General features: G+C 35.0%; 3 protein-coding genes and 1 long non-coding RNA gene across 5 annotated transcripts; 2 read left to right on the forward strand and 2 right to left on the reverse strand.

Moving 5' to 3' along the window:
* Positions 1 to 7,481: 7,481 nt before the first annotated feature.
* LOC108998039 (xyloglucan endotransglucosylase/hydrolase 2-like) lies at positions 7,482 to 9,520 on the reverse strand. Its single transcript, XM_018974465.2, has 3 exons — positions 9,246 to 9,520; positions 8,896 to 9,089; positions 7,482 to 7,886 (listed from the first exon to the last, which is right to left on the reverse strand). Exons 1-3 carry the CDS (start codon positions 9,495 to 9,497, stop codon positions 7,487 to 7,489), a joined length of 846 nt encoding a protein of 281 aa, XP_018830010.1. The 5' UTR covers positions 9,498 to 9,520; the 3' UTR covers positions 7,482 to 7,486.
* A 9,678-nt stretch (positions 9,521 to 19,198) lies between these two features.
* Positions 19,199 to 23,629, reverse strand: LOC108998047 (protein SRG1-like). Its single transcript, XM_018974473.2, has 4 exons — positions 23,343 to 23,629; positions 22,868 to 23,112; positions 22,395 to 22,719; positions 19,199 to 19,718 (listed from the first exon to the last, which is right to left on the reverse strand). The coding sequence occupies exons 1-4, from the start codon at positions 23,598 to 23,600 to the stop codon at positions 19,443 to 19,445; spliced, it is 1,104 nt and encodes a 367-aa protein (XP_018830018.1). The 5' UTR covers positions 23,601 to 23,629; the 3' UTR covers positions 19,199 to 19,442.
* A 16,930-nt stretch (positions 23,630 to 40,559) lies between these two features.
* On the forward strand, positions 40,560 to 49,523 carry LOC108998024. Its single transcript, XM_018974447.2, has 9 exons — positions 40,560 to 40,783; positions 43,168 to 43,235; positions 44,401 to 44,470; positions 44,637 to 47,194; positions 47,333 to 47,420; positions 47,519 to 48,327; positions 48,602 to 48,737; positions 48,861 to 49,138; positions 49,260 to 49,523. Exons 3-4 carry the CDS (start codon positions 44,459 to 44,461, stop codon positions 47,082 to 47,084), a joined length of 2,460 nt encoding a protein of 819 aa, XP_018829992.2. The 5' UTR covers positions 40,560 to 40,783; positions 43,168 to 43,235; positions 44,401 to 44,458; the 3' UTR covers positions 47,085 to 47,194; positions 47,333 to 47,420; positions 47,519 to 48,327; positions 48,602 to 48,737; positions 48,861 to 49,138; positions 49,260 to 49,523.
* A 912-nt stretch (positions 49,524 to 50,435) lies between these two features.
* On the forward strand, positions 50,436 to 55,584 carry LOC108998025. 2 transcript variants are annotated; one of them, XR_001997266.2, is made up of 6 exons: positions 50,436 to 50,953; positions 51,100 to 51,208; positions 51,849 to 51,924; positions 52,720 to 52,779; positions 54,982 to 55,048; positions 55,203 to 55,584. It is a non-coding gene; the product is annotated as an uncharacterized LOC108998025 (long non-coding RNA). The 2 variants fall into 2 exon arrangements; XR_004801079.1 differs by having other exon boundaries at positions 51,854 to 51,924.
* Positions 55,585 to 67,052: the final 11,468 nt, after the last annotated feature.

Here is a 67,052-nt window from a genome sequence, read left to right on the forward strand (position 1 = left end):
TTCTAGTATCTAATCTAGTTTATCAAGTTTCGGATAAAATCTAGATATTTTGATGTCACATCAAGCATACAATGTTATAATTGAGATCTTAAATAATTTTTTCTTGCCCAATGAAATCTAGAGGAAAAAACCTCTAAATTATTTTTCATATATATAGCCAAACTTAAATGATTTTTCTTATATTTTCACTTTGATATTAAGAAACCTAATATTATAAAACAAAAAACATTGGGATAATATATAGAAATTATACTAAATTTTGGGACTATGCGAAAAAAAAATTGGAGAGAGGCATATCTAGGTATATTGACTGCATCAATGATCTCTGATATCTATGCGCACATCTTTGCACACACGATATCTACAATCTCCTCACGAGTAGTACTACGTGATGCACCCTGTGTAGATGCCTCATCTGATATGCCCTGTGCATCTCCATGAATGTCGACTGGCTTTGTAGTGGGCGCACAAATATGAAATCTAGAGTTTCCCATGCTATGAGACAAGATCATGGAGTTGATCGGTCGAATTGACTCCCGAACATGCTCAAACGCATCTGGCTTAATTCCATTCGCTAAAATAAATCGTGTGAGTAGGACTCCAAATGTCAATTTATCTATTGTAATATAGGTGGTCTCTGATTGAATCCTAACGAATGTATATCTTGATAGGTCGATAGGCACCCCACGAGCAACCTATAACATAAATTGTGTCCAGTCTATGCAAACCCTAGTCTTGTGCAGTCATAGATCGATGTTGTTGGCTATTATAATGTTCATGATCTTGAAAAAACTGGATAAGTCCACCTATTTGATGCTCTTGCTCCCATCATAGGAATGAACATCTAGACCCACAACCAACTAACGAACCTTATGATCAGCAAAACCATCGATCTCATCTACTACAATAATATCCTCTTCCTCAGTAGTCTCCCCATCACCTGTAGGTGTAGACTCCCTAGGCACTACGTTAGGATATGCAATGGGCAGCCAAGGGGTACCAAGAAAATCGGCAACTGCATCAACTGAAAATCATAGTAAGACGCCCCAAATAGAGAAGGTGTATGCGTCATCATCCTGGATGGCACCACCAAGTTCTCTATAGAACTCAGATACAATATTGATGCAGGCAACGATCTTTTCCGTCCCTTCATGCTTTTGGTCGATGATCGGTGTCCAACCACAATCGTGAAAGACAAATGCCAGCAAATGTCTCTCCCACAAAAGATTCTTAAAATCATTGATTTTCACCTACCGCTCCAACAAAATAGTCCTCTCTCAGACTTCTTCGCTAGAGGAGTGTTCTTGCATGGCCACCTTCCTTCCCTGAAAAGCCATTGGAATGATGCTAAATTCAATTTATAAAATTAAGGACAATGATTACAAAATATCAAATTTATAATTAGATCAAGGTAATTATATCTAATAATATAATATATGTTACATTCTTTATTCAACTCTATATTAAAAAAAAAAAAATGTATCGTTCGAATGCTTAACAACACATTCAAACTGATATATAGTGGCTTCAACGATAATATGTTACCGTTTGAACAATATAATATTGGTTCGAACGTTAACCATTCATATGACATTCGAATGTCTAAGACACGTTCGGACAGTGATTTCTAGTTCGAGCTCAGCAATGGTTGAGTCGCCTTAGCCATTGCCAAAAGCGAAAGGAATCGATGTATTCCTTTCGGTTTTAATCACACAACAACAATGAGAGGCCGAGATGACTATAGAGTCATCCCGTCCTCCATTTCCAGCCAAACCCTATAATATAGGAGAAACCCTATTTTCAAACCATTTAAAATAAGTTATAGGAGAAAAACTCGGTAAAAACATTGGGGAGATCACATACCTATTGCGGGTTGGAGAGTGGTGGTGGACGGTGGACTCGACGGCGGCGTGTGGTAGTACTTGGCACCCGTGCGGCAGAGAGATTGATTTTAACATTCTAATGGTGCGAGGTCTGGACACGATGCCTAAATTTTATTTTTTACCGTTAGAATGGATAATTATTACATTCAAATGTTTTCAATAAATATTTTATCCGTTCAAACGTCTTATGAATACCGTTTCAACAGTAAAAAAAATATTGTGTTAGTTATTATTAAATTTATTATATAATATAGTATTTATACTATACATACTTATACTACTTATATAATACTTAATTATACTTACATTTATACTAATACATATATATAATTAAAATTAGATATATAATATGCTTATACATATATATATATATATTATGTACGTTCGAACATAATTTTATTATAGTTTGAGCTGTTCAATTATGTGTTCGAATGAACATTTACAATGACCGAACGTATAAAATATATTTGCACCATTGATAAGTAGTAGCGGCATCCATTTGCACCAAATTACAACACCAAAAACCAATTCGAAAGTAAAGATACAATGTTCAAACGTGTGTGAGCTGAATTGTTCCAGGCGGGAAATGTTTTTTGCTTAACTGCTTTCGCATTCGATTTGTTAGTGGATTCCGTTCGAGCGCGAAAATAAGAAATAAGACGTCCAGAACCCCAAACGTGCTAGACATTTGGGAGAGTTTCACAAATATACAGAGAGCATGAGAAAGAGAGAGAGACCGTGAGAATGAAGCTGTTGGTGAAAGGAGCGTGCTTCAACTCTTTATTTCTCTTCAATTTGGTAAGTTCTTTTACTTTGATGTTCTATTCCAATGAGATTTTTTGTTCAAAAACTCAAATTTATAATCTCTTCAATTTTTTGTTCTATTCCCTTCTGTAAAAGAACAAGAGATTAAGGTTATAAGGATATATTTGTGTTTGGATGTGGGAACATGAAAATATATTTGTGTTTGTGCAATATTTGTGAAATGTTTGTGAAATATGCATATTATGAAATTCTGTTTTTCTAAGATTGTGTTTTGTCTCTATTTCGTGTCTGGAATCTTGGTTTCAACCGATACTCTTTCATTTGAACGTATTATCCTGTTCGAACAGACTGATAAGTGTTTGAAAGGTTGTACTCCTGAGTTGTAGTACTTAAATTTAAATTAATACTTAAAAGATAATTAATTAAAAACTATAATGTATAATTAAAAAATAAGTAAAAATAAATTATAATTAATACTTAAAAATAAGATACATATGAACGATTTCCCACTTAGATTAAAAATAATACTTAAAACATAATTAATTAAAAAACTATAATGTATAATACAAATTTAGAACTATTAAATTATAATTAATACTTAAAAAATAAGAAACATAAGAATTATTAATACTTAAATTAAAAATAATACTTAAAAGATAATTTATTAAAAGACTATAATGTATAATAAAATTTAGTAATATTAAATTATAATTAATACTTTATAAAATAAGAAACATAAGATTATTAATACTTAAATTAAAAATAATACTTAAACGATAATTAATTAAAAAACTATAATGTATAATAAAAATTTAGTGAAATTAAATTATAATTAATACTTACAAAATTATAATTTACTAGTGGCTTTGTAGGATTTGGAATGGGATACTAGTGGCTTGGTTTACTAGCTCGGAGCTTCCTTTCAGAGTTATTTTTATACTAGTGGCTTGGTTTAAGGAAAAGTGAACCTTAAATTCATTTGAGTGTTGTGGCAAAAAATTCTCTTAAACAATGTTTGGGTACAATTCTTGAATTGTCCAAAGTGGACAGTTTGAGATTCTATCATCTATATGACAGATATATTCAATTTAATCTCTTGTGTTAGTCAATTAAAATTTTAGTTCAGTGTTTCCTTACATGAATTGGTTCGTGAGTGGTCCGTAAGTTTCTCAGCTCATGAATAGGGTCGACGACTTATCGTGACTAGCAGACTTGGAGAATTGTAGGGAAATGTTGCCGAAATGTTTACTAACATTAGAGTTTTGGACTGAGTATATATGCGATATAGATGATAGTCTATCGAATGGGATAGGACCAACTATCTTATAAAATAGATGGTAAATAAGTATGAATAGACTCATGATAGTGTTTATCCCATGAATTAGGTTTTTTTAATAGATAGTCGATGAGTAATGAAAATATAATGGATAAGAGTTGGATGTTGTTGGGAGATAGACTTGGACGAGACTATAAGGAATATACACAAGGAGTGAAATGTTTTATAGAATTTGCTCGCAAGAGTATTGACAATCGAGGATTTATAAGATATGCGTGCAAGAAGTGCCAAAATATTAGTTCTTATAATTTGGTGGAGGAGCATTTGTTTGTAAATGGAATTGATCATAAATATTCACCTTGGGTCTTACATGACGAACCATTTTCTAAAAGAGTTAGATTTAGTAGCCAGTCCATCAAATGGAGGAATGGAACGACATTGATATGAGTTTGATAACATTGACTACTACGAAATTATGGAAGATATCATAGTATTAAAATACGTGGGGGGATATATGGTCTGATTATTTAAATGTAATTGGTGGGATGTCTCAAATCCTTAGTCGGGAGTACGTAACGATGAATATTTTATGAGTGTCAATACATCTCGTACATGGTATGAGGACAATCTTTTCATTCTCATTTGCCAAGCGAATCAAGTTTTTTATTTAAATTATCCAAAGTACGGGAACCCATGAAGGGTAGTGGAGAAGTTTGCACCAAGAAATGTATATGATTACATTCAAGAGGCAGACAAACCACATGAAGAAGTTGATAGTCTAACAAATGAATAAGCATATCAAGAAAACGAGTCAGATATCAATCTATTTATTGATCTAAGCCAATATGATATTGTCTCATTGCGTAGAGAAGATGTTCAAACCAAAGTAATTGAGGGTAAGATTTCAGAAGAACCTGAATCAACTGAAGTATCTAGTGAGGATGAGGACGACTGGTCCAGCAGCACTGATAGTAAATGAATTTCAAACATATATTTGTGTAAGTATCATTCTTATAAATATATGTAACGTTTGTTCGAATAATAATTTATTACAAATTCAAATAGATATGTCTCACAAGCGCAAAATAACACATGCGTCATCCTCATCTATTACTGACTCCCCGTGTGGTTCACCTACTATCAATAGTGGAACAACATCACTATACCCAGAATAAGGTATTTTATTAAATTAAATACCATATTTAATGCTCGATTTAAGTAATATATATCTATAAAACAAAAATAATTTAATTAAAATATATTGTTTAATGACTGTATATATAGCTGTTGTAAGCCAGCACTGAGGTCGAGGCACTGCGAGAGGTGTCTGCGTAGAGAAAGTAAGGAAAGTTGATAAAATTAAAGTAGATATTCTTGATGGTCACACCGGTGACTCTGGGGATTCGGCATATTGGTATGCTTACTCGCATGTATGTACCGATAACTACATCCTCCTGGGCTAAATTTTTCAAAGACCACATAAAAAATCGTTGCTTGGTAATAAGCTATATCCCAAGAAACTATGTATAACATGTTAATTTAAAATTATTTTGTATTTATACTAATTATAAGTATAACTTTTTAAAGGAAGAGTTTGAACTTAATTTTGCCTGACGAGAGGATCGACTAATGGTTGAGGAACTGGTGTCGAATGCATTCCAGAAGTACAAAGGTCGATGCTATGCACATTATCAGAAGTTCAGTACTACAATAGATGTGCGCCAAAATCTATTCCAAGCAATGTCACCAAACAAATGGGAGAATATTTATGATATGTTTGAAGATCTTACTTATCAGGTAATTTCACTGCGTTCTATCTCAAGTGTTGCTTCCTCTAATTTTTTAGTCTTATCGTCATTCAATCTGGCTTTAGAAGATGATGATGATGTTGAGGATTGCTTCACGCAATGTCCTAAACCCATCAAATATCCAGAACGTAATCCAAGAACTTGAGAAAGGATCTGAGCATCGTTGACAGATGATTCATCAGATGTATCTACAATAGTTTCTTGAAGAGATATCATCTTGTCCTATAAAAATAATTAAAATTAATATAAGTAACAAAAATATTATTAGACAGTAGAATTAAATAAAGTTAAACTTACATAATTTGTCTCTGCTTCGAGACTGGTCCAAACACCATTACGATTTTTATGTGTTTTAGCATACAATTGGGTCAGATCATAGTCAGAAGGACTTTCTTCTTTTTACAAAAAGAAAATCTATATTAAAACTTAAAAAATACACAAATGTACTAGAGGTAACGTTCTTAAACATTTAACAAAAAAATCAAATGCACTAACGGTTCACTTGAGCAACACACTTGTGGGGGTTAGATATCATTTTCCATACAAAAAATTCTAAATTGGAGTTGCCGCAAAAGAATTGGTTGTAGTCCTTTCTCTTATAGTGTATTTTAATTTTTCTTTTTATAAAGGGTAATTCTATGCATCAGCCTACACATTTCACACACCATGCATTTAAATTTTTTTTTTTTAAACCTCAACACACTAAGTGTGTTGAGTGTGTGATAAATAGTAGGCTGATGCAAATATTTTTCCTTTTATAAATAACGAGTCTTAATACAAATGGAACGTTTATACACTAATTTATGAGTAGCAAAATTTGACGGTTTTATAGTATTATCTTTTTGTCCTCGGATACATCAATTGATCGGTCTAATATTCTCGAATTGGATTGATAGGTTTATTGTTTGATCGGATCTTGACCTGACCATATTGGGTCTGGTTGCACTCCCGCGGACAGTAGTCTTAAATAGATAGAGTTTGAGAAATGCTGAGTATAAAAAGATTATATAAAATATATTTAAAAATTGACGTATCTTGATGTGATAAGTTATATTATAAAATTAATTTTATTATAAAATAGATCTAACTTACCACATAAAGTCACGTAAATTTATGATTTTATTTTTCTATAATTATTTTATAGATGTAGCACTTTTCTTCCAATATTGATCTAATTCCTTGTAACAATAAAATTTTCGAAAGCTTTTCTTATGAGAATATAATATTTAAAAAGAAAATTAGGATACAAATCCAATTCTTATTTATAACTCTTTTTATAAGAAAACTGATAGTATGACCCATGGATTTGCTTCTTCATTTTGACCGTTCATATATTTAATTTTTTTAATTTTAATTTTTACTTAATAGTTAAGAAAATAATTATTAGTATATTTCTTAAGAGTATTTAGAGATGTTTAAAAAATGTAGAAAAAGAAAAAAATATATATAATTCACACTAGAGGGCATGTCCAGCGGTCAAATCTGAGCGGCACAGTAGCAACATCCTTTTTATAATTATATTATGACGACGAAGTTTGGAGTGAAAATAGAATATATAAAGTGTAATGGAAAAAAGAATATTTATTATAAAAATAGGAGATATATATATTTATATATGCATATAATGAAATTCAAGTGAGGTATAATTTGCTTTTATTATTATTATTTTTTATTTTACATCACTAATCCTCAAATAAAGATTACAATAATTCACAAATTGAAAAGATATATTAAAGTCTCATCCAAGGAACGTCCTAATAAACGTGCCGACGACACTCGCGTGGGCGACCCTGAGGAAATCGCTCGAAGTCGGTACAATAGTTGTAAATCATGTAGTACTTCTGCACCCATCTGAGTCTTCTTCGGCCACTCGCATCGAGCCGTAGCGTGTGCCAACCACTGTTTGAAACGGAGTCGGAAACACAAGAGGAGGAATTACCTCGTGACCAGAAGCAGGCCTCGGCATTGAAGTGGCGATAGCTGGCAGTGAAAGGAGCCTTGGACCAATCAGTTTTCACGAGCCCACCTCTGGTTGCCCATTGGTCTGCATTCCAGAGGCTCGAGTATAGCTTCATGGGCTGCCTCTTTGGGAAGGGAACACCGATGGATTCTTCGTTGTTGAATACTCTTATGGGGATGTCATCTATTAAGAAACTGCATGCACAAAGATACATTTAATTATAACCAACTTATATATATATATATATATATATATATATATTATAATAATATTGGATCTTCAAAATATTGGGTAAAGTTAGTAAATGATGCCTGTTTCATGGGTTAAAACAGGAGTTTAAAGTTAAGATTAAGGCCATGTTTTGAGGTTGAGTTGAGTAAAGTTGTGAATAATAGTATTTTGTGGGTCTCATTGAGATGGGTTTAGGTTTCGTTTGGTTACTAAACATCTCTCAACTCATCTCAACTCATCATTACAACTTTTTCAAATCTCAATACAAAATATAATAAACAATTCAACTTTTTTAAATTCTAAAATAATAATAATATTAAAAAATAATATTCTAACAATATTTTATCATCTCAACTCAACTCAACTCAACTTACTTCAACATCCAAACGCAACCTAAAGTCTTTTTAAGTTGAGATGAGTTTAACTTTTTAAATTGAAATATACGAAATAGGTTGAGATGCATTTATTTATTTAATTTTTTTTTGAAGTTAAGAAAGTAGTAGGTCCCATTAATAATTGATTTGAGATGAGTTGATTTTAATTTAACTAAGCACGACCTTACACCCGCATTTAATTTTATTTTAAAAAACAATTATTAAAAATAAATATTAAAAGAAAACTTTGGAGGGGTGGCGGGGCAGCCAACCATTAGATTCTCAATTTTTTATTCTTTTTATTTTGAATCATTCACTATTCTGAAATCAATTTACAGGGTTGACGACTTTGGTTTATCTGAGCCTTTTATGAAAAATAATTAAGGTTGATGGGTGGTGCAAGCTTTACACCACGTCCTGACCGAGTGACCGTACGTATATACTTTTTAAAGTCAAATATGCAGGAGATCGACTGAAAGCTAGAGCTGTAATATTCAAGATAGTCATTGAGATGTACTGAAAATATCTATAAAAAATATATGATCATATTTTCTGATTCTTTCACAATTAAACATTGGTCTGATGATGGAAATCTTACATGATGCGTTGTGGATTCCATACAATGGAATAGGTGTGAAAATCTTTTGTTGGGTCGAACCAGAGGTGGAATTGTTGCTCTCTGTTTCCTTTCCCTTGGGTGTACACATTAGTGTGAACGATATACGGCTCTCCACTCAGGTTCCCCAAGAATTCAAAATCAATCTCGTCATGGTTTGGCCCTTCTGAAGATAACTGCATGCAGCAAAGAAACAAAAGTATATATCCGATATTGAAGAAACTTTCTTATAAGCTAGTTACAGAAGTTCATGATATTGAAGCATAGCATGTAGTATCACTTGAAAACAGACGGAGTTTGGATATCTGAAAATAGAGATAGAGATCATATACATAGTAAGCCGTGACGGTGCCAGCAGAGTTGCCGGAGACGAGCTTGATCTGCATGTCCATCCTTCCAAATAGGTATTCTCTTTTGGATTGAAAGCCGGAGCCGGATACCTGGTCCAGAGTAAGTGTGAGAAGGTTTCCTTTGTCGAGTATCTTAGCACGATGATCACCCCAAGTTATGTCGAAATGTTCATAAAAAGTACCAGCAAAAGACCCCATGAAGGAACTCATCACAAAGACAGAAAGCAACAACATCCGGCCTGAAGTTCCAAGGTGAGTGTGGGGTTCCATCTCCAGAGAGAACTGGAATTTGATGGTTGGATATATTAATGTTAGGGCTTTATATAGGAAATGGTGTAAGGAGAGAGAAGAACTAGAGATGGGTGAATGGCGTAGGATGCTATTAAAATGCACATACACCAACGTAATATTTATACAGAGGGATTAATAGAGTTGGCAATGGAGTAGCTTTAACTTATATATAAAATAGAAATCTGAAAAAGAGACTAATGTGCGTGTATGTGTTGCAACCTTCCCCAATTTGGGATAATTATGTTTAGATACAATATTATAAAATAGTGACCTTCATCCATACTTTAATGAAATATTGTGCATGACCAGGTATAGTACTGCTGGCAATTTTATACATGATCTGGGTGTGACTCTTACTCAAGTTGAGTTGACCAATATCTGATCTCATGAAATGTGGTATAAGAAATGTTGTTTTTTTATTTTAAATGTTATCATCTTTAATCACATCAACTCATGTATAAGCGATTAATGTGTCCATATCGAATACTAGTACGATTGGAGATGTTAAAATCCAGTAGTATGAGAGTAGGATTACTCGGGTGGTAATCGTTCTCTCCTAAATATATAATATCATGTCACAAAAGCAAGAAATGAAGATGGAAAAACAATTTTGACGAGACCTAGCTCATATATATATACTTTTATTCAAACACCCTTACTACAATTTATGATAGAGGAATTAATACGTACTTAGTAACAATTAAAAGCAACACCTTAGTTGGAAAATAAGCTAGGTGCGCACATCAAGTTGATATTCTGGCCTTGAACGCGTTATATCACGAGAAGCTAGCTAGCTGTATTTCGATTATTTTCTATTCCATTATGTGTAGAATTATATTATTATATGCACAACACATGAAGTACTGCGCCATATTTAGGCTGTGTTTTCTTAGAGGATAATTAAACTTTGATTTATGCCATAGAAAGAACGAATTAATTAAGAAGACTTGAGAGTTCGGCAAAGAAGGTAGAAGTACGAGATTGCACGTGCATGCAAGGTCGATGCATGAATACTACTTTTCTTTGCAAGTTTCTAACCTTGCTTGTAATTCTCTCCCAGTTTTAGACTTTGACACCAGAGGGGACGAAGCTGTATTGAGGACTCGCAATAAGTCACTACAAGGGGAATCACATTTTCCAACGATTCATTTTCGCTGGAAAAAATTATAAAATCGCTGCCTATTACCTTTCTCAGCGATTTATAAATCGCTGGATGTTCGTTGGTATTAAACCCCCACTTTTGATCTACTCCAACGGAAGCCAAAAATCGCCGGGACACAATTTTCTTTACCGGCGATTTTTATTCGCTGCCAAAAGGACATTTTATCGCCGCAATTGCAAGATACGATTCAATTGTTAATCGTTGGGAAAAACTAATTCCAACGATTTAATATTGTCGCTAAAAGAGGGAAAATCGCCGGAAATAAGCTTCAGCAGCGATTTTTTGAAATCGTTGCTATTGACTAAAATGTTTTGAAATAACAATTGCGGCGATAAAAATGTGCCAGAATAGATCAATCTCAGCGATTTAAAAATCGCTGGAATTGAGTTATTGGTTTTGTGAACTCAATTGCAGTGATCATAACATCGCTGGTATTGATCTATATCGGCACATTTTTATCGCCGCAACTGTTATTTCAAAACATTTTAGTCAACAACAACGATTTCTAAAATAGCTGGTAAAGCTTATATTTCGGTGAATATTATTCACCGCAAATACCCTAAAATGACGGAAAAAAAACATTTTCGGCGAATTTTAATCGCCGGAAAAGATATTTCACAAAATAATAAAAAAAATCCCACAGAATTAATTTTGATGAATTAATTCGAAGCCACAGTCGGCTTCAAAGTCTGCAAAACGAAGTATTCAACAACTTTAGAATGGGATATTAAAGCAGCAGCGCGTTCACCATTAATAAAAGCAGGGAGTGTAATACATGAATATACACATCTCCAACACATATACACATATACACATCTAAACTTATAGGGACCTTAAGGTAGTTGATCATATGTAACTTAAATTCAAGGGCAACACAACCAGCTTGTACTAAACTAATACATGGAGTAGTATATATCTTCGTTGTAGTTAGCTTCTCAAATCTTCAAGTTGTTGCATAGGCAAAAGCATAGATGGGGGTGATTGAGTTGTACGTACAGGCAATCTGATCCAACACATTCATGCCAATGTCATCAATTCTGAGTAACAATAAATGGCAAAGTCATCATAGTCTAGTAACCAAGGTTTCCTATCTAATATTGTTACTATAACAGTTAAATAAAAGCCATAACTCTTAGATAAAAGAAAAGACCATAGCTGTTTATACTTTATTGACGCTATTAGATTTCAACTATAGATGAATAATTGAAAACAAGTATTCTCTTCACACACCTTAATTTACCCTCATAATATTTATGCACATGCTTCTGCTAAAAACAAAATAAAGGATATGCATTATACTTTCTATTGACCATCTACAACTAAGATAGATAAAAAAAAAAATCAACAGGATATATAACTCAAACAATTTAGTCCATTGACAGATAACATCATACTTCATCATACTCCCTAATTACATTAGAACCTAACCTCTCCCAACATGTTATTCTTATCAACATGTATCAATTTGCCTTTATGAAAATAAAAAAGCCCTTGTTTGGTAGCCATGCACACTGTGAACATTTCTAAATTGCACAAAATCAGAAAACTGGATATATGAATACTGGCCTGCAATTAACTTTTGTCCACATTGAACCTCATATTACAAATTTTTTATGGAAAACACCAACTCTAACTACAAGTCTTGCTAAGTATAAACCACAACCATCATATATTTATATAAGAGAGACACACAAACATTTAAACCATGATTTGATCTAAATTTTTGGAAATACTAAGTCATATATATGTGTGTGTGTAGTTAAAATATAATTTCAGAAACTTCTTTCATTGAGAACATCTTATCATACCCAACAAATGAAAGCTATTATTAATAGAGAAAAGCAACTTCTCATATGGTCAAAATAACTACAATCATCTAATCAATGATATTATGAAATGAAAAGTTTTCCTCTTTTTAGGCAGATAAGGCTACTTTGGAAAATAATGAGCATTCAAGATAATCAAGTTTTTTGGATATTAAAGTTATATTGAATACGTTACCTCAATAGGCAAGGTACTTGGTGTGTTGCCTAAAACCCCGCTCTTGATTTAAATGAACCAGCCTTCTTGACTTCTAATGGGTAAATGACAAAATGGCAGAGGAAAAAAAAAAAAAAACTAATTCTGAGTCTACTTTTACCTATGCTTGTACATTCTCAGAAGTAATTTTACCTATGCTTGTGCTTTATTAATGATTAAAGATGATAATACTCTAGTACGTAGGATGTACACATGAATAAATTTAAACCCCTTCAAGATGTGAAAGTGAAAATATATCAATTCAGCTCTGCCCCATATACTTATTTATATGATCTAAGATTCTACTTCAGAGAATGTAATATTCAACAGCTGCACAGGGCAGCAATTCCAATGCTATTATCAACAGTGCTAAAGCCTTCCAGAACCTTCTACACCAGAAACCCCTTAATAGGCCCTAATGGTGCAAAATTGAAAGCTAGCTTCAAATAATTATATAAGTGAGGACAAATAACACGAAGTAATAACTGACAAGAGCAGATAACAACAATCAAAACCAATTCAACCACCAATGCTCTAGTTATTTAGAAGATTTCTTTTTTTTGTATCGAAGTTATTTAGAAGAAGATAAAAAAAAAACAAAAAACAAAAGAATATTAGATAATATTTCCAACATCAAATCCAGTACTGGAATGTGCTGTTATCCACGTACTAGTAGCACATTCCATGATATTAATCCACGTACTAGTACGTGGATTAATATCATGGAATGTGCTACTCACAATAAGCCTGATTAAGTGAATCGAGATCATAGAAAAGCTGACTAGCACCCAATAAAGAATGCAGCAATAAAAATAGATTATAGAGGACAGAATCTTACTGCTTGTGGATGACTGTGGACAGCAAGCATGCTATTAGTTATTTTCATGAATTCCTTTAGAATGCTTGAAATGAGGAGTTTTAAAGTTTGATAACTATAAAAAAATCATATAGTCTACTTAACCTATATATTTGCACAGCGATTTATAAGAAGCAAAATCAAGAACCCAAGTTCACAATATTTTAACTCAAGTCAGGTACTTCATGACTTTGTTCAACTAATGATCTTTGTTCAACCTACTCAAGTCACAATATTTTAACCTAATGGTCTTTGTTCAACTACACTCTAAACAAGTTGATGTCACAAACTAATATAAGATTAAGACAAAAAAAAATAAAAGATTGCATTTCTTTAACATCAAGAGCAACCTGAAAGACTCAAGTGAGAACAAAACAGGTGCATAAATCTAAAAAATGCAAAACAATAGAGAAAATCTCATTAAATATAATCAAGAGTTAGACTTCTTGTCTTACTTCTATTGTTGCTCCTTCTGTCGATTTTCTTTCGTTTTATGCACATTGGAGAGCTATATTAGGGTCAGTAAAAGTCTTCGCACTTAAAGACGAAAAAAAAAAAAATTACAATTGTTTGTTCACTTACCTTGATTATATTCTCAGTTTTCTCCTTCTTCTACACTTTTCAGAAGCTGAAAGGCCTCATGCTTATGATGTTTCATCTGCTCTTCCTCTTACTTTATAAGGTTGACAATTTCTTCATCTTTCTTCTACTTGGAAGCTTCCATTTCTTGCAAATACATTTCCTTATTCTTCTTTGCCATCTATAAGTTTCAAATAGAGAGAATAATGAGATTCGAGCTAAACAGTTTCAAATAGAAGGTGAAACTCACTACTTAAAAAAGGTTGACAGTAGCAGAAATTCAAGAAAAAGCAAAACATGATTGTTGTTTGTGTGCATAGCTTGAACCTGAGAATGAATGTGTACTGCTGATCATGAATTATAGAAAGAAACCATGCATATATAATTAGTATCATCCAAAATAAATGTGTAAGGTTTTGCACAAGTGGGAGACACAAAACCAATAACAAGTGTCACCAAAGTGGTGCTTCCAATCATCACACCAACTTCAGCTATGCTTGCAAGAACAAACTGAATTTCATTAGCAGAATTTCATGACACCAACTTCAACTTTAGCCATACCAACACATGACAACATAACATTTGGTGCTCCCAATCATCACACCAAGTTCAACACAGACTCACAAATTTACTCTGTTTCTCACATCAAACTTGAAACATGAAACAACAAAAAAATAAATATAAATGACAAACTTACAAAAATAAAAATAAAAAAGCACAAACTCATCAACCCAAAAAAGCAAACAAATAAATACAAATGAAAAACTTAAACATTTCAAACTAAAAATTGAAAATAAGCATAATTTATGGGTAGACATAGCATAAAAACAACAAGCAAAACAAATAACAAAAAGAATTATAAAGTTCAAATCAATTTCAACCAAAAGTTCTCAAAACCCAAATTCTCAGCTTGTATATACTGACAATATTCATTTTAAGGGCTTGTTAGAATCCACAAAATAATTGTGCATTTGGCACCGTAAATAAACTGTATAAAGAATGACAAAGTACCTGTCTTGTGCAGAGTAGGTTAGCACATTTCCATTAACATCATCAAACTCGAGCCATTTCAGAGACTCGGACTCAAGCAGAACAAAACCAAATTCTGGTTTTCCCCTCCGTATGTACCTAGCCATTTAACATGGGAAATATCAAGATAAAGGATACTCAGTACAAAATGTAGGAAAAATCCCTAAAACCCACGGACACGCACGGTTTAAAATTCATTTGACAGAAATTTCATGGGAGTGGAAATTAACTTGAAGTGAATGTGGGTGTATTCGTGAGAAGCAGTGAAGGAGAAGGGCCTTACCACCGATCGACAACTCAGAACTCCAACAATGAACACAAATGCGCGCAGCAAACCCACGAAAAATCTACAGAGAAGAGAGAGAGAGAGGGTCTACTATGAAGAGAGAGAGAGAGATGGAGAGAAATACCTATAGATTTTTTGGGCACCGTGCGAGAGACGAAGACGGATTGGGGAGAGAGGGAGGAGAGGGTGGAGGGAAATGAACAATGGCAAAAGGCGGGCGAATTAAATTTTAGAAGAGTATTGCGGCGAGTTATTATCGCCGCACAAAATAAACTTTCGCCGCGAAGATGCGAAGCTCATGCGGCGATTAAGAAAAACGGATGCAGAATTCTAATTTGCGGCGACTAAACTTCGCCGCAAATATCCTCATAAATTTGGTACAAGACTTACGAATTTTACGGCGATTTTTAATTCGCATTTTGCAACGAAAAAAGTCGCCACAATAGTTCAAAAAATCACCACAATAAATGAACCGTGAATTCCACTTCAAAATGTCTTATGAGTTAAGTTGGAATTCAACGGCGAATTAATAATCGCAACAAAAAATGACTATTTGCGACGATTTTTTTTTGCAGCGATCTAAAAATCGCTGGAAAATGTCTGATTTCTTGTAGTGAGTTATGATTTCCTCTTAATAAACTGAATTAGTTTTGAAGTTTGGCCCAAAGAAATTACAAGTACCGAGTACACGTACGTTCCATGCATGCAGCAGCGTGCAGGTGATCAAGACCTTATTACGGAGGTTTTCAAGTCATTGATAAATAAACAAACCTTAAAGTGGATTATATAATATTTATTAAACATCAATGTCTAACAAACCAAATACTTATTGATGTGAAAAACGACAACAAAAAAGTTAGAGCAGAAACAACCAAGCATATGATGCAAAATTTACAAAGTTCAGTAACATGTCTACATCGATAGTGTTGCTGAGAATTTTTATTATCTTGAGGAGTGTCAAGTTAGTACAATGTAGGACAAAATTACAATGCTGAGAACTAGTACACTGTCCATTATAATAAACATATATATTGGGTTGTACGATGGAAGCCTTAATTTTATGATTTCTGATTATTTGCTCAAGTGAGATGTTGAGCAAGCCTCAAGCAAATTCTCTATCTGAAGTTTTGCTAGAGCTACCTGTTGAGCGAACTCTTTGTCTGGAAATTCAAGTCTATCAACCCAAGATTGCGCTTTATGGCCCAAGCCTCATTGAAAATCCACCGAAAAATTGTAGCGAATCATGGTTGGGTCGGATCATCAAATCGGGTTACCACAATAATAAACCAACCTAGCTCCTCAAACCCAACATTATCCTTATCTTCAAGGTGCGGACATGGTGACAGACATAGGAGACAGAAGATGAATTTGGAGAGGCCATTGGAATAGAGATGGTGGTCTTGATAAGGATCTCTGATAGCATGTGAAATCATCATTTCTGCCAAAAGGTTAAGTTGATGTGAAGATGTAGTTTTAACTATTTGTATTATAATTTTAACACTATCTAATATATAATAACACTATTCCAAAAATACACATGATTATGCTGTAACACCCCACTAGAAATTCAATGATGAAATTTTTATAGGCTTTAGGAATATCATGAAAACACCGTAAATTTTCACGATTTGACCAATCGCTTAGGTTTTAATCTGTCAGCATAGACAGAGTTATCACTCACTATGGTGCCAAAAATGTAATTTTTATTTATTTGAGATAGTTAGAAGTGTTATTTTGAGTTATCATTTGCACCATTAGACTCAGCTAATTATTTAAGATTTTATGGCGCAATCATCTTATTTTCAGTTTTCGGATGAAACGCTTGTTCGAAAATGTGTTTTGCTTATTTTGAGGCACTTCGAGATTGAATTTCAATAAACGAATTGCACAGTTAGATTTGTATGAATATTTAAGATTTTACAGTGTAAAGTTTTTATTTCACTTTTCTTGAATGAATAGTAACCTTTATGTAACATCTAGTGCTGTGTTTTCAAAATCACAGTGTTTAGAGAAGTTTTATTTGGATACTTGGCAGGATCTTAGCCATACTTGGTGAATAGAATTTAGACATTTGGCACAAAGAGGATCAATGAGATGATTTGTGAAGGAATCGAGGTGTGAGATCATGCTACCTAAGCAAAATCCTTTTTTTTTCATGTGATCAACCAATTTGTGTCAGATAAAATAGGGTTTCAACTCTAGTGAAACCCTAAATAGTTGGGATCCAATTGAAACCCCAAAAGTTTGGTTGAAAACTGAAACCCTAAATGGTTTCCCCAAACCCTAATGTTGGCTTCCAAACCCTTTTTTATCCAATTTCTAGCATTGTGTTTAATCACTTGATTAAATCACTTTCACATGCTATTAATTCATCAAATTGTTGTTATGACATCATTATTCAACCTTTTATCCATTCCTTTCATTTCATCACTTCTCATCCTCGTTCTTAGAGAGACACTTAGGAGCTCTCTAGGGAAGTTTTTTGAGTTATTTTACGTGGCCATTTGTGACCCTTTTAAGTATTTTCTCGTAATGACTCCTTCTTGAATATTGTTCTTCTTTGAGTTTAGTTTCCGTGGATATCTTATTTGTTTTATTTTGTGGTGATTTGGTTGGTCAAAAGTTGTTTAACCATGGGAAGTTCATTCTGAGCTTTAAACTAGAGAGTGTGTTATGTTTTGGAGTCTTTGACCAAGCTAATGGACATATCTTGGTTTGAAAATTTTATGGAGTATTTTTAACATGTATTTATGAATGTTCATTGAGGATTTATTGAATGAATAAAGCTTTTGATGATAGATTTCGTTAGATCTAGAAATTTGAAAACTGGAAGTGGAAAAAATAGTTTTTATTTGAGAAAATTTGAATATTTTGTAGTTTAATTTTACTCCAAAGGTTTTGATATTTAGTCTCTTATATGCATGTTAGGATGTTGGTTCGAAAATATTTAGTATTATTTTCAAAGATATGATTTTTCTATGCAAGATAATTTTGGTTAGACTTATGATTTGATTTTTTTGGGTTAGATTCATGTTTTATTGTTTTTTAGTCATGTGATTTTAGGTTTGAAGGTTGGATCTTCTTTAGAACACATGTTTAAACCATGTGATGTTTTAATTTAAAGATTTCATCTTTTTAAGTGTTGTTTTGTGACTTTTGATAACATTTATTTGATGATTTAAAGAATGGTTGATCTCAGGATGTAATACTATGTTGGGTTGATAGAGCCTGGTTTGTTGGTGTGTCAGCCCGATTTGATGATCCGACCCAACAAGGATGCGTTATGATTTTTTGACAGATTTTCACAAATGTTTGTGCCATGGAGGGTAAGCTTGAGCCGATAGACCCAAGCCGAAGCAAATTAAGGTCAAGCAGAGAGTTCGCTCAAGTCTTGGGGCTTGACAGGTATCTCGAGCGAGAATCAAATAGATTTCTCTCACTCAAAGCACGCTCTACACTTTGCTCGAGTGAATGACGCAGAAAAGTAAAAAATAAGATTTTCGCCGTCATGTGACACTATGAATATATATCATGTATTTAATGAACAGATTAGTATGCCTTAAGTGTTTTGAAGAGTGATATTTCATCTCAAAGTGTAATTTCATGTGATTCTTCAGCATAATAAAATTTTCTGTAGCTAGGTCTATCAATTTCATAGAGTTTAGGAAGCAAGTAGACTATATATAACAAATTGTGTGATAAATTGAGGGGGACATGATTTATAGGCTAAAACAATTACATTAAAGTTAATCACTCTCCGACTGATCTTGTACAGCACTCCTAAGTACCTTGACTCACGCTAGACTAGTTATCCAGCAATATTCGGAATTAAAGAACAATTTCACAGATAAAGAGAGATTAATTTATTGCCTGAGAGTCTAAGACATGCAGTACATGTATACATGATGATATTGATGATTAATTGGCCGGCGGTGAGCGATTGATCAAGATCTAAGATCAACTAGTACCAGTACTGTTGCCTTGCCCGGTTTTGATCCTCATATGCTCTACGTAAGTCCTGCCATTGAGACTCCTGGAGAAGAAATCCTTCACATATTTCTCCATTGCCACCCTTCTGAATAATGGTGGGTTATTTGGGTTTAACAATGTATTTGAGGGTCCAACCTCTGCCTTGAATTTTGGGTTGAAGAACAAAGCAACTGACATCCTCTCTTTTGTTGAATTCACTGTTGCTCTGTGCTCCACGCTGTTATATACCCCATTGCTCAAAATCTGCATGCATGCAAAAGCATATTATAACCCGCGCTCGGTTAATTAAAATTAAAAATGATTTTTAGAAATAATTTAGAGATGATCAGTTCAAATATTATTTTGTATATAATAAAAAAACACCTTAGAAAATTAAGTTGGTGTAAATTATTATAACCATATATAGTAAGTCATTATATTTGCAACCAAATTAATTAAAGGTATTATCTTTTCTTCCATACATGCAGAGTGATCATCCTATCAATATAAACAAACTGTTTTAAACTACCTAAAATAGTTTTTCCTCTCCCCAACGAAATCATGTTCATATATACCATCGTTAATTTACTAGAACCTCAACCTATCACTTAATTATTTCACAAAAATATACAAAATAAAAAAGAATAATCACAAACTAAAAAATATACTCACGAATTATTAGCTTTTAAACTTCACCGCTTGCTGTTTTTGCAGACCTCTTGTATAATTTTAACCGATCTCGTCACTTTTATCTTGGGGTGTAAATCGGTCCGGTCCGGTAATGGATCGAAATTTTTAATCTATCATTTTCTCCATATCGAACAAGACCGAACATTTATATAGATCAGACCGGTAGCTATTGGTCTAGTCCGGTCGGTCCGTTCAGTCCGACCTAATTATTTTATTTTTTTTTCAAATAAATTAATAAAAAAATTATTTAAATTACTAAATTAAGATTAAGTGAATTATTAATGTGAATTATGTAAAAAATTACCTAATTATTTTAATTAAGTATAAATAGTAGAGTATGCATGATGTATTAGCTATTTACATATAATGACATAAATTAAATGAAAATTACATCACTAACTTATATAACTATATAAAAATAATATCTTAAATTATTAAAACTATTTAAAAAAATATATATAGGAATTCAGTCTAGTCCAAAATTTGTAGATCTTAGGATCGGACCGAATTTTTTCAGTCCAAAATTTGTAGGATCGAGATCGACTAGTCTCAATTAAACTTCGGTCCGATCCGATATGTTTTTTCGGTTTGAACCGAACTCCTTACACCCCTACTTACACAAAGCACATAACCTAAAAACTTGTCTCAAAACTTGTAATTTTTTTTTTGATATAACCTATACTTTAGGAATATTGTACATGAGAATTAAGAATCCCAAATGGTCACACAAAACGTCATATGTTGAATTAATATTGCTTATGTCATGGTCTGCATGTACATAATATGATGACACTTCTCATGTAGTACTACATCGGTTTGGATACAGAAACACTTTTAATTACTCATCTCATCTCATCATTAACTTTTTTCTAAATCCTAATACAAAATATAATAAATAATTCAACTTTTTCAAATCCCAAAACAATAATAATATTAAAAAATAATATTCTAACAATATTTTTTCAACTTATCTAAAACCATCTCATCTCACTATCCAAATAAGCACTTAGACCTCGACAGTTCATGATAGCTAGGCCGCTTAGGATATCTTTTTAATGTCATACATCATGATGAGATCATATTTATGTTAGAACTAGATTGAACCACCCTCTCACCCAAGACAATCTATGATAACTGATCTTCTTCTTCTTTTTTAATATAAAAAATTAAAAAAAAAAACAAATGCATTAAAGTTTTTGCTAAAACTTAAAATTAATGTAGCCAGCTTAAATATATATATAAAAATATATATATTGAGGAGTTTTCTTAAAACCAAAATTGTAAAAGTTTTAGAAGACGTAAAATATCGTTAATTCTAAAACCCATAATGTTTTTTTTCCATAATTTATTGAGCTTATTCAATGAGCTTCCCTTACTAGCTAGCTTTATCTCATTTTATTGTTTTCTCTAGGTTGATGCATATGGTGATCATGATTCCTTTTATCTTTGAATTACATCTAGTACTATAACTTTATTCTGCATTATATTACTTTATATAGCAAAATATATATTATGTGAAAAATAAAATTCTTAAAAATATTTATCAATTAGTTATTCAAACGGCTGGCCTTCTTAAAAATAAATTCTTGGCTAAGGGATAATATTTATCAATGAGTAATTGGTCTCTACCCGCCTGCTTCGGCTAATTTCTATTGGAATATATATCACTTTTTTTTTTTTTTTATTTTACTTTTTTCGAGGTTAAATATTCTTACTAATATTAAAAAAAGAATATGAGAGAAGATCGAAGACATTAGCATGTATATTTGGTCTGCTTTCATAATTATATATATATATATATATATATATATGATGACGTGAATGCAGATACATATATCTCGGCTATAAATATAAATATAAATATATATATATATATATATATATTGTGGAATATATATCGTACATTAATAGTAAATGCGTGTTTTCAATCATGTTGAATATTAGCATATCAAGTAAGTACGAGCAACTAGCTAGAAACAGTGAAACCGTGTTACGTAAATTTAAGGCACCCATAAAAGATACTTTAATTCCTATAATTAAGACCACGTAGTACGTTAGAAATTAGTTGTTAGATCGGCCTCCTAAATTACGAAGTTTGAACACGAGACCAAAGAGTTTCCAGAAAAGCGGACGACTGGTTGATTCACGTTTTTCATATATGCACGTTTTTCATTTCTTAATTGATCTTTCTTTCATACCAAACTTTGAAATATATAGATGGATCAGATCAAGAGAGGAACGATCACAAACCTCTAGAATGTCTCCAATATTCACAACAAAGCCATCTGGGCGGAAGCTTACGGGAATCCAAACCCCGTCTTTCTTTATTTGAAGGCCTTCGACTCCATTAACCTGGTGAAGGATGGTGATTCCGGTTGCGTCCGAATGAGGCGTGAGACCCACAACCAGCTCCGGTTGTGGGCACGGAGGATAGTAAGTCATCCTCACAGATTGCATCCCATCTTCAAACAACTCCTCCATCTCTTCCTTCTCCAGCAATAGGGCCTTTCCCAGGTAATCGAACAGTGTCATAGCTAGTCTTTGCAACTCCAATATGTAAGTCTCCAGAGTTTCTCTGGCGAAACCAGATCAATAATAGATCAGTACAAATTGTTCATGTTCCAAAAACAGAATAAAAGATCAAGATATATAAATGCAGTTTGTGTTGTTTGTGTGTGTGTGTGTGTGTGTCAGAGAGAGAGAGAGAGAGAGAGAGAGAGAACCTCAAAGAAGAAGGAAGTTCGGGGAAGAGATATGGCTTTCTTCTATGAATTGGGTTTATTATCATATATACCCTATCACCCCAATCAAGTCTCTGTTCATCGGACCGGACCACGGTTCCAAAGCCTTCAACATCACCTGGTCTTACCTTCAACTTCATTTTTTCCTCCACAGGAAGCTTGAAGAATCCTTCAATCTCATCATTCAGCTTCTCCACGAGTGAAGAACTAACTCCATGATTGACCAACTGGACAATAACAACATAAAAACTGTACGTAATTAGCTTCAGCTTTCTCAATATTAGAGTTGAAAATGATAAAGCCAACCCATGCAAGCTAGATATATGTATATTAATCCTAGCAATTGCATATATAGGCACGTTCATTTGATAATATGCGAGCCCAAAACGATAATTTTCCAGTGCTAACGTATATGAAAGATCAAAACTAAAAAATAATTAAGAATTAGCTAGCAGACCTGAAACATGCCCCATTCGATGCAAATAGAGTGCAACTTCTCGAGTTCAAAGTCTTTGGTATCTTCAGAAACCAATTTTTTCATGTCAACTGTGGGGATCGCAGGGAAAGAGGTCTTTAGAACTGGGGCGGGATCTTGACCAACGCGAATAAAGCGTTCTGGGACTTTGATCTTGGGGTCTAATTTTCGGAGCTCCTCGTCTATGCTCAGCACTAGATGATCAGAACAAGTGATCAAACCCACTTGCTGTGATGCCATTTTTGCTTTGCCAAAGTGATCAGTGCAGGTACTGCGCACAGCTCTCCACCCAAGTCATGTACGTGATGGGGGCATATATAGCCATAACCATTGGACCAGAAGTAGCGTTCCATAAAAAAAACGTGCGTCAATTAAACTAGCTGGCTGTAACATTAATGTTTTTGATGATGATATATACATGTGTACGTACGTATTGGATCATTGATAAAGATTATAAGGGACTAATTTGGGAATTAGAAGTCAATATTCCCGGTGGCTCAATATATATATATATATATATAAAAATATTAAAAACTGAGGTTTTCAAACAAATAAAGGTGAAAATTATGAGTTTTTGTTTTTCAATGCTGGTATAGTGACATAACAAAATCTCATATTAAATATAATATATAATTTGAAAACTATTTTTGAGCCATGCAAAATTATTATTAGTTATAGTTTTTATTCGAGATTTCTGAATATACATTTTTGGGCTCCCCTGATAATTTATAAGATGATTACAATTCTTTTTTAAATTAATTAGATAAGAAAAAGGCAAAAATACTTATAATAGCTAGTAATGCCTTTATGAAGAAGATCCCTTAAAGTTTTTATCTAAATTTTAGAGCCTACAGTATGAGATAGATAGACATATAAAATGAACTTTATGTACATTATTTATAGCTGCCTAAATGAAATTTTTGAATAATATTAATACTTGATAAATATTATAGCATGTATCTGTTTACTAGGCTCTAAATTTAGTTTGGACCAAAAATTCAAAGGAGTACATAATTAATTTGAATCTAAGTACTCCTTATGGTTATTAATTATATAAGGTTGTAACAGGCATAGTGAACTAATATTAAACTATCTCACATCATCTCATCTCATTTCATCTCATCTAATTTCAAATAATAATCTTACTAACTACTATTCACAAACCATTTCAACTCATCTCATATTATCTTACTATCCAAACAAACACTTAATATTAGTCCATAAGTAGTTCGAATGTCATACGTAACCTTTAATTGAAAAGAGAAATATCTTTATTTCATAAGACCTAATTTCAGCGTTAGAAAGGAATGTGTGAACTATGAATGAATTAAAAAAAAGTGGGTGGGTGGCTTTCAAAAGTTGGAATTAAAGTTCATAGGTTATAATCCGATGCTCCCAAGGGAAAGCAATTTTGCATTTGCTAAATAATATAATACCAAAACATATCAGCTTCTAGATGATCGTAAACTAGTATTCCTAGTAATAGCCAAAAAGGGATCGATTGATACTTCATACCTATGCATGCATGTATTTCAATTGGAAAATAATATATATATATATATATATATATATATAGATTAAAGATTGATACAGGTTAATCATTTTAGTTTGTCGGTTTATTTTTATAAAAAAAAATTATTATTAAAAAATTTATATCTTCCTATAACTTAAAAGAGCCTATCTTCATATGAACAGTAATGAACAGTATTACTGTTCATCAACAGTAATGAATAGCTCTGTTTTTTTTTCCACATATTTGTTTAGTTTTTTTGTTTCTTTTTGAGTTCGTCCGTATGAATGCCAGTGTGCGACGTAATACCACAATCTCCGTCCCTCTCTACATCATCACAATAAAACCATGACAAAATCACAACAAAATACCACAAAATAAAAAAATCATCACACAACTCACCAAATCAACAAATCGCAAATCACAAATCATAGTCATCAACTGCTGGAGCTTGGGAAGAAGGGAGAGTCCGTGAGAGAGTGAGAGAGAGTGGGCATGCATGAGGGGTAGATCGAGGCCATGGGTGGTTGGGGTAGGTCGATGGTGGCCAGAGGAGGCTCATGACGGTGGCTGGACACCGTGGGTCATGGCGCACGGCGGTGGAAGTGGGAGAACCCGTGCATGAGGGAGGTGGACTTCGTGGGAGCAAACGGCAGGGAGATGGAGGCCGAGCTCGCTGGAGGGAGATGGCCGATGGAAGAGGAGGCTACCGTGGAGGTGGTGGCGCCGGAGGATGGCGCACGGCGGCGCAGCAACATCAAACCCATTCGAGCTTTGCACAGCCGAGAGAGAGGAAGAGAGAGCGTGAGAGAGGGAGACCGATGTGAGGGGACTTGCCGGAGTGAGGTTATGCCGATGGAAGGGGCGGTGAGGCTCACCGGTGCACGGCTGCGCCGGGCTGGGCAGAGGAAGATTCGGCTGGGAGAGGGGCAACGTACCACGTACGCGTGAGCTAAGGGAGGAGAGAGAGAGTGGAGGAAAAAGTGAGGGAAAAAGAATAGGGTCTGGGTATTTACCCAGTCTCTTCGTCTTAGAGTCTTCAAAATGATTTAATTGTAAAAGATTAAAATACTTATTTGAATATACATAAACATTAACTTAATTAAAAACATTGAAATAAATTAAATAGATGATGAAATTTTATTAAATATTTTTAAGAAATTAATCTCAACCCTTCATTTTAAGTCCTTAGATTTGATCTAACAATATAAATTTAAATACTGATTTAAACTAATTTAAAATTTAAATAATTAATACATAAATAGCATATCATACATAAACTATCAAATTTAATTTATAAAATACTAATCTTTCATCATTAAATAAATGATAAAATTTTATTAAATACTTTTAAGAAATTAAAACCATATAAATAATTAGAGTTTTAGCATAATTTAAGTATGATAATATTCTTAATTAACTAAATAAATAGCATATCATACATAAACTATCAAATTTAATTTATAAAATACTAATCTTCCATCATTAAATAAATGATAAAATTTTATTAAATATTTTTAAGAAATTAAAACCATATAAATAATTAAAGTTTTAACATAATTTAAATATGATAATATTCTTATTTAACTAAATTAGGCAAACGTACGTGGGGAATGAGAGAGAGTGAGAAAGGAAAAGTAGAGGAAAATGTTAGTTTTTGGGTTTTAAATTCCAACCATTCATCTTTAATCTTCAGATTTAATCTAACGGTAGAAGTTTAAATATTGATTTAAACTAATATAAAATAGATAATTAAAATATAAATATTCTATCATACACTTAAAATTAATTTTAATTTATAAAATACTAATTTTTCATCATTAAATAAAAGATGGAGTTTTACTGAACATTTTTAAGAGAATAATATTATATCATACACTTAAAATCAACTTTAATTTATAAAATACTAATTTTTTATCATTAAATAAATGATGAAATTTTAATGTATATTTTTAAGAGAAAAAAACTATCTAATTAATTTAAATTTTTAATATAATTTAAATTTCATAATAAATTATGAGTATAAATAAATAATAATTTTATTCTTATATATTAGATTATTTTAATATTCAAAATTATATATTTTTTTTTAATTTGATAGATGTGGTAAAGGTGCTTTGCACGTTTACCATGGCCAGTGTATATATAAATATATATATATATATATCTGCCTATACTTAAAAGTGCGTATAATGTTACTATTCATTATTGTTCATCGTGAACAGTAACTCTAAATCTGCCGGTTTTTTTTTTTTTTTTTAAATCTTATCTTATCTTATCTTATTACTATTCATCAACTGTATGATGAACGATGAACAGTAAAGATTTTTTTTTTATTCGTGTGAATGTCAATGTGCGACGTAATACCGCAATCGTGCATAGGAAATGAGAGAGAGGAAGAAAGAAAAAGTGGAAAAAATATTGATTTTTATCTGCCTATACTTAAAAGTGCGTATAATGTTACTATTCATTACTGTTCATCGTGAACAGTAACTCTAAATCTGCCGGTTTTTTTTTTTTTTTTTAAATCTTATCTTATCTTATCTTATTACTATTCATCAACTGTATGATGAACGATGAACAGTAAAGATTTTTTTTTTATTCGTGTGAATGCCAATGTGCGACGTAATACCGCAATCGTGCATAGGGAATGAGAGAGAGGAAGAAAGAAAAAGTGGAAAAAATATTGATTTTTAAGTTTTAAATGATCAATAAAGAAGTTGTTTTTTTTTTCTTCGCATGTTTTTTTCGCATATCCTATTACTGTTTATTATATCATACACTAAAAATCAACTTTAATTTATACAATACTAATTTTTTATCATTAAATAAATGATGAAATTTTACTGTACATTTTTAAGAGAAAAAAACTATCTAATTAATTTGAATTTTTAATATAATTTAAATTTCATAATAAATGATGAACATAAATAAATAATAATTTTATTCTTATACATTAGACTATTTTAATATTTGAAATTACACTTTATTTTTTTCTTCAATTTGACAGATGTGGCAAACGTGCTTTTCTTTTATCAATTAGAAAATCTTACGCCATACAGGATTTTACACAAGTACCACTAATTTCAAAATAACCAAGCCATTTATAAAATACTAATATTTCATCATTAAATAAATAATGAAATTTTGTTAAATATTTTTAAAAAAGTATAACTATATAAATAATTAGAGTTTTAACATAATTTAAATATGATAATATTCTTAATTAACTAAAGAGAACTGCTACAACTAATAAAAAAGTAACCTGAAAATATGTCATGAATATGTATTTCATTTTTTTATTTTTCTTTTCTTTTTTTCATGTATTTTTTTAATCATCATAAACATTTTTAAAAAAATAAAAAATTTACAACATCATTGGATCAGGAGGGAATTGACAATCTATCTCTTCTCAAACAAAATTATTGAGTTCGAGGAAGAGATTAATAGATTCTTAGGTTTTCAGAAACTTTTATATATTTTTTAAAATATTATTTAAATATAAAATATTTTTTTATTTGTTAATCTAATCATTACAATTTTCTTAAATATAAATTTTTTAAATTTAAAACAAAAACTACATTAAAAAATTATATTCCAATAATATTTTAACTTTTATAATATTTTTATTTTAACTTTTTTTCTCTCATTTTCTACAATCAAATAAAACATCTTAATCCAAATAATTTTATATATTACTATTCACAAACCATGTCACTACTATTAATACATCGATCCAAATCATATCTAAGGATATGATGTCTACGTGTGTTGTTTTTTGAAAGACGAGGCTGCTGCTGGTACATTAAAATTTTTAAGATTTAAATCCAACCCTTCATTTTACCACTTCTCATTTTTTTTTCTTCGGTTGGATTGCTTCGATTTATGCAGTGAAGTACTATCACTATCACAAAAATTCTCCACATCTCTTTTCACTTGTTAGGTACAGAAATTGAGTTCATAAAAAAATTCTCTATATACTACTTATTTTACTTATGATTACGTTTTCTTTTTTTTAATCCAAAACATATTTATATTTTACAAAATAAATTATTTTTTAACTGGGCAAATGTGCCTCGCACATTACCCAACCGCTAGTATATATATATATATATATATATATGTATGTATAGACGGTGAAGTGTGAAATCAAAATATTGCATGTAGTTGAGAATTTCTACTCTAATACCATCTATGTCAATTAAATTGTGTTATTATATATAAAGAAGGCTGCATTGAAAGGGCCTTCGACAAGTCGAGGTTGCGTAATGGATGTTGATTTCACCTATGACGTGATGCACGCATGGATTTTGAGCTACCTAGCTAGGTAGCCACACATACGTACACATGAGCTTAATTCCATAGACGTTTAAAAACGTGCGTAATAATTATCAAACGTACTCCTAGATAGCTAGCCTTTCATAAAGTGAATAATACAATATATAGAGAGAGAGAGAGAGAGAGTTGAAAAGTCTCATGTAGTACTCCTACTGATTGATGAGTTTATTATTTTACAGACAATCCACGTTTCCGATCGAAAAGTTAGGGATTAGTCAAAAACGAAATCATGATCCATGATGACATCTAATTCCAATACTTGTAGGAAGTCTACCCAACTGGTGGAAATCAATAGGAGATGGGCCACGTGGATCAGGTCTCACGGATACATGGTACATCAACGTCTAATTGGCCTATCCATTTCATTTTTGTTGCGAGGGACAGGGATGATCAATCCTGTTTAATTTGGACCCACAACAGTAAAGTTCTAATAAAGAGCTTTGCTACACAACCTCCATCACACTTCACACTTCACATTTTTTTAAATTTTTTAAATTTTTAATATTTTTTTAAAATTTTTTTTTGAATTTATTCTTTTTAAATTATTTCAAATTTTTTATTCATTATTCATATAATAAATATTTAATAAAAGAAAAAAATAATAAAAATTAAAAATAATATGAAATGTAGAGATTGTATAAATAATAGGAGGTTGAATAGATTTTTTGTTTAATAAAAGATTGACAAAAAGTAAATACCGAAAGTTAAAAGGCGGTAGGTTTGACATTTTCCCAACATTAGACTAAGGATGATAGATCAAAAAGTCGTGTTACATCTATCGAGAATGTAGCCCGACATTATCTTTCGAGAAATTTAAATACTTTCTTTTTTTTCATATATTTTTTATACATTTAAATATTTATAAAATTTATAAAATTATTAAAAAATATTTCTTTAATCATTTAATAAAAATAAATAAAAAGTGAGTCGGATCCACCGTCAGGAGAATTTATCAGGACATGTACATCATTTTTGTAGAGAAAACTCCATCTTCTTTTTACTTTCTCCTACATTTTTAACATAAGAAAAAGATTAAGATGATAGGAAGAATGCATATATTTATAAACAGTATTTTTTATCGTAAATTTCGTACCTCATACTTATACTAAAAGTAAGTTTTAGTTTCGAGCCACAAATATAACGGCCACCAGTATAATTAAGTACGTACCACCGTACGTGAGAAAAACAAAAAACATGGGTTATTAATTGACCAATTATATATATATATATATATATATGCATATATATTGAGTATCGAGATTGGAAATTAGATGACCATGCAGTAACTAATTTGATGATGATCTTGTAATATAAGTCTATAATATATTATCAACAAAAAAATTGATCTTTAATTGATGAATTAGTACTAACTAAAGAAAAAGGATTATATAGGGAAGAATTATATTCATTATTAATTCTTCATTAATCAGGATGAATTCGTACCATAGCTTGAAATTAATTACTAGTCCCTAATTAGCACTGATACTAATTATATTGGTGGGCCAGAGTCATGTCTCCATAACGATTTGTCAAGAACAGAAATGTTAAATGTCTCGAAAATTTGTTTCGAAAATATGTCTCGAAATTTTTTTTTATTTTATTTAATGATTAAGAAAGTATTTTTTAATAATATTATAAATTTTTATTATAAATATTTATGATGATTAAAAAAATACATCAAATAAAAAAATAAAAAATAAAAAAATACTTTTTACCTGTTCGGTAGACTTTCGAGCACTGCTCTTGTCAAGAAACATGATGAATCAAAGCTTTTTTTTTTCAAAAGCTTTAATATCTTGAAACTTTTGCCACGTGGACGGACAAATATGAATTAATATTTGTGATTCAACATCGATCTTCTATATTTTCAATAGAAAATCTAATATGATCTTTGAATTGTAACGTGGTATAATTGTCATGAACTATATGATCTGGTCTTCTATAATATTAAGCATGCGTGTCTAGGTATAGAAATTAGTGGTATAATTATCATGAACTTTTTCATGCATTGACTATGAAAAAGGAAGAACAACAAGGGTACTGAATATGATGTTAGGAATCCGAACCGAATTCCTTAGATTATCCTCACGTGGTGTGAATCCAAAGAGTCCAGTTCAAACAGGAAGTGAATCTAGACTAAACTAATCTTATTCAAACTATTTTTTTTTCCCAATGGCATGTGCATACTCACTAAAGTCTAATAATAAAAACGCTGTTGTTGTTCTTATAGCTAGGAAAAATGGAACTTAATTAGGAAAATTAAGGTAAACGTCCAACCAATGATCCGGCGGATGCTCTAATTCTTGATATGGTAGGGTTTCTTGATTTGAATTATTATTTTATTAAGAAATTGATTGGCATGCATGCATGCAGTACTTGGCGAGAACCGACAATATATATATACTACAACAAAAACGACCTTTTGCATCGCATTAAATCGACACGAAAGTTAAAAAAAGCGATGCCAATAATTATTTTTGTTCAAATCCAATCGACAAAACGTGGACGCTATTAACGCGTCTCAAAAGGTTTATCACGTCAAAATTTGTGTACATCGCAAAAACCCTCATATTTGCAACGAAATATATCGCCGCCATTATGGGAAGAATCCAACATAAGCAGAAGCCGATGGTAGAGAAAAATACATTTGCGTCATTATTTTTGTGACGTAAATGTAAAATATCGTCGCAACAAAATATTATTTGTGAGCTTCTTTTATGGTCGCTAATATATATTGCTGCAATTATTTACTATTTGTGTCGACAAAGTCTTCACAAATGTGCTATTCGTGTTACACAAAAGGTCGTCCACGCAGTTTAGAAATATATTTGTGACTAACTATTTATGCCATATAAATTGTTTGCGTGAAAATAGTTTTTTCGACAAAGAAAGTATTGTCGTAAATAATGATAATGCCGCAAATAATGTTTTTGTGGCACATATTACCTTGTCGCAAATGGCAGCGAATTATAGATAAATGTCAGTTATATTTATGGCTACATAGTGGTGCCGCAAATATAAACATTTTGCTGGAAACCGAACTATTGCGTCCCTGGAACTAATGACAGAAATGGTAAATTTGTTGCCTCAAACAATGTTGTTTTTGTGGCGCTTATTACCTTGTCGCAAATACAAATGAATTACATTTAGCCGAATTTGTTAGCATCACAAATTTTATGTCCTTTTTGCAAGAATTTCATCACAAATTGATTGTAGTGGACTGGAAAAAATTAGGGATTGAGTAAAACTTTGTTATGGGGATAAATGGTTTCCAACAAAATTGCTGGAAAGAAAATACAATTTGATCAATTTTTATATCCTAAAACTGATGATCATGATGACTTACTAACATTCTAATGTTAGACAATTATTGGTGGCTCAATTGATCAACATAGGTTTTTTTTTTCCGTCTTACTGTAGTTTTGTGGAATGAGACTGCTACTTATATCCCTGTAGCCACTTACCAATATACTAGACATAACTTTAATATCCAAGTTTAATTATATATTTAGAGACCAAGCATATATATATATGTCCAAGCATATATATTAAAGCATATATTGCATTAATGTACCCATGCATATATTGCATTAATGTACCCATAATACTAGACATCATACCTTTTGTCCACACTCCATAAAGCCATGTCAAAATATACAAGACATCATGATAAGTGTTCTTCAGTCAACCATGGTGCAAGCTAGATATATATACATATGTGGGGGACAACTTTTATACAATCAAGGAAGAGCACATAACCCATGTACCAGGCTAAACAGTGGAAGTTGAGTGCTTTCTTCACTCCATTTGTCCAGGTTGCTTCAGTTATATGCCCAAGAACCTCCTTAAAAATCAGTGCTGCTGCCTCTCGAGTTCAATTCTCTTAGTCCATTGCATTTAGCCTTTCCACCATTTTATTCTTCAACAAAAATGCATAAAAATTTCTTTAATCATGAAGAAGATGATAACCAATATAAAAAATAAGCATAACTCTAAGTTCAATTTATAAAAAGCACACAACTGCCCAATGTTACTGTTACTCACATAGAAATCTTCAGTCATGTCCATTACAAATTTATTCCTCTTTTTTAACCAACGGGACTCCTTAAAGAAATCAACCAGGTTGTGCACACTCTCACTCTGCAACTGCAAAATGCTATTATATCAGCTAGGTGAAAGCATATACATGGAAACATCAAGGCCATTCTCTATGGTGATCGATTAAACTAATAGGCCATTTGTTACCTTTTATTCTAATAGTCTTGCAAAAGATTTCCTGCTAGCTATATGGTTAGTTCGTAGTAGCTGCCTATTGTCCTTATTTTGCAATGAGAATGCCCGGTGGAGATTATACATGAAACACAAAATATCTCTATATTACAACACAATTCTATCTTGCAAACAATATAGAATTGTTAATCTATAAACACAAAAACAAATATATATTAGCACAATATATTGTGCCACACTTGCTGCCTTGATTCGAAGTTTGCAAAATTTAAAAGTTAATATCATTAAGACATCACCATTACCTTCAATTCCTTATTACCCCATCGCATACATAACTTTTGCCAAACATCTTCATCTACCTTGTCAGTACCTTCTGCTAGTGCTGTTTTATGAGATTCATAACCTCTGTAGATTCTATGGAGCTCATAATGGAACGAATTGAATCGCTTGCGTAGTTGTAGAGTCACTGTCCTGCGATGATTATTATTTTCCGATTATAATATAAAATCAGCCTAGGATACAAACAAAGAAAGATAATTAGCATCCCTAGTGTTCTAATTTGCACATCCCATTAATAGCATGAAATGAGCTTTTCTTACCCGAATGCGATTACACAGCCCTTCCTTCTCATCCTCAAGCACATGATTCCAACAATGGTAACTCATATTAGCTTGACGCTTGACTATAGATGTTAGTTACCCTTCCAGAAAACATAGTCGCGTTCTCACATGACACCTTACAATCTTTGTCCTTGATTAGTAAAGGAATTGGTCCAATCTTTTGGAGGTTGTCAAACTTTGTGCTCTTTGCCGGTCCCCGACCACGCTTCTTACTCGCAGATGCTAAAAGCAATTTCCCCTTAGAACAAGTATGTCATTACTATATATTATGCAATGAAATTAAGAGCAAACTCAATTCAAGTAATGCTATCAAAGTACCTGTTTCTACCCCCACATCCGAAAATTCAGTTTCACAAACCACATTTGATGATTGGGTTGAGTCATTTGATAAGGAGGTGCTGTTGTCCATCAGTGTCTGTGGAATTGGTGGGAGTGATTGGAAAATAGACTCGATTGTGGCTGTGATTCTTCTTATCTCATTAATGCACGTCCAGACCTCTTGAACCCTCCACCTCTTGCCCGTACGCATCCTCTTAATGTTCTTGCCATCACTAACAAACAATTTGATTGGATCGTGGCTGAGCAAAACTACGATGTGAGCAAGCAATATTGAAAATTAGTTTGTGTGAAATGATAGAGCATACTCACTCTCATTAACTGTACTATCTATTTCTTTCATATATAATATTACATCTAATTTTATTGCGCCCTTTGTTGTTGATTACTACTTGGCATTCTCAAAGTACCAATTTGATATCTAGTTGCTCTAATACTAACTGTATCACTAAAAACTTTAAAACAGTGGGCTCAAGCGAGACAGGATATGTAAATTTTCACTCGATATACACTCGACATTTCGCTCGAGCGATTCCACGAATTTCTCTAATATTGGGACTTCCCTTATTGGTTATATGACAACAATCAGTGAACCTAACACGGTCTCCACACATGAATCAAACAGGTTTTAGTATTGAATTTAATGGTGTGTAGCAGGATTACTTTAAAGTAATGTTATATACAGTCTTAATTGAATATTATTTTATTTTATTTCTCAAACTCTTGTTAGATAGTTAGGGATGTAAATATCATGTATTTTCCTTGTTGGTACTAAGAATAATTTGAATCCTAGCATGCCAGAATTGGCTTCTAAACACTGTGCTTTCCTTATTGGTGGCAATAGCAACAAGATATGATAAAATCTAGACGAAGAACTAACATTTTTCATAAGCTATTTAAAATGTCTTATATTAACACACCCCTTTATTGTGGTCTCCATTACATTTTTAAAAAAAACTAAACTATTAATAGTTTTTTAGTATAAGTAATTTACATTAATAAATATTTGTTAAATAAATGCTTGATAGATGCTTGATAAATAAATATTTCTTATTTCGACCAAAGGTTCAGTGAATGCTGAAAAAGAAAGAAGAACAATTTTTCAAGAAAGATTGTATTCTGAGTTTGATTTTGATCTTCTCAATGAAAGAGTTTGACGATTGTTTAGGTTCTTTGTTTCATCTTGCAAGTTCACAGAACACATATGTTTCGTTACACACCATGGGTTGCTTTATGAACAAGTCTTTCACCAACATGGCTAAAACTACAACTACACTTAAAGCAATATTAAGAATTTAGAGATGCAAACAGAATAGAGCATATATGCAAACAGAACAGAGCATATATGTAAACAGAACAGAGCATATAAAGGGTTTCAGAATTGGGGTCTACCTAGAACCTAGGCTTAAGCCAAACATTTCCATTAAACCAAACAATTCATTTCATACAAATTTAGCATAATCATTTCTAATGTAAACAATTTACATAAAAGATCTAAATTCAAGTTAAAACCATCTATCTCAATCATTACCAATCATTACCATGACCACTTTATCTACTGTACCAATAGTTGGAACTAAATTCAACTTTCACATTGGTGAAAATCAATTCTTTTAAAACTTGTAACCATCATGCCCATGTAGTTGTATGTAAAAAGACCCATGTAAGAAGACAAAATCTCTGTAGCCTTTGCTCTTTGTGCAAGTATAGGAAATTTGCATAGTGAAACTCTCGACCATTGGCTTCGATACTGTCACAAATTCGTAAGAAAATTTACCATGTTATAAGCCAATTTGTATGGTTCCTGCACCAACCTTACAAATACAAAAGGAATGTAATCACATGTCATAAGCCAATTCAAACGGATTTTCCACTCTCGCCAAAAATTTATTCATCAATCCCGCCATATTTTCCATTTGAACTATATTTTGGTCGTTCGAACATGCAAATGAATTGTTCGAATGGTAAGTCAAATTCCCTTTAAATTTATCAACTTATCCTGCCAGTTTTTCGTTTGATCGTAATATTGTTTGAATTGTTATTTCTTTTATGATCGAACAATTTAGTACACGTTTAACCGATAATTTTATTGGAGATAAACTTTTTCGTCCCTAAATATTACGTTCAAATGTAATATTGATGGTTCAATAAGTAAATGACTGACATCAGTTTTTAGAATTTCATCCCTAAAACTCATTTCTTGGGATGATTTTTATTTCGTCCAAAAACAAATCTTCCCAAAAAAGTCTATTTGTTGTAGTGGAACATGATGCATTATATAGCAACATGAAATCGTAGAGAGGAGCGTAAGACTGTGGAAGAGTTTATGGGTAATGCATTCCGCAAATATAAGACGAGGCGTCATGAGCATTATAATAAGTTTGAGAAGAATGAAGATACACGCCAACATTCTTTCCAGGATGTCCGACCTTCTGAGTGGGAAAATCTTTGTGACATGTTTAAGGATCCATCATATCAGGTATAATTAAATTTAATTATTTTACTTGTCCTATTTGTCATTTCGTTTCATAATATTTTCAATTTATTTGCAGGAGTGAAGTTCTATAAACAAATCAAATAGATCAAAATTAAAAATTAGTCATCATGCAGGCTTAAGATATTTCCATCGTCTCTCTAAGAAATTGGTATTGCTATTTTTTTTTATTGGATATGGTTAATTATTTGGATAAATCATAATGACTTATATCTTAACACATTTATTGTAGCAAAATTCAGATACCAATTATGATCTAACAAAATTATATGCTACATCACACACTGATTGTAATGGAGAATGGACTCATCTTGATGCTCGTGAAAATTATGTAAGTATTATAACAAGTTTTCATTAAATATATTAGAGTATTTATGATGATATTAATTTTTTATCTTATATATGTCTAGGATAAAATGTTTGCCCTACGTGCTGAATTTGCATCAGATCAAAATTCATCAACTAGTGATATTGATATTTTTACACAACTCCTGAGTCAACATTCAGGATATTTGAGGGGTTTGGGTCGCTGTGTAAAGCCTTCTCCCTCTTCTTCTTCTTTTGGGAATGCATCTATGACTTCTATAGCGCTAGAGAATGCGAATTCTAGAATCGAAAAATTGATTGCAATGCAGCATGAGTAGAGGCTCAACTGGCAAAACAAGCAGATATGAAGATGCACCTTAAACAACATGAAGAACAACAAGAAGAGTTTAGAAGACAGATGCAACTCCAAATGCAGCAACTTATGCAACAATACAGGCCTCCAAGCAACTGATGGTTTTTTGCATACAGATTTTGGGATTATCTATCTATGTATGAATAATGCCCATCTCACGGTTATTTATTTTGTTCGCACTTATTATAAAACTTTTGTGAGCATTAAACAGTTTCTAGAGTATTTTTTCAAATATTATGAATGTCTATTTGGTTTTCTATTATTGACTTTAAATAAAATAGGTATCGTTCGAATGAACAAATAACGTTCAAACGCGAACGGTAACATAATGTTCGAACGCAATTTATTTTCGTCGAGTTCGAACGATCACATAACGTTCAAACGTCATTTATCTCCGAAGTGTTCGAACATAACTTATATCGTTCGAACCAATATACCGTTCGATCTGACCCTTTACCGTTCAAACGCAAAGTTACGTTCATGCCGTTCGACCGAATTCATGTTTGTTCGAACATATTACTACTGTTCGAACTTAAAATTGTTTCCATTCGAACGATATTCTGGGACAAATTTCAACTGTGACAAAAGAAATTCCTGATTTCCTTCAATTTCGTCCCAAAATATATTTTTTGGGATGAAATGGTGATTTTCATCCCAATATACCTTTTGGTACAGTATTGTTGGCACAAGCTTGAGGCGATTTGTTTTTCATCCCAAAACATTTTTTGGGACGAAATGCCTGTCTTTTAGGATGAAAATTTTCGTCCCAAAAGACCCTTTCTGTTGTAGTTAATGGTTCAAGATTGGGAGGGCAAGGGGGTGGCTTCACTCAAATCACAAAAAGACTAGTTTCCAGATTCTCATTTGGCTGAATCATTAGCTGCTCTTAAAGATGTTATTCTGTGTCAATAGTTGGGTTTAACTCTTATAATGCTAGAAGGGGATGCACAGCAAGTTGTGTTGGATCTTAATGGTTCAAACCAGAAGTGGGTCAAATCAACTGGGATGATTCTCAATGATGTCAAAAAATTTTTTGTTGAAGATGGAGCAGTGGTTAGTTCACTATGTCCCTAGGACTTTAAATACTATGGCTCATGTATTAGTCAAGGATGCACTTAAACTCTCTAAAGAGAGCATTATTTTGGAGGGTCTCCCTTCATGTATTCATCTATTGAGATTATAAGTTGAATAATATGGCTTATTCATTTAAAAAAAAAAAAAAAAAGACAAGTATTATAAAGAGGAGAAAATTTATGATGAAAAAAATCATTTGGTTTCTCGATCGATCTTTTTACATGTGCTATGGGTTAATATACGAAAATTTTTTCACACATAATATTTTATACATGAAGATATGCATATTTTGTTATAATCATCTGAAACATTAATTCAATCATAAATTAATCATTACGAAATGAATATTTTAAATATTATTTAAAAGATTAATTTATATATATATGCGGCCGCGCGCGCCTCCTAGCTGGTGGTAAGAGATCATCATCAAAACCTGATTAATATCTAATGTATTCCGTTCAGTTTGTAATCTTTAGTTAAGACTAGCTACTTATAATTCTAAGAGCCATTTTTCATTGATATTATTTGGAATAATGATGCCGTACAATATTCTTATAATGTTCAACGTCATGCACGTGAATTGTTTGAAAATATGGCTCTTTAACGATTTGATGTAAATGGAAGACAGTGGAATTATAAATAATGAGAGATGATGAATTAGCCACAGCACTAATTCTATCGCCGCAACATAAGACAATTTTCGTTCACATTAATAAAACATGCACACATATTGCCCGCTAATTAATTAATCCATTAGCTCGTGAGTCCACTAAGGAGGAAAGTTCTTTCCGCTCTTAGCTGCAGCATGCATCTATTTTGCGGCTAACTTTCAATCTTTGCATGCGCGCATGCAATATTTAAGATCTAATATATATATATATATATATATATATATATATATATATAGCTGCATATATCGATCCATGCATTAAGGAGCTAGGCCAGAAAGCCATGCATGCATGTGTCTTGATCAAAATTAATTGTGTCCATACGACCGACCTACTTATCATGCTTTCGATAAGAAAAAAAATATTCATCATTTATTTTTTTTATTATGATATTAGATAATAAATTTAAAAATAAAATATAATAAATAATCTCATCATTTAATTATTATCTATTTTATTATAAAATAATGATAGAACCATAAAAATTAAAATAATGAATAGCATGACCAGTTGCGTGATTGTATGCATGCGTCACGCCTGATGATTTATGTTTTCATCCACTGAATAATGTTTTTCGCTTAGGCGCGCAGTAGAAAACGTGGCTATAATCCAATTCTTGATGATTATCTATATAATATAATAAAGTGGAGCAGCATGATTTCTGGCTACGACAAATCAAATAATTCCAAGAGCTATTCCTTAACATGATAAGGGACAAATCGAAGGTCATGAAGTCGTCATCAATGATGTATGCATGCAGGTAGTTCAAATAGAAGTTTGCAGGCGAAATGGATTGTAATTTGTACGTGTCATAATGGGTGGAGCCACTACAAGAAAAAGAGTCATTTCCAGCGTTTTTAATATCGCCGCAACTATAATCGCCGCTAAAAGCTAGTATTTGCAGCGATTTCCATGCCGTCGCTGAGTTGCAGCTCAAATTCGCAATCTGATGTTCACTTTTATTTTTTGCGGCGATTTTATATTATTGCAGCGATATTTTTTCGACTCAATAGGTGTCGTTAACTGTAGCAGCACTTAGTTTTCGTCGAAAGTGAATAATCGACGCAACATCTCTTTTTTGCGGCGTATATTTTCGTCGCAATAGTCGACGTTGTCAGCGTAAAATAGATGGCCAGTTAATTGCGGCCAATTATTTGTTAATTGCGGCGACATTTAAGCGCCGCAAATATGAATAAAATTAATATTCCCCCGCGGGCGCCTTATTTCTCCCACCCTACCCAAAACTTTCCCCCCTTCGCGATTTGTCCCAGTTCCCGCCCCCTTTCTCTCACCCTCTCTGCTGTTCTCGACTGCGATTGTCGACTCCGGTGCCCATCTCGCCACCATCTCGCCGCCTCGCCGACGCCGGTGAGCTTGTATTTCAGCAAGTTGGTCTCCATCCATCTCTCTCGCGCTCTCGTCTTCGCAAAGCGGTTTCCGATTGCCCAGTGCCGCCGTCATCTGCAGATCCCTAGTGAGTTTCTCTTTCTCTATTTTCGTTTTTCATTACTATGATTTGGGTGCATTAGGTCATGAGAAATGTTTTCCATTCACACTAGAAGTTCCGGAATCGAGCCCCTGTGTCCCTAATTTCACCCTAATTTCGACTTTGTTTTCTTTGTAATTTCGTGTTACACATTGTTATATAGTGTCTTTAGTGACTTTATAATTTTGTGGGAATGAGATTAAAAAAAATTTTATGGTGTAGAAGGTGCTCATAATAATTGTACGTGTTTAGGCCTATACCGATTGTTTTCTTTATGGGTTCACAGTTGATTTCTACTTGACCATATGTGAGTTTGTCTTGATCTAAATGTGTATAAGTAAGCATATGAACTGTAGATTATTCTATCTGTAAGTAGTGGGAATGCTTGCAAAGACCTAAGAACTGTAGTCTTCATATCTGGGCTGTAAGAAAATCTTAATACTAATTAGTGCATGAATACATCCAAATGTAACTCCTTGTTTTCATTCCCCATTCAAAATTTTGAAAACCAATAAAAATAAAACAACAAAAGTCAGTCCCAAATAAGCATGTCATTTTTAAACTTATCCCTCAAAGTAATTACTTTGAGGGATAGAGTAGCAGCACCCTTTTTATTTTTTTTTTCTTCTTTCTTCTTCTTGATTGGATTGCAGGAAATTAGCTAGCTAGCTTCCAATAACATGTATGGCAACATGTAGATGTACTTCTAACTCTAATTAATTAATCATCTTCCTTATGATCATATAGTAAAATAATTTTGTCCAAAAGGCGCCACTAATGCAATGAACTGCATATTTAGGACAAAAGTGGTGCATGAAATGATGATTTGCAACTGATGGTTGAGATCCTTGCTGTACTTACAGGATTAGTCCCTATCTTGACTTAGAGACATATCCCATTAATGGTGGACAAAGTTAGCCTTCTTTTCCTTGTTTTAAAGTTCATCGATTAGTCTCTGTCAATGAGAAAGTTGTTGATGGGTTAAGAATTAGGATGGGACTGCCCATGAAGATTTAAAATTGGATCAATGAAGGGATATTGCTACCTTATTCTACTTTTTAGAAGTTTTTTTACAAGTGTGCATTTGATAATTCAAGCAGAGATTCTCCCAACAGATCATGACTCCAAGAGTGTGAATATTGCGGAATCTCAAAGTCAAGACGTCTGGTTTGTGAATCTCGCCTTGGATTCACTATGCCACTAATCATTACGGGTGGCATAGTACACCTTAGTTCGGTTTACCGAGAGTAGACAATAAAATATTTCCTACATATCGAGCTAGCGAGCTACTATACGTATGTTTATAGCTTTGCATACATTCCTACTGTACGTTGTAAGGCTTTTGTTTCTCATTTTCAAAATAAGACAAAGTATTAAATGGTTTGCTAGAAAAATAATGAAATGGCGACAGATTTGACTAGATTCCAGGCTTGTTCATATGAGAAGGACGTGATGTATAATTACCACGTTACGTTAAGAAAAATTAGGGTTACAACTGATATTTCCTTTTGGAAATAGAGACGCAAAACAAACGTACTATAAATTCTTGTGTGCCATGACCTTGTTCTTTGGACATCTATGATTCTATATCACTACAAAGCATTTTCTTGGGTCGAATGATAATGCATTAATGTTCCTTGGCCACTACATCACTTCTTGCCCAATCATGTAAAATACAATTTGCACATCTTATGCTACCTTATGATGAGATTTGATTTATCTTACCTACATAATATCCTACGATTTAGTGGTTGGAATATCATGATCTCTTATTACAAGCTGTCTTTTGATCTCTTACACCAAATAAATTAAGATATGATATAATTCCTATCCAAGGTTGGAAGTTTCTACATTACTTTGTCCACATTAATTTTAATGTGAATTTGAACACTTTATTTCTATATATATATAGAATTATCCCCCCCCCCCCCCCTCAAAAAAAAAAAAACAAAACTGCAATTTTTACGTACGTTGATCAGCACAAGTTTTAACCTTATATATATATATGTAGTTTTGACTTTAATATATTTTATATGACAAGTACGACTTAATTTAACAATAATAGGCCATTTATGATAGCCATCTTGAAGCTTTTCAAATGATTTATTTATATCACAGGCCACTGAAATTATAAAAAATTGTTTTCCATATATGAAGCCTCGATGTTAGCTAGCTAGTCGCCCAAGAGTATTCACCAGCATATATACAGATTTATGAGAGCATAATTGAGGCCTTTTTCTATTGTTTTTTTACTCCAAGAACCGGTTCTCTCTCTCTCTCTCTCTGGTGAATGCCTGGCATCATTATAATTTTTCCTTGCTATTTATAGGGTTTGATTAGCTCAAGTGAAAGTTTTTGTGCATGAATTGCAGGAGCAAGTGGCCCAAGAAATTCAGCTCGAAATTCGAAACTCAGCTGCTTTTCATCAAACTTAAGAAGGGTAAGAAAATTTTCAGATTAGATTTGTCAGTATTTAGAAGTTCTGCATGCATTCAGATTAATTATAAAGTTATAATATGTAGGAAAAAAGGTTGTATTGATAGGATTATTATACGTTTTTTTTTTTTTCTTTTTGGTTTTGATTTATATGCGTTATAAATCTCTGAGAAAGTTGATGTTTTATTTTTATTTTTATTTTTATTTTTTATTTTTTGTGGGGGGAGGCGGGCAAACCAAAGAATCGATCATGTCTTGTCCTTTTCTTATTCCTTTTCTTTTTTTTTTTCCTTCTTCTCAAACACGTAAGCACCATAATCCTCAAAATTTCCCTTTTTTCCCTTAATGCATCTGGGTTTTCTGTTTTCTTCTGATTTTTTCCACTAATTATGATATCAAAGTAGAATATGACATTAATTGTTTTAGATGTGAAGATCAGAATTTGATTGAAGTGGCAACTACTCATCTCATATGCATGCCGTATGTGTTCGACTAACATAAATGATCTCTAATATATCTACCTCTCTCTATATATATGTTGCTCTCTCTCTCTCTCTATATATATATATGTATATATTTACTTATTTAGGTAGTGTGTTTTGGTGGAATACCTTCAGAAAGATCTTCCTCTCCCTACCTAACAACTTAATTCTTTCTTCTTAGATCTCAGGTAGGAAAAGTTTAGCCTGCAAATTTTAGGTTGCATACTTCAACCTAAAGATAAATTACCAAAAAGACTAGTCAAGTTGATAAGTCAAGATTATTATTATAAACCATAAGAAATTATTCTTCCCCAGCTGTATAAGATCTCATTTACTACACTTCTTTTCTAAATAACCATATCTTAGTGTCCGGCAAAGATAACTTATCATTTGTTAGATAAATGATAATCCCAGCACAAATCACAATAAAAGATAAACATGACATTATTAAAGCTTTCTAGCTTCTCTTATAACCTTTCAACTGATGCCTACGTATGATGCCTCCACAAGTAACGATAATATTCAGCTAGCAAGTACACGTGTAGTAAATGACCTCCAAAATAATTCAAACTCTTGTGTAGCTGGACCATCTAGTGAAAATCTTTATATGCACCTTCTTTCTGCCCTATACCAACAATGTTCACATATATGACTAATGTTTAACATTATGACATATATTTTCTACAGCACTTCACTACTCTTGGCATAAACACAATCAACTATTCATCACTCCACAACAATCTTCATGACAACCCCGGTTAGTATTGTTTATGCCATCTTCTCTTCTTCTCCACATGCAAGTTCATTTGACTCCGTTGTACACTTTTGCTCACCAATGCACTTTCTCATATTCTTTACCCGTCTTCCATATAGCTAAATTGAAGTTATCCTTCTTTCTAATATATTCTTTTCAACCTTCTTAGTTGGACAAAAGCTGGATGAACTTGACCAATCGACTTCATTCGCCTGCATACACCGAGGGGGTTAACACTTTCCTCACCCTAGCACGAAACCATTCCGGGGGAAGAGAACGCATTCGGTGTCCATGCCGTGAATGTCGTAATATGGTCTTCTTGCCTATATTTGAAGTTGAGAGTCACTTGTTTATTAAAGGGATCAATCCAAATTATACACATTGGATATTTCATGGGGAGGAGGAAACACGGAGTTTTAATGACGAAGACGACGATAATGTTGCTGATTATGCTGACGAGTACATCGATGACATGGAACATATGTTAGATGACATCCGGTCAGGCACATTCATTGATGTTCCCCAAGATGATGCCAATCCATTGCCAACTAGTGGATCAATACCAGATCCACCCCCAAGTTTATCTTTTGACCAGCTACTAGAGGATGCTCGACGTCCACTTTTTCCTGGCTGTACAAATTTCTCAAAATTATCATTTATTGTGAAGTTGTTACACATTAAGACACTCGGTGGGTGGTCAATAAAGTCGTTTGATATGCTACTTAATCTGTTGCGGTCTGCCTTCCCTGATGCTGAATTGCCACAGTCATATAAGGAGTCAAGGTCATTGGAGCGGGGCCTGGGTTTCAACTACCACAAAATTCATGCATGTCCCAATGACTGCATCTTGTTCTGGAAGGAAAATGCTGATCTTAATGAATGTCCTATTTGTAAGGCTTCAAGGTGGGTGCCTAATACTCACAAGGCACGTCTTATCCCTCAAAAAGTGTTGCGGCATTTTCCTCTGAAGCCTAGATTGCAACGTCTCTTCATGTCTGCAAAGATAGCAGGTGATATGAGATGGCATAAAGAACAACGGCCGACTGATGAGGCTAGTATGAGACATCCTGCAGACTCAGAGTCTTGGAAGAAATTTGATGAAGAACATAGTTGGTTTGCTCAGGATGCTCGCAATGTAAGGCTTGGGATGGCAAGTGACGGTTTCAATCCATTCAACAACATGGCAAAACCGTATAGCATTTGGCCAGTAATCCTAGTCCCGTATAACTTGCCGCCGTGGTTATGCATGAAAGATCAGTTCTTTATGACATCCCTCATTATTCTTGGGCCAAAATCTGCAGGTAATAACATCGATGTTTACTTGCAACCGTTAATCGATGAATTGCTTGAGTTTTGGGAACATGGGGTACCTACGTATGATGCCTCCACAAAGGAAACATTCATGTTGCATGCTGCTTTAATGTGGACAATCAATGACTTCCCTGCATACAGGAATCTTTCTGGGTGGTCAACAAAAGGGAAATTGGCATGTCCATCTTGTAACGAGGGCACAGACTCCAATTGGTTGAAGTATGGTAGAAAACATTGTTATATGGGACATCGTCGTTTCTTACCGCCAGATCATGTGTGGAGGCGGAGAAAATATTTGTTTAATGGTAAAGAAGATCATCGCATACCACCAAGGGTTTTAGAAGGAGTTGATATTTTATCTCAATTACAAATGATAGGGGATGTGCAATTTGGAAAATCTCGTCGAAAGAGAAAACGCACCGCTGAAGAGTTGAACTGGACAAAGTATAGCATTTTCTTCAAGCTACCGTATTGGGTAACCCTGCGTCTTCGACATAATCTAGATGTCATGCATATTGAGAAGAATATTTCTGATAACATCTTGTGGACTTTAATGAACATTCCTGGTAAATCTAAGGATAATATCAATTCTCGACGTGACTTGGAGATTTTGGGCTTCAGAAAAGAACTACATTTGAAGTATGAAGGTGAACATGTTATAATGCCACATGCAGTGTACACATTACACGGTGATGAAAGGAATAAATTTTGTGAATGGTTGGCTAATGTGAAATTTCCAGATGGATTCGCTTCCAATATCTCGCGCTGTGTTTCTATACGTGATTGCAAGATCTCAGGATTGAAAAGTCACAACTGTCATGTTTTCATGCAAAGACTACTCCCTATTGCTGTTGGGGGGTACTTACGAACTGATATTGCCTTGGCATTGACTGAAATGAGCACTTTCTTCAAGGAGTTGTGTGCCCGAACCTTGGATGTTAACCGTCTATCCCAGCTCCAAACTGATATCGTCGCAATTCTATGCAAATTGGAAATGATATTTTCCCCTTCTTTTTTTGATGTCATGATCCACCTAGCTGTCCACTTACCACGTGAGGCCATACTTGGGGGTCCAGTACAATACAGGTGGATGTATCCATTTGAGAGGTATCTGGGTAAGTTCAAGCGATATGTTAAGAATAAGGCGCGCCCAGAAGGCTCAATAGCTGAAGCCTACATTCACATCAAATGTCTGACCTTTTGCTCAATGTATCTCGAAGATATTGAGACGAAGTTTACTCGAATGGACCGCAACATTGATGGTGGAGAAGCGGAGAATATAGGAGGATTTAATATTTTCAACTAGAAAGTTCGGCCCATCGGCATGGTTTCGAACTTGCAATTATCAAATAAACTCCTTACAGAAGCCACTTGGTACGTCCTCAACAACTGCGATGAGATTGGACCCTACCTAAAGTAAGCATCAATTCTCTCTAAGGTTCAAACTTATTTTCTTATGTCTTTTTTTGGGGACAACCCATTTATATCGTATGCCCCCCAACACGTAACTTGCGTAAATTGATTGGATGTTCATGTGTTCTCCTGTCAATGCAGGGAGCACTACGAGAAATGTGTTGTGCATAGTCCAAATTGTACCGACCGAACACATCAAACTAAGTTCCCAACTTGGTTCAAGAAACGTGTAAGCTAGCTTGCTCCCTCCCTAACTAATTGAACCTGAATCTTTCCATCTAAGTTTAAGAAACTAAATGAAATTACCTTCCAACAATAATGTTTTAGGTTCAAGATCAGCATATCACCAACCCACTTGATGTGACTGCTGATCTGTATGCGTTAGCTTGTGGTCCTGAACGTTATGTCGCATCGTATGCTGCTTGCATTATAAATGGCAAAAGATTCCATACAAAACAACGTGAACTTCGGCGGCGTACACAAAATTCAGGGCTGTTGGTCATTGGTGACGAAAGTACTAATAATGTGGACTTCTATGGTGTTATTAATGATATCGTGGTATTACACTACATGGGGAAGCGTCGAGTGTACTTGTTCATGTGTGATTGGTTTGACGTGAGGGATCCAAGACGTGGGGTACGAGTTGATAACCATATGATCAGTATCAACATGGACAGGACTTGGCATAAGGATGAACCATTTGTGTTGGCATGCCAGGCGTCGCAGTGTTTTTACATCAGAGATATAAGGGCCCAAGGGAGATGGTTTGTGGTGCAGAAGTACACGAATAGGAATGTATACGACATTCCACCGGTGCTGAGGATGTTAGAAGCTATTGATGGCGAATCAAGTGATGACGATGCCTATCAAGAAGATGAGCCATCATATACATATGCACCATTTTCATGTGATGCATGTCCGGTGTCAACTCCACTAAATAGGGATGATATCGAACCTATCCCCATTGATGCACTAGAAGTCACTGGTCCGGCTAGCGAAGACATCAATTCATACAACTTCATTGATGATGGCATAGTTGCTTCTGGTTCAGGAGATGCTTATGCTGATGGGGAATATTCAGATGAGGATGAATTAGACACAGATGATGAGTCTGGTTCAGAATAGACAACAATCAGGTATTTTAATGCACTAAAAGACACTTAGTTTCATTTCACTAATGGGCATGTTGCCAATAGATAATGTACGAAGAATTACAAGTATAACCTTCTAATTACAAGTATAGCATTCTAATTACAACTTTATGCTCGTTTGAAGTTTGTAATTACAAGTATAGCCTTCTAATGTTTTGTTATAAATTAGTTTGATAAGTTTATCTTATAATCTTATATTTATTCTTTGGGATCTCTAACTTAACTGTAACCACTAAATTATCAAATTATTGCATCTCAGGTGGGGGTAAAAAGACTCGGTCTCGCATTCAATTGGGGGCCAGATTGACGTGAAATAGGAGCCCATAACTGAGTCTCTCCAACTGGACCATTACCATCTTCAGTCTACTTTGCAATGACGAGTATCAATGTTCAAGGTAGATATTTCAACCCAACGTACTTTCTTATAGTAGGTTTCTTGGATATTTCCTGCATCCTAGTTCATTGCAAAGTACAGTGGCAGCGTAATTTAACGGAAATATAATGTCGTACAAATGCAGGTGCTGCAAGGGGAGAAAGTTCCCGAGGAAAAGGTGTTGGAAGAGGTATTCGAGCTAGAAGATTTGTCCCATACTCATGTAGAGCCCGTCGACCCCGAGGAGCTCGTATCAGTTCATACCATAGCTAAATTCAGATGCGGATAAGTCAGGCTCGGATGACTCAACGCAGCCTCCTAGTCATCCATGGGAGCCCCCATGTCCCATTCCTCAGCCCCCACCCCATGCCAATAGAGAATCCTCACCCATAAGAGAACCTGAACCGAACATAGAGGATATTGGTACGTATAGCATTTGCGTGTTATGTCTATCATTGTTGTCCTAGAACCATATATGTGTAAACACCAAAGATTAAAAATGATACGCACATAATAGTCAAATTGTTTTATGTTGTTTATACAGATGTAGCCGCCCCCACAGTCCCTGCAGCCAACCAGGAACAACCCAAACGTAGGCGTGGGCCTGCTAAGTGCACTGAGTTTGAGAAGATAAGAAAGTTTGGAAAAGTGTCGTTGAAGATTAATGACGGTGAGTCAGCGCCGTGTTGTCAGAATGCATCCATGTTCACGACAGGGATCACGCAAATAGTTAAACAGTTCTGTGACATTAGTTATGCTAGATGGACCGATGTGCCACAAGCTCAAAAGGACGAGTTGATTGAACGTGTTCGGGTAAGACAGTTGTTATTTCATTTTGAACATTAAGGAAGTGGCGTAGAATAATCGGCTCAATTAATGAAATGTTCATTCATGTAGGGTGACTTCGCGTTGGATTGGGATATGGCGAATCATAGATTGGCAGTCTCAAAGCAACTACGTAAGCGGTTCAATGCATTCCATCACGAATTACACAAAAAGTATTTATCATACAAAACTCACGAAGAAGCGTTGTCATCTGGGGGTAGCATGGTCGACCCCATCGTATGGGATAAGCTGTGTGCAAGGTGGGGAAGTGAAGACTTCAAGGTATATGAACTTCCATTCAAAATAAAAATTCTATATAGTTAATAAGTCAGGATTTTCCTATCTTATAATGTAATGTGTTGGCTAACAATGTGTTTTAATGGCAGAAAATGTCAAGACAAAATCAGGAGAATAGAAAGAAGCTAACCAATAACCACACAGCAGGCCGCAAATCCTTTGTTAGGATACTGGAGGAGAAGGTATAATCTTTCAACTGATTTTTTATCCAGTCACTTGTATGGTCACAACCCTATTTCACTAGATAAATGTTTCTGATTGATCATAGCTAACTCCTTACAAATTCCACACTCTTGTAGCGGGCGACGAATGCGACTTTGGTGGAGTTTTATAAGGAGACTCACTGGTCGAAGAAGAACGATAAATTTGTCACCCCAGCCACTGAAGACACCTATGTGAGTGTGATCTTTATGTTAGGCTAGTTGTTGCACAAAAACTAAGGTTCAATTACTTTATATTTGAAAGCAATAAATTCAGGAGACATTATCTACACTTAACAATAACAAAATGAAAGTTTTCTCGTGCAGAAAAAGATGGTTGACAAACTGGATGATCTAGATCTTGAACAACGCACCAGCTAGGCAGCAGCGAGTGTGTTTAGGGAGGTACTTGGGCATAGACCAGGATATGCCCGGGGGCTAGGGGAGATGGTCATACCGGAGTCGAGCAGACAACGGGACCGTGAACGAGAAAAAGAGTACCTTGCCTTGGTTGAACAACACAAGAAAGATGCCGAGTCTTACAAGAAAGATGCCTTGAACTATAAGACGCAGCTTGATGAAGTGAAGGATGAATTGACTGCACTTCGTGAGAGGCAAAATGAAACTGATAACATGTTGAGGCAATTCTTACATAATTTCCCGTCTTTCACTGAGTCTCTCCAGTCTCATCGAGAGACTCAGTGAGCTACCAGTCTTATGGCATGGGAAGAGCTTTTTTGTGTATTTTGGGCACTTTTTGATGGTGGGAGATGGTTGGTGGCCAATATATATATATATATATATATATATTTGGTGAAGATGAAGGTTGGGAAACCTTTTCCAACTAGTTTGAGTCATTGGGCAGTTGAAAGGGTAACATAACCTGAAGGATTATTGTCGAGGCGTCGAGATGAAGGTTGATGGCATAGTTTTTTTTATGCCATTGCTTCTTTCTCCTAGATTTTTATTTTCTCTTCTTCAATCAATTAACTTATAGATGTTTACTTGCAAATGTATCCCTTTAGCATAGAGGATAATTTTTTATGTGTTCTTCTTTTGCAGATACCATGCTCCACACAAGGACGTTTATGAGTGGTTCAATAGGATGTGTTTTGATAAAGGGAGCCGAACTTCAAAAATAATGGCCAAACTGAGGGTGGTCAAGCAGAAGGTATGTTCTCATTGACCAGCTACTATTGGAGAACAACCCAAACGTAGTACTGCATCTCTATTAATTCTGGTAGTGGCTGAAAGGAACAAGGTCATTGTTGTGCCTACGTATATGCATATATATATATATATATATATACTTAGTCTCCGTCGTTGGTTACATTGTATACTATGTTATCTTGTGGTTTGTATGCTTTTTTGTATACTATTACCATGATACTAATGTTTAACATAATGTAAACCTAATGTAATGTGATACTAATTATGAGATGGGTAACATGGTAATAGTAAGTGGACGTACGGAAGATATGATTAAACTGCATTTAAAAACATAAAGATAATAAAAAAAGCGTATCAACTATGGGAGAATGCTCCCCGATGCTCTTAAGATTAACACCTAGCTGTCCACTTAGTTGACTGCTGGTTACTGAACATAGTTGATTTTAAATGGTTTGAATTGATGGGTCAGGTAATAGTATTTTGTGAGTTTTATTAAAATGTGTTGAAGTGTAAAATGTTGAGATAAATAAAGCATTTTCCTTATAGTAGGCTAAAGTCAACGCTTTCAAACTACTATATTTTTCTCTGCAATTTGGTAATCTATGGTGCAGTATTTTAATATTTTTCCTGTTCCTACAAAGCAAAGGGAAGCAATGTGCCCAGGGGCAGAAAGTATTCAAGTCCATTATCGCATCTTGATAAGAACAACCACAAACAGTAAGGCAATTCTTACCTTTCTCTTCTTTTTTGGATTTCCTTCTATGTTTAAACATGTGTGATTGTTTTAGAATTGCCACAGAAGAAGTCTTATGCAAAATTCTAAGATCAAATGGAGGATATGGACTATGTTGAATTGACACCCACCAATTGAAAATGCATGATGTCATCTCTTTAGAATTAGGAGTAGAGTCGGAAGTGGTCCCTCAATTAGTTCTATGCAGTCTTAAAAAACAAAAGACCATTCGGAGTATGTTTATAACTTGAACCCAAATCTACTCCCCAACAGCGAATAGATGGGAGACGATGCTTATGCTTGGGCTCAGGATGCACGGCCTCCATACTAAAAACTGCAGTAGTTTCTATCAATCTTCAACTCGGTTGTATTTGACAAATTAGATAATGAAATGGAGATAGCTAGAAAAGGTGCGAAGAAAATAAACCACTCGGTGTTCTCAATGTAAATTAGGCTTCTTATATAATTTGTCTAGTACCTTGGATCCTTTCTCTGTTTGCAATAAAAAACATGATCAGTACTGGTGTCTTTTTAGTTGTTTAACCCCCAAAACTCTTGAATATTAAAAACTCTTGTGAGCTTCGTTTCTGAGAAGATATGTTTGGATTTCGTAGTTTATATTTCTAATTTAATATTATTATTGAATCCTAATGAACATGGTAGATTAATCTGATATGATGGATAAGACTAATATATATAATTGGGAAAAAACTCAAATTCTGGTATTTGGAGAGGCTGAACTGTGTTAAGACTTAATGTTTTCTGTTTATGCTAATCAGGAAACTTTCATATCTCATCATGCTTGCGTCTCCCATTACTCACAAGAAGATCACCAACTGGTGCGTGCTCATGTGTGCATATTATTATATGTAAAGAACTGAGTTGCGATTGATTTTTCAGTGTTGTTGTTTGGAGGATTAACGCATATATATGACAGCCACATGGGGTTTGTGAATGACTGTTCTAAAATGCACTGCTGCAGCTAGCTTAGTGCTTCATGTATAGCATCAGACCTAATTAAAGAGTAGTAACAGGGATGAGTATATAGATGAAGAAAGATGGTTTCCACTTGGGAAATGGCAGGGCTAATTAAAAAAGGTTTCTAATTTTAAGACGGAATTAATTAATGGGTATGCATGATAATAAATAAAACATATGTATATATCCATCTTGATAAATAATTTGGTATTCTTATATAATGATGTATATATATATATACACATCAAAAGGGTTCCCGGCCAGTAGGAGATAATCCTCAAAGTCTGCACAAGTCTTTGTTATTTTATTACTCGGATCAGAAATAATGGTGTATCCAATATTTTATTACATGTGTTTAATATTTATATAATTATATTACATTGTATTCATGCTTTGTATGTTTTTACAAGTCTGCACAAGTCTTTGCATATGTTTTTAGAATTAGCTGAAGCGTGCAGTGTGTTCCTCAAGTAGTGAAAGAATGCAAAAAAGCACTTTCTTAAAGTTATTCATGTATAGGCAATAGTTCTGATTTGGTGCAATTGTATTTCAGCAATGGTTGTCCAGCATGCACCCACCAATATAAAAAATGGCAGCATGTTGTTTAATTTGTAGTTTATAGAGTTATTTATAAAAAAAATAGAATGGTATAGAATTATAATATAAAGATTATGATAGACATGTACATGAAGACATAGCATGTTGACTGGAAAATGCAAAACAAATATGCTTTTTTGTTAATGATGGATGTTGAAGAGTTCCAGGTATGAGTGTGAAGTATGCTTAATAATATTTTGGGAATCCAATGCTTAATTTTTTGTTTTTTAATAAGATAAACATGGGATTGTTTGCTACCCTCCCTAGCTAATCCTAAACCATTTCACCTAAATCAGTCATATCTACATCACTACAAAGTTCTCCATAAAGTCACTTTTTTTATGGAGTCAAGTGCAGTGGATTAGAATATTTATTTATAGTTGATTGCAAATGCAAAAATAATTCACTATACCACTAGATCAGATTGGTATTTTTGTTGTTATTGCTGATTGTGCATTAAAGATATACGACATAATCAAGAAAGATGGGAGCTCATTACTCCATACTCAAAGGGAAATTATATGTCAATATGTAATTGTTCAAATTACATCTGATTGGTTGGGGGATTGGTGTGACTTTGCAAAATGAGCTTACAGTCATGTCTTTAATGTTAAATAAAACATGTTTTTCACTAGATAAATTCAGCTCCCACTGTAACAGGAGGCAGCTACTGTTTATACACCATTTGTATTGACATTATGCTATCTGAGAATAATCCCAAATGGAAAAAGTTAGACTATTGATGAAGATTTTCAGCAACCAAGTTCCCTTGATTTCTTCTTTCTATAAAGTTGTTTAATAATACTAATACTTATGGCTTGGACTCACTTAATTTTTATTCTTGCAATCTTCAACCCCCATGCACGACTAATAAAGTTCCATATTCCTTTTTTTTTATATTATTTGGTTTTTTGCTGGATTAAGGGATAGGACTAGATCATGATGAGGTTAAGCACCATTTAGAATCTATTGTCTTTGTAGAGTGACTACTTTTGTCATTGACACCCCAAAATAAGCATATCTGAATTGAAGAGTATTCTTCTCTTCCTATCTCTACATGTTGGTCTCTATATATATGTTGCTGGTATTAATGCTTAAATGAATTTACCTCCTTGGGCAAAGTATAAGGTTATTAGTGGGAAGCTTAATTTGTGTACACACCATGTAAAATATTTAACGGAAAATAGTTCCTTCTTAGTGAATACTTGTATGCAAATATTTGGATTGGAGATTTCTAATATATTCTGCAGATATGAGGCCTGGAGGCTCAGTTCTTTATCACTTCCTACTGTCATTGTGTGATTTTTCTGGACTGCTCAAGCATAGGATAATTGCAACACTAATGTTCAGCTTTTCTCCTGTCCTTTTATTTCATTATATTTAAAAATATATGGTGACTGCCTTGGCATTCAGCTTGCCAATTTTGAATAATTGCTCAGTTAAACCAATTTTTTTGGGCTTTACAGGTGATTTCATTACAGAGGGACACAGAGTTGGTTGAAGGAGACAAGCAAAGGAATGGCTACTAGTCAAGTGAGATTAAATTCTTGTGTGTTATATATACCAGTCAACCTTCTTATGTTGATTTAAACAAATATTAGAATGTTTTGTTAACTATAACTGTGGTCAAACCATATATATAATTGTTATATAGTGTGTGCTGATATATTTTATCTATAACTGTCAGATTGGTGTTTGTCGAGATGGAAATGAGAAATATCCCACGAGTATAAGGGAGGTAATGCAATCTTGTAAGGAGGTGTTTTGCTGACCTCTCATGCCCAGGTGCATATTGTTAGATCTGACTAGATATAATTTATAAAGATGGAGGAGCAGTACAGCAAGCATATTGTGAATGATATATGTACTCTCTGCTATTTAGTAGTTAAGATGTAGTGTTTTGGCTTATGATTGGTCCACCACAGTGTATATAGCCCATAACAATATTTAATATCATTTCCCCACCTCAATGGATGAATTGAATGTCATTAATTTATGTAATTAGATGGAAATGGTTTGAGTACATTTGTCATGGAATCCTACATGTTCGGTCAGCCATATATAGTGGAAGTTCTATAGCATTTCCATCTGGGTTTCATGTTTCTAAGTATATATAAATAATATCATAAGGCATGGGTACTGCTGGATAAACACTAAGTACATAGCAATGAAACAATATTATTTTACTTGATTAAAGTGCAGTTTATTTTATTAACAGTATATCCTATTCCAGGTCAGTCACTAAAACAATATTAATACACTAAAGTTATAATTAATATTGTTTTAGTTACTGACTTGGAATAAGATAAATATATTGTTAATCAAATAAATTAAGGTTCCATTACATGAAGTATGCAACTGAAGTCAGCCAACGTCTCTAGGCGCAGCGAAAAAAAAAAAAAAAACACATTGCGGCGATTACTTAACCGTCGCAATACTCTAAAGCTGAAATGGGATCCTTGCGGCAAATTCTTTATATCGCGAGATAAACTCATTTGCGGCGAGTATTACGCACCGAAAAAGCCATTTGACATTTAATTATTTATATTGACACCAATCGTAATCGTTGCAGCTGAGGAAAAGCGGCGGAAAAAATAATATTGCGGCGATTACTTTTCCGCCGCAATATCTTGAACTGCAACGAATGTGAGTATCGCTGCTATGATCCGCGGTCAATTGCGGCGATAGTCTGATATCGCTGCGTCGAACTAGAATCACTTGCGGCGATTAATTGATTTTTTTCGACGCTAAATAGTCGCTAGTAATATTAAGGTGCGGCGATTATCTCCGAATTTGATACCATCAATTTCGGCGTTTGATTATACACTTTGTGGCGACAGATTATCGTTGCAATTGATAATAATTACGGCGAGTTTTTAAAGTCGACGAAACCGTTCTAAATTGGCTTGAGGATATCGTCGACTCGGCGGCGATTCAAAAATCGTCGAGATGAATCAATTGTAGCGAGAAGTATGGGTATTTTCGGCGGTTTTGACCGCCGGAAATGACTCTTTTTCTTGTAGTGAGCTAGCGCGCGCCTCAGACCAAGCTTTTGGGATATATAAATAATTCGATAATATATGGATCTAACAAATGTCATAATAATTAAATATTATATATTGGGTTTAAGTGCATCTACGACCTGACTAGTTCTTAATTAATTGAATTAATCAAAATTGGTTGAACTATATATATATTATGCTTCATCTTTTGTGCTCCAAAGACAGGGTACATGAACTTGGTTTGCCCCAACATAAAAAAATAGAACAATTAATATTGTAATTATCAAGTTGTACTTGAAATTAATCTTTCTAATTACTACACAAATTCATAGTATAATAATATGATTGACAGGGAATGATGAATCTTGCGTTGGTTGGTAGGTGTACTTAGTTGACCAAAATATTAATGTGTCGTACGTGTTTGATAGATAGTACTGTATATTTTGAAGCATGTATTGCATGTTTTTTTTGAAGATGCATGCAGTACTGATCATCATGATGACCATGCAGAATAATCATCAAATCCATATATTATATATAAGTCTCACGTTCATGTACATCATTTAAAAATATGTAAATTTATTTTTTTATCCTTATGTTTTATGAAATATAAAATATGAAGATAAAAAGATAAAATCATATATTTTTTAAGTAGTGTGTAAAATATGAAATTTATGTGTAGCACAACTCATATATATAAATATATATATATATATATATATATACATATTATCACTAAGTAATGTTGGTGTATTAATCCCTAAAACAACCACTAGCTAATGTTGGGTTGGACGCTAAAGAGAATCGTGATAAATGAATAAGGTTGACATGTACTACTGTAAAAGTGTTAGGGACCTCAGTCAAGTCCCTAAACACTAGATATGCCACGCCAATGGTAGTCTTAAAATGACCGAAACCTTGTCTCTCTCTTGCTTGGTCCACGATCAATGATGGTCACAATGGCCAATATGGAGTGATGAGGTTAAGTGTTTAGGCTAGAATGAATGTTTGGAATGATGGAAAAGGTCAAGGAAAAGTATGGCTAGAATGGTGGTAATGGAGCACAGCACTAGTGAGGAGCTAGGGTTGGCGCCACTTGGAATTTAGGGTTTGGAGTTGGAATGATGGAATTGGGTGGCTAGGGTTTAGGTTTAGGGTTTGGTAACAGAAATTAGGGTTGGACGGCAACATTGAATGAGATGGTCAACTATGGTTCCTCACATGTAGGAACACTAATTATGGTAAGTGTGATGGGCGGCTAAGGCAAGTCCTAATAAGACAAGTGGTTGCCAAATTGGACTTGGCTTGGCAAGAATGTGGTGATCGGCTAGGGCAACAAAAGATGAGCAATCAACTTATGGAAAGTTGACTAACACCTATGTTGGTCGACTACTAGGGCAAAAAGGATTTGGAAGACCAAAAATGTGAAGAACCTCAAGAACAAAAATGAACACTCAAGAACAAAGTGCACAACACTAATGAACTTGAATGAACGAAAGCATAAACAATAACAATCCAATATTTGGATTCACGAATTTCACCAAGTTGTAAGGAAACAAGATAAATGATTTACACCTATTCAATGGATTGCAAGGTGTAAACCTCTCTTTGGGGTTCACGAATTTCACTCAAAAAGTCCAAGTGCAATGGTACCAAAAATGATCTCTCAAACAATAGTTCCCTCACTAAGAGTTTTGCCAAAAGATTCTAAGGTAATTGCATAAAGTTCTATTTATAAGCAAAATAATTTGGAAACCCTCAATAAGTACCTTGAAATTAAATAAATAAATAAAATAAATGACATGATAGTGGTCATGGACCAAGTCTAGCCGTGACATGCATGGCCCATGATGGGCTAGGTTGGTGCATGGTGGTCTCGGGCTAGTCCATGGTCTAGTGATGCGGCATGGCTTGCTGATGGTGATCCATGGTGGTGCGCTGCATGGCCTAGGCTGGTGGCCTAGGCGCTGGCTGCAAGGGATGGGCTGGAGTCATGCGCTGGATGGCATGCCTAGTGGGCATGCCACTGGCCTGCTTCGCAAGGCACGGGCTGGAGCCATGCGCTGGATGGCATGCCGTGAGGCATGTCACTAACCTCGTTGATGTGCGGCAGGATGGTGGGCATGGGTGTACGCTGGCGTGCGGTTGGATGGTGGGCATGGGCGTGTGCGCGCGCTCGCTGGCTGGGCTGGCCGTGCGGCACATGGATGTGCACATGGCCTTGCGGCACTTAGGTGCATGCAGGGCCACGCAGCCCATTAGCGTGCGCACAGGCCTGCGCACTGGAATGTGCATGGGCATGCGGCGCGTTGTTGCGCGCCATGCCAAGCGCATGGGTTGTGCTGCGCGCTTGAGCTATGCTGCGCGCCTGGGTTGTGCCGCGCGCATTGCTGCACCCATGGGCGTGCAGTGCTTGGCTATGCGCCTAGGCAGGCCTTCAGTAGCCTTGCTAGCCCGCATGCTGGGCGCCCAGTGCGTGACCTCCCACGAGCCAAGACATGGTTATGGGCTAGCCAATGTGTATGTTCCCACCATGACTAGGGCATGTGCGGTATCTCTAGAGGCAACTTGACATGGGGGTCTAACAATCCCCCTCTCTTCAAGTATATCCTTGCCCTCAAGGATAAATTCAGGAAATCTCACCCTTATGTCATCATAATCTTCCCAAGTAGCCTCTTCTCTTGGAGCTTTACTCCACTTGATCAAAATTTGCCATACACTTTGCCTTTCTCTCCCCCTTGAGATAACCCTATAATTAAAAGCCTCTTTTGGTTGCAAGAGGATACGCCCTTCATCATCAAACTTGGGTAGCTCTTCCACAATAAGATTAGGGTCACCAATCCTCTTCTTGAGCACAGTTACATGAAAGACCAGATGTAGTTTGGAAGTTGGAGGAAGTTCCAACCTATATGACACTTCACCCAACCTCTCAAGTACCTTGAAAGGTCTATAATATTTCTTGGCCAACTTCAAGTTAAGTTTCTTTCTCAAGGTCATTTGGCCAAAAGGTTGCAATTTTAAATACACATAATCTCCCACTTCAAATGCAACCATTCTTCTACCTTCATCATAGTACTTCTTCATTCTTTATTGAGTTTTAGCAAGTTCCTTTTTTACCTTCACTAAGATCTCATCTCTAGTCTAGTGATCAATTCTTTCTCAACTTCATCATTCTTGGCTGTGCCCCTCTCATAGTTCACCAAAATTGGTGGTGCTCTTCCATATACCACTTCAAATGGACTTCATTGTATGGAAGCATGGAATGAAGTGTTATACCAATATTCGGCCCAAGACAAGTACTCCCCCCACTTCTTTTGTTCTTCATGACAAAAACACCTCAAGTATTGCTCAAGTGTTCTATTAACCACTTCCGTTTGCTCATCGGTTTGTGGGTGGTAAGATGAACTCGCCTTCAATTTGCTCCCTTGGAGCTCAAACAACTCCTTCCAAAAAGAGCTCATGACTACTCTATCACGATCCGTGACAATGCTTTTTGAAAATCCATGAAGCTTCACTACATGATCAATGAAAGCCTTGGCCACACTCTTGGACGTGTATGGGTGAGTAAATGGAATGAAATGCCCATATTTGCTCAATCTATCAACCACAACAAGTATCACCTTAAACCCGCCACTAATAGATAGCCCTTCAACAAAGTCCATGCTCAAATCTTCCCAAATTAAATTAGGAATAGGTAATAGTTGCAACAACCCGGATGGAGGTCTTGTCTCATACTTGGACTTTTGGCACACATCACACTCAGCTACAAGCTTCTTGACGGCCTTCTTTATGCCTTCCCAATAGAAAAAATGTTTTACACGTATGTATGTTCTCAACTACCCCGAATGTCCACCTTATTTACTATGATGGAAGTGATCAAGAATCTATTTTCTTGGCCACCATCTTTTATCTTGAACCCGATGACTCCGTCCTTTTGAGCTTCTAAAAGCTCCACAATTTCTATTGCTCTTGTATCAAGCTTTGTTGCCTCTCTTATCTTATCCCATATCCTTCATTCGGCCCCACTCAAGACCATCAAACTAGCTTCATCCTCTCCATGTACTTGCCATAATAATGAGCTCCCTTCTTTTCTACTAAGTGCATCCGCAACCTTGTTTTCTTTTCCCGGTTGATACACAATGTCATACTCAAAGCCCAATAACTTGACAAGAAACTTTTGTTGTTCCGGAGTTACTATCTTCTGTTGCAACAAGTGTCTCAAGGCTTGCTGATCCATGACTATGGTGAACTTCCTTCCCATCAAATATGGTCTCCATACCTTCACGGCATGCACAACCGCAAGCATCTCCCTTGCATAAGTACTCCAAGCTTTCTTCATAAGACCTAGTGCTTTGGAAATAAAAGAAATTGGTCTTTTTTCTTGGACCAATACAGCCTATATTCTCTCACCACTAGCATTGGTGTAGACTTCAAAAGCCTTCTCAAAGTTTGGCAAGGCTAACACAGGAGTGGTAGTCATTGCCCTCTCTCTTCAATTCCTCAAAAGCTTCTCTTGCTTCTTGGGTCCATGCAAAATTGTCATTCTTCAACAAGGAAGTAAGTGGCTTAGCAATAAGCCCATAGTTCTTCACAAACCGCCTATAATAGCCGGTCAATCCCAAGAAACCCCTCAATGCCGAAACATCACTTGGCAATGGCCAATCAACCATGGCCTCTATCTTCCTTTGGTCCACTTTGACTCCTTCACCCGAAATGAAGTGCCCCAAATATTCAAGCTCTTTTTCCATGAAAGCACATTTAGATGCTTTAATGAAAAAGTGGTGTTCTTCAAGGATCTTCATCACCACCTCCAAGTGTAACTTGTGATCTTCCACGGTCTTAGAGTACACCAATATATCATCAAAGAAGACCAATGCAAACTTTCTCAATAAAGGCTTAAAAATAGTGTTCATGGCGGCTTGGAATGTTGAAGGAGCATTACACAATCCAAACGGCATCACAAGGTACTCATAGTGGCCATTGTGAGTTCTAAAGGCCGTCTTGTGTACATCTCTTTCTTTCATACGGATTTGGTGATAACCCGCCCTCAAATCAAGCTTAGAAAAGATACTAGCCCCATGCAACTCATCCAACATTTCATCAACGATAGGTATGGGAAACCTATCCTTGATGGTGGCTTCATTTAAAGCTCTATAATCGGTGCAAAACCTCCAAGTGCCATCATTTTTTCTCACCAACAAGACTGGTGAAGAAAAAGGACTATTGCTAGGCCTTATCAAGCCTCCTTTCAACATTTCTTCAACTTGCCTCTCTATTTTTTCTTTTTGAAAATGAGCATACTGGTATGGAGGAACATTCACCGGTTTGCTCCCATCTCCCAAGGCAATGGTATGATCAAAGACTCTAGTAGGTGGCAAGGTAGTTGGCACTTCTAGGACTCCCTTATGGTCTCTCAAGACCTCTTGGACCTCCACAGGCAGTAAGGAAAAGTCATCCTTCTTGCTTCCCTCTTCACTCTTCTCCACCTCAAGTAGTACCTCTTGTCTTGCTAGAATTATGGCAAAGCAACTAGACCCACCTTTACACAATTTTTCAAACATCATAGCCTCACAAGACTTCACTTCCTTCGATGTCAAAGCTGTCCATAATTTCTTTTTGGCCCATATCCGAAACTCCACAGTCATCTTCTTATAATCATTCACAACTTTGCCAATGCCCCTAAGCCACGCATTCCCAAGTACAACATCCAATCCCACAAGAGGGAGGATATGCAAATCCGCCACAATCCTCACTTCTTGGACATTCATTTAACCTCTCTCACAAGGCCTTCACACTTTAGTTTGTCCTCATTGGCAATCTTCACATCAAATGGCTCAATAGTGTTCGACTTCAACCCAACTTTGGTGACAATGTTAGAATTGATAAAATTATGGGTTGAACCACTATCAACCAATAATGTAACTTCAAATTTCCCTATCCATGTTATGACCCTCATAGAAGTGGGCCTTTGGATTCCGGACATGGCATTAAGAGATAATTTGACTTCATCCTCATCATCACTAGGGTTCGGCCTCCTCATGCTCGGATTCACCATTTGAAGATTGATCCCTTTCATCATCTTTAATCATTACATAAGCCTTACCCGACTTGCAAGAATTCTCCTTGCTCCATTTATCTCCACATTTGAAGCACAATCCCTTTTTTATTCTTTCTTGAACTTCCTCTCTAGAAAGTTTCTTAACCTCATATGGCTTAGGTTTAGACACCTCCATCTCTACCTTATTTTTCCAAGGTGCTTTGGTTTGCAAAGTTTTTGAGGCTTTACTCCCCACATCCTTGGAAAATCTTTTCTCCATAGAACTACTTTCTTCTAGGATTTCAGCTATCCTCATTACTTCTTGAATTTTGTAGGTTGCTTCAATTTGATTTCATTGGCTAACCAAGGCTTTAAACCATCAATGAATGTGCCCACAAGTGCTTCTTCGGACCAACCTCTCACAAGTGTTTGTAGTTGCCGAAATTCTTCAATATAGTGATGGACTTTACCTTCTTGTTTCAACTTAGCCAATTGCCCATGATGATTAATGGTGGGCGAAGGGCCAAATTGTAGCAAAAATTCTTTTTCAAAAGCGGTCCACCACAATATTTTCTCATCTTTCTCATATTGATCTCTAATCCATCTCCACCACTTGCTAGCTTTACTTTCCAAGTAGAAACATGCCGTTGATACCCTCTCTCTTCTCGGCACCTTATAGGTATGGAAATAATGATCAACTTTGTCAAGCCATTCATAAGGATCTCCCCCATTGAACTTAAGGAAGTCCACTTTGGGTCTCTTGGGTCCCCGGTCATTAGCCCGGTTTTCCCTTCTCTCCTCATGGAATTCATCATCATATCTCCTTCCATGATTGCGTCCATTTCGATCATAGTAGTTAGGTCTTCTATCACCTTGGTTCTCATGGCCCCAAGGCCTTTCATCTTCATAAGCATGTTCGGCCTCATGGCCCTCCTCATATCTAGGTACCTCATACCTCATATCTTGTGGTCTTCCCCTCAAGCTTGGGCTCCCATGGTGGCTTCCACCATGAATCCATCTTTCAACCGCCACATTACCTTGCTCCACGCGTCCACCTCTTCTGATCTCCACTCTTGGTGGTTCATGCATAGGGTCATGCATAGATTCGGACACGCTTGTTTCAACCCCATCACAAAAGCATCATGCCTTTGTCCGTTCATTTCATGTCGTGGAGCTTGGCCTTCAACCATTCTTCTTTCTATCCTCTCAATATTCTCATGAGTTTCTCTCCTCAAAGCTTCCATGGTCCTTCTATGATCTTCACTATCACGGGTGGTGATATTCAAGGCCATCCTAAGTTCGGCCATGGTAGTGTTGACCTCACTTAAAATGTCCAAAACACTTGTGTTGTGCTCCTCGAGCTTCTTAATCCGTTCCCGGTTTGAACTCTTGTTCACTTCGGTTTCTTGGTTGCTTGTGGTCATGGTGCTTGCAAACTAACCTCTTGGAAACTCTTGCAAACTAACTTGCAAACTGAAAAATTCTGGTCGATGTAGCTTGGACAGCAATGTGCACTCCTCTTGGACGGTAGAATGGTTCACCAAGTCCAACCTTGAGTTGTCCACCTTCGTGGGTGGGCAACCCCTCTTGCACACACACGGTCCAACCTTGGATCCTCCACCTTCAAGGGTGGCCAATCCCTTCAAGAACACTACTCTGTCCTCTACCTCAACCCCCAAACTTCAATTTCACAATCAACAAAATATATGGGATCCAACGAGGGTCTCCCCCAACCAATTCACAAAATTTGAGTTAACGCGTCGTTTACCTCTTGGAGAAGTTATAGTTTATCAAAATTCACCAAACAAGAATCCTCTCAATGAAAGCACCAATTAATGTTAGGGACCTCAGTCAAGTCCCTAAAAACTAGGTTCGCCACGCCAATGGTAGTCTTGAAATGACCGAAACCTTGTCCATCTCTTGCTCGGTCCACGATCAATGATGGTCACAATGGCCAATATGGAGTGGTGAGGTTAAGTGTTTAGGCTAGAATGAATGTTTGGAATGATGGAAAAGGTCAAGGAAAAGTATGGCGAGAATGGTGGTAATGGAGCACAGCACTAGTGAGGAGCTAGGGTTGGCGCCACTTGGAATTTAGGGTTTGGAGTTGCAATGATGGAGTTGGGCGGCTAGGGTTTAGGTTTAGGGTTTGGTAATGGGAATTAGGGTTGGACGGCAACAATGAATGAGATGGTCAACTAGGGTTCCTCACATGTAGGAACACTAACTATGGTAAGTGTGATGGGCGGCTAAGGCAAGTCTCAATAAGGCAAGTGGTTGCCAAATTGGACTTGGCTTGGCAAGAATGTGGTGTTCGGCTAGGGCAACAAAAGATGAGCAACCAACTTATGAAAAGTTAACTAACATCTATGTTGGTCGACTACTAGGGCAAAAAGGATTTGGAAGAGCAAAAATGTGAAGAACCTCAAGAACAAAGATGAACACTCAAGAACAAAGTGCAAAACACTAATGACCTTGAATGAACGAAAGCATAAACAATAACAATCCAATACTTAATTCACGAATTGCACAAGAATTTAATAAACCTCATGTATTGATAAACACAACTTGGATTCACGAATTTCACCAAGTTGTAAGGAAACAAGATAAATGATTTACACTTATTCAATGGATTGCAAGGTGTAAACCTCTCTTTGGGGTTCACGAATTTCACCCAAAAAGCCCAAGTGCAATTGCACCGAAAATGATCTCTCAAACAATAGTTCCCTCACTAAGAGTTTTGCCAAAAGATTCTAAGGCAATTGCGTAAAGTTCTATTTATAAGCAAAACAATTTGGAAACCCCCAAATAGGTCCCTTGAAATTAAATAAATAAAATAAATGACATGATAGTGGTCATGGACCAAGTCTAGCTGTCGCATGCATGGCCCATGATGGGCTAGGTTGGTGCATGGTGGTCTCGGGCTGGTCCATGGTCAAGTGTTGCGGCATGGCTTGTTGATGGTGATTCATGGTGGTGCGCTGCATGGCCTAGGCTGGTGGCCTAGACACTAGCTGCAAGGCATGGGCTGGAGCCATGCGCTGGATGGCATGCCTGGTGGGCATGCCACTGGCCTACTCCGCAAGGCACGAGCTGGAGTCGTGCGCTGGATGGCATGCCGTGAGGCATGCCACTAACCTCGCTGGTGTGCGGCAGGATGGTGGGCATGGGTGTGCGCTGGCGTGCAGCTAGATGGTGGGTATGGGCGTGTGGGTGCGCGCGCTGACTGGGTTGGCCTTGCGGCACATGGATGTGCGCATGGCGTTGCAGCACTTGGGCACTCGCAGGGCCACGCGGCCCATTAGCGTGCGCATGGGCCCGCGCACTGGATTGTGCGTGGGTGTGCGGCGCGTTGTTGCGCGCCATGCCAAGCGCATGGGCTGTGCCGCGCGCATTGCCGCATGCATGGGCGTGCGGTGCTTGGCTGTGCGCCTGGGCAGGCCTTCAGTAGCCTCACTAGCCCGCATGTTGGGCACCCCGTGAGTGCCATCACGTGGACCAAGGCATGCATGCATGCTGGGTGCCCTGTGCGTCACCTCCCACGAGCCAAGTCATGGTTGTGGGCTAGCCAAGGTGTATGTTCCTACCATGACTAGGGCATGTGCGGCATCTCTAGAGGCAACTCGACATGGGGGTCTAACAAGAAGAGTGAGATCGCCATCTAGTCAATGTGGAGTTTTAGGACAGGTTTGGGGGGTGATATGAGAATTTTGTATTTTGTTTTAGTATTTAAAATATTATATTTTAGTATTATTATTGTATTGAGATTTGAAAATTTTGAATTGTTTATTATATTTTTTATGGAGATTTGAAAAATGTATAATGATGAGATGAGAATTTTATGTCTCATCCTACCCCTCAAACCTGCTCTTGAACGTTAAAGCCCAGACAGCTGCATGGGTGCTTGATGGGGTTTAACAAATTAATTAAGGTTCCCTTCCGCTTCCTTATTGGGTTCCTAATTAATTTGATTCCCTTGGGTTTAAGAAATATGAATGCAACATGTTGGGAAATTAAAGAAGAGAAAATATATTTGCATCCGTAAATTGTACAACTGTCGCGTAATTATTTTGAAAAAAGTGAATAAAATATAAAACCCGCATGAAAAAAATTAATTTTTTAATAGTGGACTACACTCTTTTTCAAAGCGATTACATGACGTTTACGTACTTTACGATTGTATGTAAAATTACTCAAGAAAGAACTATGGCAGGGGGGAAACTTTGTACATTTAGGTTGGGATTAACTCCGCTCAAAATATTCTTGTTCCAACCTGAAGATCAAGAAGATCAGATAAACAGATAAATAGATGTTATAGTATTTATTATTGTCTATATATAAATATTTCGGATAAAATTAAATGAATAATAAATATTATAGGACTCATTTTATATTCCTATCTTCCTCCCACTTGAAACCAACCTTAAATTGATCGAGTAAGAAGTAGTACTGGTACTACTTGGGGGATCTTTTTCCTTTTTCTTATGATGTCCGCATG

This window comes from Juglans regia, chromosome 3, assembly GCF_001411555.2.
Source record: "Juglans regia cultivar Chandler chromosome 3, Walnut 2.0, whole genome shotgun sequence".
Classification (NCBI taxonomy): domain Eukaryota; kingdom Viridiplantae; phylum Streptophyta; class Magnoliopsida; order Fagales; family Juglandaceae; genus Juglans; species Juglans regia.

Coding starts and splice junctions, on each gene's coding strand:
- LOC108998047 (XM_018974473.2), bottom strand. CDS start 23,600: ATGGCATCACAGCAAGTGGGTTTGATCACTTGTTCTGATCATCTAGTG. Junction 22,720..22,867: donor GAACTTCCTTCTTCTTTGAG/GTTCTCTCTCTC, acceptor TGGTTTCGCCAG/AGAAACTCTGGAGACTTACA. Junction 19,719..22,394: donor ATATTGGAGACATTCTAGAG/GTTTGTGATCGT, acceptor GCATGCATGCAG/ATTTTGAGCAATGGGGTATA.
- LOC108998039 (XM_018974465.2), bottom strand. CDS start 9,497: ATGTTGTTGCTTTCTGTCTTTGTGATGAGTTCCTTCATGGGGTCTTTT. Junction 9,090..9,245: donor GCACCGTCACGGCTTACTAT/GTATATGATCTC, acceptor TGCTGCATGCAG/TTATCTTCAGAAGGGCCAAA. Junction 7,887..8,895: donor TGGAATCCACAACGCATCAT/GTAAGATTTCCA, acceptor TTGTGCATGCAG/TTTCTTAATAGATGACATCC.